Source organism: Euprymna scolopes, chromosome 42 (genome assembly GCF_053919585.1).
Source record: "Euprymna scolopes isolate OS-2025 chromosome 42, ASM5391958v1, whole genome shotgun sequence".
Classification (NCBI taxonomy): Eukaryota; Metazoa; Mollusca; class Cephalopoda; order Sepiida; family Sepiolidae; genus Euprymna; species Euprymna scolopes.
This window is the reverse complement of record NC_136523.1, coordinates 62,861,688-62,933,776: the sequence shown is the minus strand read 5'-3', so window position 1 is coordinate 62,933,776 and position 72,089 is coordinate 62,861,688.

Here is a 72,089-nt window from a genome sequence, read left to right as displayed (position 1 = left end):
CATATCAGAAAATTAATGCGCATTAGAAGAGACGCTAACAAAAATATGTTTTCTTTTTTAGTGAATTGAAAGTTGTTGGAGGAATATGAACAGAACCTTTCATTATTACACAGCTATTTAGATGGGCGAAAAGATAACGCATGATGTTCGCATGAAGAAATACCGATGCTGTATTGAATACTTGGTCGGCCTACGTCAATGGCAACTCACGTCGTCATCGTCGAGATCTCTCTTCAGTAAATAATTTATTAGGTTTAGGATGGAGTAGCAAATACGATTAAAGAGATAATAGCGGTTTATACATTAAACAGTTCCTCATTGTATTAAGAGAAAAAGAGTGAATGATATAAAAATGGATTGGGTTGCAGGTTATACTAGCTTGTATTGGTCGCCTGTTTCACTTCCATTCGAGGTCTTTTGAAAGGGCGCTTGTTGTCACATTTTCACCGGATTGACTCGAAGAATGATAATTTGAATACAGATTAAAGTAATTCACCCATTAAAAGAAGAGTTTAGCATTTCAAACCGTAGACCTTAGATTCTTTTCTCTTTGGCAATCTTAAGGATATTGCTATGTAAGAAGAACCATGATCATTAGGAACACATCAAGAAAAACGTCAATCGATTTGTGAGGATCTAAAACATTTCTGCTATGCCTGCCGAAATGTACAAAGCTAAATTGTGGTCATGTTGAAAACATATTCCATAATAAAATAAAAAGTTAAAAAATAATATTTGTTGGATATAATAATCAAAACACTACTAAAAACGTAGCCTTCCAAGCGCGGGTAAGATTAACCGAGCAAAACAGTTTTGCGCCACTTTTATGTCTCATTGGAAAGATAAAAAAATATTACTTGCTTAAAAAAAGAATTATTTCGTTTTTATGTTATGTTTATCTTTTCAATTTATAAAAGACATTTTTATTAAAAATATTGTAGACTTACGTGATATACAAACCTGAGTAATAAGAAATCGAGAAGGCAACATCTTAACGAACGGAAAAGATGTTTACGTTTAACAAAACTCCTCGTTTCCCTTTTTTTCTTATTCCTTAGTAATATATACTTTACCTAACATTTTTTACCAACCAATCATCTATTTCTAGTCGTGTACAAACGGATAAACTAAAAAACTGCTATAACGTAATAATAATTCTAGCAGAAAATTTAGAATTGAACGTATCAAAAGTTAGGATCCGTTCTTTTTAGCCACCCCGTATTAGCAAGTTTTGTTACGGATTTTGTTTTGTCAATTGTGTATTAAGTTTTCGTTTGTGTCAACTTTTCCATGAGTTTACAAACGGATGCGTTCATAGAAGATCTATTTCATGCGATTTCTTTTTAACTGACATCTGTTAATCCTATAAGAGGATAAAGAATGTAATTAGAAACGAATGACGTCTCTTATTTGCTACATGTCTTTTCTTCATCGGGTCATATTGCAAAAGTTGTTAATATATATATATATATATATATATATATATATATATATATATATATATATATATATATATATATATACAGGTGTGTTTTCGTGAATGTGTGTTTGTGCGTATGTAAGGCTGTGACAGGTGTGTTTTCGTGAATGTGTGTTTGTGCGTATGTAAGGCTGTGACAGGTGTGTTTTCGTGAATGTGTGTTTGTGCGTATGTAAGGCTGTGACAGGTGTGTTTTCGTGAATGTGTGTTTGTGCGTATGTAAGGCTGTGACAGGTGTGTTTTCGTGAATGTGTGTTTGTGCGTATGTAAGGCTGTGCAATGTTTGTAGTTTCTCTGAATCTCATCAGTTCTGGTGTCAGAAGGCATCTTATCAACTGAACAGCCATTACTGGTAATCCAAGAAAAAGATAGTGTATAGTGAATGAGGATTAGAATCGACCAATCACCGGCTTCTAGCCGGTTTATTGCGATGCGTTTTTCCTTTGCCTACTTTTCATACCGACGAGTGTAGATTAAAAACTGTAGCATATACATGTCTATGGATATTAAAAATATTTGTTTATTTTATTGTGCTAGAATCTTATTAGTCGTGTTTACATTTAAAATACAAAATATTTTTTCTCTCATTTCAAAGCGTGCCGACACGACGACCAAATAGTGAGAAGTCAAGATTTATTATACTATGTCCTATCAGCAGGCGCAAAGTACTGGGACTGCTGTATTGCCATTTGGTGAGTGGATCTGGACCATGCAGTAGTCTCTGGTGGGGCCTCTCGATGCCATACTAGTGGGTAATTGTTACGGCTTTACCTTTTCGTGTGCTACAAATAAAAAAAAAAATTTTTCCTGTCTTTTTCTCTCTTACTTTCCCTCTCTGTACTGCTCTAACCAAGTATGCCGACCTATTCCACAAATCCCAAAACCTCAACATGAAATATCTCCAGAATAAAAACTCGATTAAACCTAGAACCCCATCTTCCAGCGTAGACCCCTACTACCATGTCTCCTTCTCCAATATCAGGGGTCTACGTTCCAACCTTCCAGAGGTTGAAACCCAATTACAGGAGACGAAACCGGACATATTATTTCTATGTGAAACTGGAATAGGGCCGACCACTTCCCTAGATGAGTTCATAATTAATGGATACTCCAATTTAACAGCTAAATCTGACTCCCAAGATCGCCATGGGCATGGAATATGTGCCTACATTAAGGATGGCTTCCCATGTGGCAGGGATATCTCTAGAGAAGATCCTAATTTACCCTATATGTGCTTCAGGGTTGCACTTGCTAACACCACTGTATTTATATTTGCCCTCTATAGGCCCCACAACAGCGGAGTTACTATCTTGAAGAGCATATCTGAGAAAATAGACCACATACTGTCTTCACATCCCTCGGCTAACATCCACATCTGTGGTGACTTCAACGTCCATAACGTGGAATGGCTGACCCATTCAAATAAGACAGATGATGAGGGGAGGTTTTGTCATGATTTTGCCATTGCTTATGACCTCACTCAGATTGTTCGCGAACCCACCCGTGTGCCCGATACACCCAATCAATATGCAAGCCTCTTAGACCTTTTTCTTTCAACTTCCCCTGAGCTATGTTCATGTACCGTTCATTCTCCTTTAGGGTCCTCCGACCACTCCGTCGTATCAGTTAAGATAAAAACAAAATGTAAGAAGCCATCAGACGTACCCCTCCACCGTACTGTATACCGATACTCTATGGCTGACTGGGATAGCTTCCGTACATTCATATCTGATTTACCTCTGCACTCCATGTTTAAAAAGGAAGTGTCCTCTATAGTATCAGATCTGACCGAATGGTTAATTGTAGGCATAGACCAATTCATACCATCTAAAAAATTCCAACAAAAACCTAACAGCCAGCCATGGTTCTCCCCAGAATGTGCTGCTGCTATCGCGCACAGAAATCACTTTTTCCATAGCTACCAATGTAATAGATGCACTGAGACTAAAGTTGCTTTCAGGACTGCCAGCAACCACTGTAAAAGAGTAATAAAAAATGCAAGAGAGCTATATGCCCAGTCTGTTAAATCCAAGGTAGCTGATCAGCGGCTTGGTTCCCACCAGTTTTGGCAAATAACAAATAGGATCTTGAACAGAAGTGTGCGTTCTATCCCAACCATTATCAATGGACCAGAGGTTATCTCGTCAGCATCAGACAAGGCCAAACTATTTGCAAAGAACTTTGCAGCTAGTTCTACCCTATGCGACGAAGGCCATCAACTCCCCATATTTCCTCCTATAACACAGAACAAGCTAGGTAACATACAAATATCCGTGCATGAGGTCGCCAAGCTAATCAAGAACCTAGATTCCAGTAAAGCAACTGGCCCTGATGGCATCCCAATTATAGTGTTAAAAAAGCTTCAACCAGAACTTGCTCCCATACTTACGAAACTATTTAAGCGCTGCCTTAAGGAGAAGTGCTTTCCGACACCCTGGAAGACCTCCTCAGTTTGCCCTGTATTTAAGAATTCAGGTGATAAGTCATCTCCCTCTCAATACAGACCAATAAGTCTTCTCTGTGTTATGAGTAAGTTACTGGAATCAATATTAAATAGAGAAATAGTAAACCACCTCAGCAGGAATAACCTTCTTAGTGACACACAATATGGTTTCCGCTCTGCAAGATCTACCGCAGATGTGCTGACGGTTATATCCCACAGGATTAGTGAATCTCTTGACAAAGGCTTCCTTTCTAGGGCAATTGCTCTCGACATATCAAAGGCCTTTGACAAAGTATGGCATAAGGGTCTACTTCACAAGATTTCCAGCTACGGTATAACTGGAAATGTTTTCTCAATCATTAAATCATTTCTCTCTGATAGGCTCATAAGAGTAGTGGTAGATGGACAAAAATCGGAGGCCTGCAATATAAATGCTGGAGTCCCTCAGGGGTCAATCCTGGGCCCAACTCTCTTCCTGATCTACATCAATGACCTCCCTAAACACATACTTAAATCATTCGTTGACATCTATGCTGATGACACGACCATCTATGGCAACACATCAAAGGCTGTAAATGACGAAGTTCTCTCGGATTCTCTCTCCTCTGATCTCGAGCGCGTGGTTCAGTGGGGGAAGATGTGGCTAGTTACCTTTAATGCATCCAAAACCAAACTCCTATCCTTACATCATCAACGCTCTGATCCCCAGCTGGCATCAATTGTGATGGATGGCTCTCGTCTGGGTGAGGCCCCGTGTTTTGACAAGCTTCTGGGTTTGACCTTTACTCCTGATCTGAAATGGAACACGTACATCAAGTCTGTTGCCAATGTCGCAGGAAAGATGGTGGGATCCTTCTACCGCTCCAGAAGATATCTCACTACTGATGCAATTCTCTATCTATATAAAAGCCAAGTACGGCCAAGGATGGAATACTGTTGCCATATCTGGGCAGGAGCTGCCAAAAACAGCCTATCATGCCTTGACAGAGTACAAAATAGACTTCGTGGTTTAGTGGGGGATGCCCTTTTCTCTACCCTGCAACCCCTCTCCCACAGAAGAGACGTTGCGAGCCTATCCTTGTTTTATCGTTATTTTCATGGCAGGTGCTCGTCTGAACTCCAATCCCTGGTGCCCCCTCGCCAATCTTTCACGAAAAACACCCGTCTAGCTGAATCCACTGTGAAAAATTTCCCCCGCTCTATGTCTGTGCCTAAATCAAAACGCGGATTTCATGAGCAAAGCTTCTTTCTTAGAACTGCACGCCTGTGGAACTCTGTTCCGTCTGCCTGCTTCCCTCCGGACTACAACTTGGATGCCTTCAAGTCTAATGTTAGCAAATTCCTAATGAGCCGCCCCCTAATTAAACACTTCATAAAATCTCCTCACTAACGTGATGTACTTACAATAACCCTTATCCCTGAGTGGCTTCCGGGCCTTGATAAGTGGTGATCACTGTGTAAAAAAAAAAAAAAAAAAAAACTTGGGTTCGAGGTACGAATCGTCTGAACGATAGTACAGTTACATAATGTTCATATTCAAAACTGTAGATCAAAATACAAAACACTATATCCCCCTTTCTCTCTCTATTTCACATTCTCTCTTTCTCTCTCTCTCTCCCTCTCTCTCTCTCTCTCTATATATATATATATGTATATATATATTTTTTTTTAAATATAATCATCCACTGACACACAAACACACACACACATATATGTATATATATATATATATATATATATATATATATATATATATATATAGTTATCAACAGATATATGCTTCTTCATATCATCTCATTTCTACGACAAACCTGTGTGGCCAAACCTAGAGTGATTCGACGCATTTTAAATAGTGAAAGTAAGTTATATATGCATTACACACACATACACATATCTATATCTATCTATCTATCTTTCTATCTATCTATCTATTTATCTACCTATCTATCTATCTATCTATCTATATATATATATATATATATATATATATATACACACACATATATATAATGCGTCTCAAATTATTAAGGAATTAACATATTTTTACCAGTTTCTGAAACTTACCGGTAGTTTCGTATCAAAAGCTTCGGAAACGTTGGCTATGCTGAGCTACGCGTACTGTGAAATTTTCGTACTTGTTCTGCACAATGTAAACTACTTGCCATCGTAATTGCTGAATTTGAGGTGTTTCAAGGCAGTTTGTTTCGTCAAAGAGAGAGGGTTGTAAAGGTGGCTTGATTAGTTCTGAAAAGAGTACTATAACAGGACAGCTACCAAAAGTTAAAACTACCCTCGAAATATCGAAAATGATAAAAAGACACCATCAAACTGTGAAGAACAAAAGTACGTAAGAGAACTGATAAAAGTAAATCTAGAGTTTTTTCACGCCGTTCTGTACTCCAAATTAAACGTGAAGCTTTTAAGAACCCTGGACAGACAAGCCGAGAAGGTTTTGTCCAAGCCAGATTGAAGAATGCCTCAAAAAGTACTCGATGTCGCCTTCTGAAAAAAGTGGCAAAGTCTGTTAAGCCAGTGATAAAACCCCCATTAAAACAACATCGCACACAAAACCGATTGAAATGGGCAGAGGACAACATGAAAACGGATTTTTCCAAAGTTTTGTTTACAGATGAAGTGCGTGTCACTCTTGATGGCCAATATGGCTGGAGCAAGCGATGGGTCCTAGATGAATGACATTTAAGGCGCCAACAAGGTGGTGGTTGGATAATGATTTGGGTTGGGATTATCGGATGTACTTTAGTTGGCACATGGACAGTCCCAGAAGGCGTAAAAATGACGTCAAATGCTTACATAGCTTTTCTGAAGGAGCACTTTTAACCATGGCTGAAGAAGCAAAGGTTGACGTTAAGAAGAACTATTATTTTTATGCAGGATAATGCTTCTTTCGCATGCAGCGCAAACAAAAGCAAAGAATATTTTCAACAACTGGGGTTCTCTGGCCCACGGAAGATGGAGTGGCTTGCGAATTCGCCAGATTTTAACCCAATTGAGAACCTTTTCAGTATCATGAATCGACGCCTCTATGTAAGTGGACGCCAATTTAAGAGCAAAGATGAGTTGTGGGATGCTCTCCAAGTGATATAGAGAGGAATAATTGTTGACGAAATTACAAATTTTACTAATTTTGTGGACTAACTCCTTTCATTATTTCAATAAACAAGTTATGGGTATATTGTGTTGTTTTCTCAACCTCGTTAATAACTTGACACACTGAAATCAACAGATATTCCTATCTTCTGCCATAGTTTCGCTAATACTGCTTTAAATACTTTTATTTTTTGACTGGAGTAACTGAATAGTACTGTAAGCACTTTCTCAAAGTTTAATGGGGTTTTATTCACTCGTTCCTTAAATATTAAGAAAAATGTAATAATTTGAGACGCAGTATATATATATATATATATATATATATATATACACTGCGTCTCAAATTATTACATTTTTCTCTATATATATAGACGTGTATATAATATACTGAGTTCGTGAAATTCAGTAAATTTTCATATACCAACAGGTTTTAAGCCAAAAATGGTTGACTTAAGGATTAAGCTCCAAAATTATCACATTTCATAATTGAGCATATATATATATATATATATATATATATATATAAAAGCGAAAATGTATGTATGTATGTATGTATGTATGTAGGTATGTATGTATGTATATGTGTTCGTGTGTCCGCTAAAAATTTTCGAGAGACAGAACAAAAATTCACAAAATTGGTATCATATTGGAGCCCCATACTTCGCCCGAAAAATATCGAAAAATTGGCCAAAAACGTTAATTTTTTTCACCCTACGCATGCGTCAGATGACGTCATGACCTGATTTAGTTTAAATAGTTTAAGAACTGACACAATCTCATGTACGTCTTGTTAACTCAGTTGGTTAGAGTGTTGGTTCATTATCTCAACGTTTTGGGTTCGAATCGTGGTGTGAGATTTTTTTTTTTCGATTTTTAAAATTTAAATATTGAAGCAGGGTTATTTAAGCCATTTTTCACGTAACGTTTGTTTTTCTGTTTTTTTTTTTACTTCGCTTATTATAAGGTTTTCATTAATACCCCCCACCGACACCCAAAAACACCCAGGTACTCACCGATTTTTTAAATTTTAATATCGAAACAGGCTTATTTAAGCCATTTTTCACGTGTTTTTTCCAGAAGTTTTAACGTTCGTTTTTCTGTTTTCTTTTTTGTTTTTGTTTTTCAGATTTTTATATTTAGCATCGTCCGCTTGCCTTACGTTATTTTTTTTCTGTTTTTTTTATTACCCCCACTAACCGGGTACCCCCCCCGCTTTATTTTTCAGATAAGTTTTAACGTTCGTTTTTCGGTTTTCGCTTATTCTTAGGTCTTCATTAACACCCCCACCGACCACACACACCTCTAAACACCCGGGCAACGCCGGGTACCCCCGCTAGTTTATAATAAGTTTTTAATTTTGTATATATATATATATATATATATATATATGTTAGCAGGCCGCCTGGCTTTTCCCATCATAAATTCCGCATACTTCTTATACAGCTTTCTTTATCGTTATGATAAACCTAATTCTTTATTGAATTTAATCCAATATATAGTAATGACTTCAAAGGTAACTACATTAGTATCGAAACCTTAGGCGCTCCAGCCTTAGTGATTATTCATTACTCTTACGTAGTTTCCGTCTGAACTACTGACAGATGGCTCCGGATGGAAAAACATTAAGCTAAACTTCTAAATTTTGCGCATGTAGAAAAGTAACAGCATGATGTAATGTTTTATTCGACTTAGCATGCCAAGGTCAATTGTTTGTGTTCAATTTTGACCTCTTAGCAGCAATTTTTCCCAAATTTGCTGGATAACTTTCCAATTCGCCGAACGGTCTATTTTATTTCAGCTGGCATGTTATAGATTATGGCACCCAGTGGTTGTTATTCAGCCATATTCTTCTCAAGCGCTTTTAATCGGTGCATCCGATCGTCGCCAAGAGCGATTGTTGTTGTTGTCATTTTCGTTATTAAGGCTTGGTGTTTTTATAGTTAGTTCTATTTTTATTGGTTATAAAAACGGGTGCACGATGGGTAGGGGCGAATTATTTTATTTTTAATTTTTATTTTCGCATTTTGCATTTTATTTATTTACTTACTGTTAGTTATTGAATACAGTTAGTATAGTAATTTTAGTATTCGTGTGCAATTGATAAGGTATCGAATTTTAGTATTGCTAGTTAAGATATTTCTAATGTCGGATGATTTTAGTTTTTATCATAGAGTGTTAAGTATTGTTTTCTCGTACTATTATCTGCTAATTGGTAGGTTAGGCGTCGGGAAGGTGTTGTTGTGGTGTGGACTATGTAATTTTGTACGAGCTTTTTTAGAGTGGATTCAGATACATTCTTCAAAGGGTCAAATAAATTCATACACTACATTAGTTTGGTTTAGTGTGGTGTTAGTATTATTATTGTTTTAAATTAATAGGTTGGAGGTTTTAAATGTAGTATACTATATTATAAGTTTGATCTTTTTGTTCGATGGGTCTGTTGTATCTTTTAATTATATTTTTTAAAATTATTTATTCGTCTGCTTTGTAGTACATGTGTAGATGGTTTTTATACTTTGATGATATCATTTTTATAAGGGTAAGAGTTTATGTATTTATTGTGGATTAAGTTTAAATAAAGTTTCATCCGCTTATCAACGATTTTATTGGGAAAATTATTGTTTTTGTTTGTTTTTAATTATTGTTTGGCTTGTTTTATGTTTGTTAATTCTTTGGAAAATATTTGTCGGGTTGATGCTATATTGTATGAGCGGTGAATCAAATTTTTATAAAGCCGGTTTTATATTTTTCTGGGAATTCATTATTGTAGTTTAAGAGTATTTTTTTATGTTGAGGTTATGTGTTTAGTGGGTTAACTAGAATCTACTACTAGAATACTACTAATACGTCAAGAAATGGTATTTTGTTGTTTATGTTTGGTTCGTGTGTAAATTTGAGGACGGAGTCTCTTTCTAGGTTTAGTTGGAGTTTATAATGTATTTAACGGATTCTGATGCAATGAATATGGCGTCGACATATCGGGCATAAATAGTGATTTTATTTTTTGGATCTGAGAGGATTTTGTTTTCGCGGTTGGTCATGTAGTATTCTGTGAATGTAGGGCCTAGATGTGATCCCACTGAGGCGCCATCTATTTAGATGTATGTTTTCTCATAATGTTCAGTGCAGGAAATATGTGTGGTGCATTTTAGTAATAATTTTTCTAGGGTTTGGGATTTTATGGCTGGAAGGGGGTATCGTGTTGTCGTTGTGTACTTGATTAAGGATTATTAAAATTGTGTCTTTTATAGGGACGTTAGTGAAGAGGTTTTCGGCGTCAAGGGATGCAGTTATGCATTTGTGGGGGAGTTTAATTTATAAAGGTCTATAAAGTCGCTTGAGTGGGGATTTGGGAGATTATGGTTCTTAGTTTGGTTTTGTGAATTATAATTGTCCCGTGTATGTAACCGGATTTATAGTCTCCCATTATTGTATTAAGTTTAATTATTGTTCCGATTTCAGCGTTGTTTGCTGTTATAATATGGTTAATATGTTTTTAAAGTTATCCAAGAAAAGTCGTGTTCAATAACACGTGCTTGAATATATATATTTTTAGTATTTGCATTATGGCTTAGTCTATGGGCGCCAACCACCTTTCTTATTCCCCCTCTAATTATCCGTTAATCCTTCCTCAACCGTTATAATCCACTAAAATTCTCAATAAAATTGTCCAATTTTCCAGATAAATCCTTTTCTCGCAATAAACTTAAAGTCTCCAATTTTTAAATACATTCACTTTGACCTCGTTAAATCCTCTACCAAAGTGTATTCTCTGACATATTCCACTCTCTTCCCTACTGCTCTAATTGCTATTCCACAGCAATGAGTTGTCATGACAACCAGATAATCACCCTCCCTCACTCCACAACGTTGAATTACCTCGGTTACTGGGTCCAGCCAAATTCTAAAATTAACTCAGTTCAATATGTGCTAATACTCTCCACTTATTCTTCGAATCGCAGCCCTTTGGCAAACCTTACAGACCAGATTTTTCTTCCCGGGAATTCATCTGTGCCTATTCACACAGAAATGTGTTTTTAACCCATTTCTAAACTCCAGCGATATGCATTCAGATTACCCTAAACTTGAATCTTTTGTCGCCACAAACTTCATGGATTTACTGGATTTTGTACTCACTAACTATGAACAACCTCTCACATGAACCCATTTTTCCTTTTTACGCCTATTTACATCTATTTCATTGTTTCGCACTAATATGATCCATTTCACTTCTAGTGTCATTAAATGCTTTACAAGCAAAATTTCTTTACGCATTTTACTAACACCACTTCTCTGGAATGAAAAGTATTTCTTCGAAACTCCACGGATTAAGGACAGTTACTTTTAATCCTTACTAAAGTTTTTCGTAACATATTTCATAAAACCTATGTACTTATATATATAAATGTGATATATATATATATATATATATATATATATATATATATATATATAATCTGAGGTTATTGCTTTCCAGATATTAAATAATCAATAAAGTTTTACGAGGTTAATAAGAGTGCTCAATACCGAAGCAGAGGAGGGCACACTCGTTATTTGCTTTTACACAGATCTTTTTAGGCGATACAGCTTATACGAAAACAAAGTTTACAAACGTTGCTTTAATGATCAATAAATAATTTCTCCATGATAATAAGCAAATAATCTGCATAAATTGAAATATCGTATTTAAGCGTATTTTATGATCAGGCAATACCGGGCGACTCGTTAGTAATCCTGTTATATAGTCCGGTGGGAGATATATATGATAAAACGTGTCATATGTTGTATGTGAATATTTTCCATAATGACGTACATGTTTAATAGTTGAGTTTATCTTTTTTCTGTATATTAGTGTACGGGTAAATGCGTGTGTGCATATACGTCGTATCATTTAGTTGATTGTCTAGTGCGTATATTTTAACATTTATGTAACGCTTCTAACAGGGACCGATTGACTTGGACATCTCGAAACAGTTGTAGAAAACAGTTCTTTTTAAACAGATGTAAATAACACAACACATGACCTGAATTATTTATGAACATTTATTCTCATGATCTGGCTGGCATTTTCCAGGATTACACTTTCTTTACATCTTGGCTGTCCGAAGTGACGCCGCTTTCAACGTCATCTTGAGTCGTCCGTTCTCCCTGATGTCCAGCTAACGACTGCTAGAATTTCCCCAAATCTACATACATCGCGTGTTACTTTACGTCACATCATTACGTATCTCAGACCAACCCAATGTAACCCCAATCTACTTATTTGCTTATGCAAACCCAAAAATCATGTTTACATCTATTATCTATTTTCACATTCCTTTTGCGATTTATATGTCAACCATCTGTTCCCCAATTTAAGTGTTTATTCTTCTAATCATAATAATTGACCCTGCGACCAGCCGTCCCTCAGATCAATTATTATTATCATTATTATTATTATTATTATTATTATTATTATTATTATTATTAATAATAATAATAATAATAATAATAATAATGTTTTGACCCTTGGCCCTGCTTGCCACAGTTAACACACAGATTACACTATGATCACAGCCTAACGGGTCATAAAATTACAGTCCTATGTATCACATAGTTATTAGCAGACACGTGTATATATATATATATATATATATATATATATATATATATATATATATATATATATGTGTGTGTGTGTGTGTGTGTGTGTGTGTGTTGTGGAGACGCCTACTAATTAACATAGGCGGGTGAGTGAGATATATAAATGTATCACTCACCAATACCGGGGGAGTCCGGCAACGACCGTCAAATACGCAAGACGCTTATGCTGCCTCCAGTAAGACATGCAACACGCCACCTGCCGGAATATCTCAAACGGAAGTGTATCTGAAGACCTGTAAATATGTATATAACTTTTCTTCCTAATATATTATTGTATACTTTTACTTTCGTGTTCTTGTTAATTATTTGTGCAGACACAACAATATATGAATACCACGTTTTATCAGATGAGTGTCACTCCCTCAGTCACTGAAAGTAAATGTGTCCGAAGATAATTTTCAGTTCTGTCAGCGAGTTGTACACCCTACAGCAGAGATGACACTGAAGACTGTCATTGGTTTGAATGAAGCCAACATCAATTGAACCCGTACTATCGTGCACTTTCATGTGCCCATGTATATCAGTGCCCTCCACTGCTTGCGAGCATACTCTAGGGACTCCCAACTGTCAACAGAAACATAAAAGTTCACTAGACTCCTCATTGATGCTATTACGGAAACGTGTTTTGGACTTGTGCTGGAGTCTTTTGCCAAGAAGGAGCTTCCCATAAAACAACTGTTTATGAGTCGATAATTATTAAGCCAGAAAAGATGACCCGCCTAACGCATCTGGTTTTTAATTACAATTGTAGCAATACTGGTTGTTTTGGCCTTAGTTAAGATATATGTATCAGGGACAAAACTATCCCATTTTAACCAAAAATGTGCCTGAGGCAGTACTGATGAAACCTCTCGCGCTTTTTTACATGTGACCGGTACATGGTCCATGTTTTACAGGAATAAAATAGGGATGGTAATACACATGTTTGATATACTGACATTTTAGTTGTCAGAGTTAGATCACTATCAGACCAGACTCTATCTTGTAACCTTACAAATGCGTCTGTCTTATTTCCTCATCAAGAGTGCCTTCATTTGATAAGGTACAACCAAGGTAGACAAAAATTGTTACGACTTAAAGGCGCTTTCCTTAGACGAAGATATCATGTTCCACATACAGACCACCAGGAGGGGGTTTACATGAGCTTAGTTTTCTAAAATGCTAACTGTAAGTCCGAAGTAGGTACAAGCATTCATGAAGAGATCCATGACTAATTGCATATAAGCTGGGGAGTTGGGGAGTGTATTACCAGGTCAGCATCATTAGCATACAACAGCTCCCTAACAAACCCATCAATAACATATGTTTTGTCTTGGAATCTTCTGAGGTTGAAAACTTCTAGTCGTTCGGAATCAAATATAAACACCCAAATCGCAATCGCAGAAACCATACAAGAGCACAACAGTCAGATAGAGCGGAAACAATGTTGGTGCAGTAATACTAACTAGCTTCACTCCATAATTAATGGGGAGTTCTTCCGATAGCCTACCACATAAGTTAACATGACCCTTCATATTAAGATGAAGTTTCTTGAACTTTTCCGTCAAAGCAAGTGTATAGCCAAATTCTTTCAACAATTTTCAGAGAGTCTCACTGTTGACTTTGTCAAATGCCTTGGTTAAGTCCACAAACATCTGACAAAGAGGCATACGCTGTTCAATACAATTTTCCAAAAGCTGTTTAGCAGAAAACAGAATATACACGATCCCTCGTCCACCCCCAAAACCAAACCGAGACTCCGGAAGAATATCAGGACAGATATACTTCTCCAATCGGTTTAGTAAGAGCCATGCAAACATTTTTCCAACTGCAGTCAGCAGCTAGATTCCTCGATAATTTCTACAACCAGACATAATATTTTCGGTGATAAATTCCTTCATGAAATATCGTGACAGTTCCCACTAATATAGCATCAAAAAGCTTCATAAGAAACTACTGCATGGTCCAGAATCCATTCACCGAATGGGAATACAGCAGACCCAGTTCATTTTCATCTGCTGATACGACAGCTTCATAAGGAATTACACCATTATTCAGGTGCATAACCTCAGCTCAGTTTAAGCTTTCACCTCCGACACCCTTATTAGTAATATGGCAACAGAAATAGCAATAGAAATAGTAGAGATAGAAAAAATACTCATGTGGTTCTTTTTTTAATTACTACTAATACAAAACTGCTGAGCGTGTAGACACCACTTTCTTCACCCTTTGTCAGCAACCCTACTTTATGGTTAATAAAAACTGATGGATAGAAAAAGAGAGCCGAGTGCTACGAGGTTGCCAAAAATGCATCCATTTTGCATTTTCTTTAACTCATTAGTTTGGTTTTCAGACAAAAACAAAACGCTAAGTTATGTACTTAGTATAAGTTTTCTTGGACATATTCGTGAAAAATTTAATGATAATTTTCCTAATTGTAGTAAATGGCAAAAATATAACAAAAATGTATTAAGTATTATGAATACATTTTTCCAAATAATTTTTGGACACATGGATGAATAAATAAATAAAATAAATGGTTTTTACTTACTACTATGGAGAAAAAAGTAAAATTATTAAGCAATCCACGTCTCTTCCAGCTTTTTAGAGAGCCATTCTCAGCCTTTGAAATGCTACTTGTTCCTTCGCTGATCTGTCCACGTGAAGAACTTTCAAAACTATATTGATACTAAATAACGATCAGCGTTTTTTTTTTTTTTAACAAAGTGGGTAAACTGAACCATTTTTTAGGGAATGCCAGGCACATCTGAAATTCACAATTAGTTTACGTCTCCATTATAAAGGGTAGCGATCTTTGTCACTCTCCCATATTTATATACTCCAACATAACTTTAATACAGCGGCAGAGTTTTAAATAAGTGACATTCTATTTAGCCACCGTTATTGTAATAAATGTCATTATTAATAATTTCTAACATATTACACTACAGTGCGATAGTTTTCAAGTTGGCGCCGCAGAGACCCAGATCATCATGTATATAATCCCATTTGTGCAGATTGTCACACTATTCTGCGGGCGAGTAGCACAGCGTTAAAATTGACAGGCGTAGCGTCTGTACCCCTGAATCTCCAAGAACTGTTAGCTAGAGTCGTGAGCATGCTGTTACACGTCGATAACTTTTAGCGGAACTTCTCGATGTATGTTCTGTTGAGTCAGCCGAGATAAGTTGTTTTGGTGTTATTTAGCATATTCTTTTCATAGTATGATGACAACTGCATGAGCGCTTGTATCAATTGATTTTCGATGACTTTGAAGTCATTCTGTTGAATTGCAAGGCACGTGCGTATCGATAAACTTGCATACGTTACAGAATATTGGCATGCCATTTGTATATATGTTTAACATTGTGTGTGCCAGAACTGGAAATTTAGGGAGACCGTTCTTATGCTCTAATAACCTGCTCTTATTCCTTCCATTTCTACGTAAAACCTATGATTTCTTAAAAGAGTTTTGATAATACGAACTATGGGGATTTATTTTAACAATTTTGCTAACTTTCAGAAAAAACGCTCAATGCTTCACCGTATCGTAGGCTGCAATAACATCTGTAAAAAACGTAGCGGTGACCAATCCAGCTTGAAACCCATCATATATGGACTTAAGTTTAATACTCAGTCCACGCATGACTTAACGGTCCGAAAACCAGATTATTCAGGAATTAGATGGACTCAATGTTTGGGGCAATTCGTATGACGATGGGCTGTTCATAGAGCTTGAATATGACATAAAGCAAAGATATGTGTAGATAGATAGTAGCTAGGCTACTATCTATTTCTCTGGCTTAAGGACGGCAGTTAATTTGATCTTTCTCCAGATCTAAAGAATTTTATAGTAAGCGGCGCAACTGTTACCCATCAGATTGTATTTGGGCCAAAGTGTTGTATCATGCTATCTAAATCTGGTTAAAGATGTTTTGTATCAGTTTAAAGTTCCTCCATCGTAAATGGTGGGAAGATGTCATCTGATTATTTTATTGTAATATCCATTTCAGTTGGCATTTGCGTCAAACATCCACGCGTTATTTGTTCAACAGTTTATCGTTCAACAACATTTTATTTGCAACTAGGTTAGGAGTTACTCCAGCCATTATTTTTAACAATATTCGGTTTATTTAATGTCTTTCAGGCCGCCTATATTACTGACAACTTCTCAACATTTTTTCCTAGCATCGCTTTAGTGAGCCAAACTGTGATTCACTGAGATTAAGCCTGTGCGCAGAAAAGGTATCACGATAGTAGGTTGCGATATACTGCTCGTAAATCACTTACTGGTGTCATCGAGACCAGAAATGTAGTTCACTCTGCAACCCATTGCGATGTTATTTTTGACACACTCCCATGCAATGGATTGAAAAGATTCATATCCACTTTTTTGGCAAACTAAAACAGTTAGTTTTTCGATGGTTCGATCAAGCTTTGGGCTTCATAGTGATAGACTGGACTCGATGTAACTTACCTACGACGATGGGGCGATGCTGGGACTTGCATATTGTTTGTCCTGTAGATTTCTTAAAATTGAATCTGAATTCAGAAGTAACAAGTTATAAACATTGTTCCAGCTTAGAATAAGATGGTTTATTTTTAGCTTTGTTAAATATAGCTAGGTGATCGGATAGATCTCATTCTTCGACTAACTCTCCGTTCCTATCGATGTGATCATAACCCATATTATATTATTGCTATTGAAGTCACCAATGATCAGGTGTGATTTACGATCCATAGTGCAGTTGGCAGGCAATTTAAATGGAACTTGAGGTAACTTGTAGACTTATGTTATTGTTATTTTGTTTAGCTCAGCAACCTTCAACAATCGTCTTGTTTGGCACGTAAATGGTACTTATATGCACAAGTATAGAAAATGACTTGAGACATGTCCTGAATTCTGGCAGGAGAGGATGTTTTATGTATCAATTGAGATTAGTCAGGAAGTCGATTTTGGTTGGTGACAGAGTTTCAGCATTGAAACTGATAACTTTGAATAGTTTTGACTTCTTTAATTTTAAAGTGAAATGTTTTTTCCATAATTTTCGTTTAAGAAATTGGCAAATTAGTTTTAAAATCTTTTCACATTATGTTTTTAAATCAGTTCTACAATGCATAGTAATTTTTAAGTTAGTTTTTCATTGTATAATATTTTTTACATTAGTTTTACAAGGTTGAATTATTTTAACATTAGTTTTACAAGGTATAATACTTTTTACATTGAAGTGAAAATAATTTTACATTAGTTTGACAAGGTATAAAGATTTTTACATTAGTTTTACTAGGTCTGATGATTTTTACATTTGTTTTTACAAAACATATTAATTTATACATTAGTTTTACAAGGTATAATTATTTTACATAGGTTTTACAATGTATAATAATTTTTACATAAGTTTTACAAGGTAAAATAATTTTACATTAGTTTTACAAGGTATAATAACTTTTGCATTACTTTTACAAGGTATATATATTTTTAAGTTTGTTTTAAAAAGTATATTAATTTTTACATGAGTTTTACAAGGTATAATAATTTTACATTGGTTTTACAAAGTATAATAATTTTTATGTTAGTTTTACAAGGTATAATTATTTTTAAGTTTGTTTAAAAATATATTAATTTTTACATTAGCTTTACAAGGTATAATAATTTTATATGTGTTTCACAAGCATAATAATTTTCACATTATTTTTACAAGGTATTATAATTTTATATTAGTTTTACAAGGTATAATACTTTTTACATTATTTTTACAAAGTATGGCAGTTTACATTAGTTTTACAAGACATATCAATTTTACATTAGTTTTACAAGGTATACCAATTTTTACATTAGTGCTGCAAGTATTATTATTCATCGGACTACTGTTTTCATCTTGAGTGTAATTTTCGCAACGTTTAGGTCGGCATAACCTCCGACCTTCTTACAGTGTATCTTGTCGAACTCAGGAATATTTCTGTCGAACTCGGGATTTGAACGGAATTTCGAGCGGAACTATTTATTTACTTTCCGTTCCAAATTCCGTCCAAACCCTCGAGTTCGACAGAAACTTCACGTGTTCGACAAGATACACCTGAAGAAGGTCAGAGGTTATATCGACCGAAACGTTGTGAAAATCCCACTAAAGATGGGAACAGAAGTGTGATGAATAATAATACATATAACCAATCCTCATCTCAAAAATTCAGAAACGTATTTACGCAAGGTATAATAATTTTATATGTGTTTGTCAAGGTATATGTATTTTTACATTAGTTTTACAAGGTATACCAAGTTTTACATTATTTTTTGCAAGGTATACTAATTTCCTCATTAGTTTTACAAGGTATATCAATTGTTACATTAGTTTTACAAGGTATAATAATTTTACATTAGTTCAGAAGATATACTACTTTTACATTAGTTTTACAAGGTATACCAATTTTTACATTACTTTTACAAGGTATACTAATTTTTACATTAGTTTTGCAAGGTATATCAATTGTTACATTAGTTTTACAAGGTATAAAAATGTTGCATTGGTTCAGAAGACATACTAATTTTACATTAGTTTTACAAGGTATACCAATTTTTACATTACTTTTACAAGGTATACTAATTGTTACATTACTTTTACAAGGTATAATAATTTTGCATTGGTTCAGAAGATTTAGTAATTTTTACATTAGTTTTACAAGGTATACTAATTTTTACATTAATTTTGCAAGGTATATCAATTGCTACATTAGTTTGACAAGGTATAATAATTTTGCATTGGTTCAGAAGATATACTAATTTTTTACATTAGTTTTACAAGGTATAATAATTTTAAATTAGTTTTACGAGGTGTATTAATTTTTACATTAGTTTTGCAAGGTATATAATTTTTTACATTATTTTTGCAAGGTATTCCAATTTTCACATTAGTTTTACAAGGTATATCAATTGTGACATTAGTTTTACAAGGTAAATAATTTTTATATTAATTTTGCAAGGTATACCAATTTTAAGATTAGTTTTACAAGGCAAATCAATTTTTACATTAGTTTTGCAAGGTATATCAATTTTTACATAAGTTTTACAAGGTATACCAATTGTTACATTAGTTTTGCAAGGTATATTAATTGCGACATTAGTTTTACAAGGTATAATAATTTTCAAAGGTTTAGAAGATATAATTTTTTTTAATTAATTTTACAAGGTTTAATAATTTTGCATTAGTTTTCTAAGGTATAATTATTTTTACATTAGTTTTACAATGTATATTAATTTTTACATTAGTGTTGTAAGGTATAGTAACTTTTACATCAGTTTTACAAGGTATAATAATTTTGCATTAGTTCTTCAGGTATATTAATTTTTACATAAGTTTTACAAGGTAAGTCGATTTTTACATTTTTTTACAAGGTATGTCAATTTTTCCATTTGTTTTACAGGGTATATAATGTTTACATAAGTTTTACAAGGTATGCCAAGTTTTACATTAGTTTTGCAAGGTATATCTATTGTTACAATAATTTTACAAGGTATAATAATTTTACATTGGTTCAGAAGATATAATGATTTTTACATTTGCTTTAGAAGGTATAATAATTTTACATTAGTTTTACAAGGTATATCAATTCTACATTAGTTTTACAAGGTATATCAATTTTTACATTAGTTTTGCAAAGTATACCAATTTTTACATTACTTTTTCAAGGTATATAAATTTTTACAGTAGTTTTACAAGGTATCATAATTTTACATTGATTCAGAAGATATGATAATTTTTACATTAGTTTTACAAGGTATATCAAATGTGACATTAGTTTTACAAGGCAAATCAATTTTTACATTGGTTTTACTAGGTATATAAATTTTTACATTAGTTTTACAAGGTATATCATTTTTACATTAGTTTTACAAGGCAAATCAATTTTTAGATTAGTTTTACAAGGTATATCTATTTTTACATTATTTTCAAGGTATATCAATTGCGACATTAGTTTACAAGGTATAATAATTTTATATTGGTTCAGGAGATATGATAATTTTTACATTAGTTTTACAAGGCGTAATAATTTTATATTGGTTCAGAACATATGATAATTTTTACATTAGTTTTACAAAGTATAATAATTTTATATTTGTTCAGAAGATATGATAATTTGTACATTAGTTTTACAAGGTGTAATAATTTCATATTGGTTAAGAACATATGATAATTTTTACATTAGTTTTACAAGGTATAATAATTTTATATTGGTTCAGAAGATATGATAATTTTTACATTAGTTTTACAAGGTATAATAAAATTCATATTGGTTCAGAAGATATGATAATTTTTACATTAGTTTTACAAGGTGTAATAATTTTATATTAATTTAGAAGATATGATAATATTTACATAAGTTTTACAAAGTATAATAATTTTACATTGGTTCAGAAGATATAATGAGGTTTACATTTGCTTTAGAAGGTATAATAATTTTACATTAGTTTTACAAGGTATATCAATTCGACATTAGTTTTACAATGTATATCAATTTTCACATTAGTTTTGCAAGGTATACCCATTTTACATTACTTTTTCAAGGTATATAAATTTTTACATTAGTTTTACAAGGTATCATAATTTTACATTGGTTCAGAAGATATGATAATTGTTACATTAGTTTTACAAGGTATATCAATTTGTACATTAGTTTTACAAGGCAAATCAATTTTTACATTAGTTTTACAAGGTATATCAATTTTTACATTAGTTTTACAAGGTATATCAATTTTTACATTAGTTTTACAAGGCAAATCAATTTTTACATTAGTTTTACAAGGTATATCAATTTTTACATTAGTTTTACAAGGCAAATCAATTTTTACATTATTTTTACAAGGTATATCAATTTTTACATTAGTTTTACAAGGTATATCAATTTTTACATTAGTTTTACAAGGCAAATCAATTTTTACATTAGTTTTACAAGGTATATCAATTTTTACATTAGTTTAACAAGGCAAATCAATTTTTACATTAGTTTTACAAGGTATATCAAATGTGACATTAGTATTACAAGGCAAATCAATTTTTACATTAGTTTTACAAGGCAAATCAATTTTTAGATTAGTTTTACAAGGCAAATCAATTTTTACATTAGTTTTACAAGGCAAATCAATTTTTAGATTAGTTTTACAAGGCAAATCAATTTTTACATTAGTTTTACAAGGTATATCAATTTCTACATAAGTTTTACAAGGCAAATCAATTTTTACATTAGTTTTACAAGGTATATAAATATTTACATTAGTTTTACAAGGCAAATCAATTTTTACATTAGTTTTACAAGGTATATCAATTTTTACATTAGTTTAACAAGGCAAATCAATTTTTACATTAGTTTTACAAGGTATATCAAATGTGACATTAGTATTACAAGGCAAATCAATTTTTACATTAGTTTTACAAGGTATATCAATTTTTACATTAGTTTAACAAGGCAAATCAATTTTTACATTAGTTTTACAAGGTATATCAAATGTGACATTAGTATTAAAAGGCAAATCAATTTTTACATTAGTTTTACAAGGTATATCAATTTTTACATTAGTTTTACAAGGTATATAAATATTTACATTAGTTTTACAAGGCAAATCAATTTTTACATTATTTTTACAAGGTATATCAATTTGTACACTAGTTTTACAAGGCAAATCAATTTTTACATTAGTTTTACTAGCTATATCAATTTTTACATTAGTTTTACAAGGCAAATCAATTTTTACATTAGTTTTACAAGGTATATCAATTTTTACATTAGTTTTACAAGGCAAATCAATTTTTACATTAGTTTTACAAGGTATATCAATTTGTACATTAGTTTTACAAGGCAAATCAATTTTTATATTAGTTTTACAAGGTATATCAATTTTTACATTATTTTCAAGGTATATCAATTTCGACATTAGTTTTACAAGGTATAATAATTTTATATTGGTTCAGAATATATGATAATTTTTACATTAGTTTTACAAGGTGCAATAATTTTATATTGGTTCAGAAGATATGATAATTTTTACATTAGTTTTACAAGGTGTAATTATTTTATATTGGTTCAGAAGATATGATAAGATTTACATTAGTTTTACAAGGTGTAATAATTTTATATTGGTTCAGAAGATATGATAATTTTTACATTAGTTTTCAAGGTGTAATAATTTTATATTGGTTCAGAAGATATGATAATTTTTACATTAGTTTTACAAGGTGTAATAATTTTATATTGGTTCAGAAGATATGATAATTTTTACATTAGTTTTATAAGGTGTAATAATTTTATATTGGTTCAGAAGATATGATAATTTGTACATTAGTTTTATAAGGTGTAATAATTTTATATTGGTTCAGGAGATATGATAATTTTTACATTAGTTTTACAAGGTGTAATAATTTTATATTGGTTCAGAAGATATGATAATTTTTACATTAGTTTTACAAGGTGTAATAATCTTATATTGGTTGAGAAGATATGATGATTTTTACATTAGTTTTACAAGGTGTAATAATTTTATATTGGTTCAGAAGATATGATAATTTTTACATTAGTTTTACAAGGTGTAATAATCTTATATTGGTTGAGAAGATATGATAATTTTTACATTAGTTTTACAAGGTATATAAATATTTACATTAGTTTTACAAGGCAAATCAATTTTTACATTAGTTTTACAAGGTATATCAATTTTTACATTAGTTTAACAAGGCAAATCAATTTTTACATTAGTTTTACAAGGTATATCAAATGTGACATTAGTATTACAAGGCAAATCAATTTTTACATTAGTTTTACAAGGCAAATCAATTTTTACATTAGTTTAACAAGGCAAATCAATTTTTACATTATTTTTACAAGGTATATCAATTTGTACACTAGTTTTACAAGGCAAATCAATTTTTACATTAGTTTTACTAGCTATATCAATTTTTACATTATTTTTACAAGGCAAATCAATTTGTACACTAGTTTTACAAGGCAAATCAATTTTTACATTAGTTTTACTAGCTATATCAATTTTTACATTAGTTTTACAAGGCAAATCAATTTTTACATTAGTTTTACAAGGTATATCAATTTTTACATTAGTTTTACAAGGCAAATCAATTTTTACATTAGTTTTACAAGGTATATCAATTTGTACATTAGTTTTACAAGGCAAATCAATTTTTATATTAGTTTTACAAGGTATATCAATTTTTACATTATTTTCAAGGTATATCAATTTCGACATTAGTTTTACAAGGTATAATAATTTTATATTGGTTCAGAATATATGATAATTTTTACATTAGTTTTACAAGGTGCAATAATTTTATATTGGTTCAGAAGATATGATAATTTTTACATTAGTTTTACAAGGTGTAATTATTTTATATTGGTTCAGAAGATATGATAAGATTTACATTAGTTTTACAAGGTGTAATAATTTTATATTGGTTCAGAAGATATGATAATTTTTACATTAGTTTTACAAGGTGTAATAATTTTATATTGGTTCAGAAGATATGATAATTTTTACATTAGTTTTACAAGGTGTAATAATTTTATATTGGTTCAGAAGATATGATAATTTTTACATTAGTTTTATAAGGTGTAATAATTTTATATTGGTTCAGAAGATATGATAATTTGTACATTAGTTTTATAAGGTGTAATAATTTTATATTGGTTCAGGAGATATGATAATTTTTACATTAGTTTTACAAGGTGTAATAATTTTATATTGGTTCAGAAGATATGATAATTTTTACATTAGTTTTACAAGGTGTAATAATCTTATATTGGTTGAGAAGATATGATGATTTTTACATTAGTTTTACAAGGTGTAATAATTTTATATTGGTTCAGAAGATATGATAATTTTTACATTAGTTTTACAAGGTGTAATAATTTTATATTGGTTCAGAAGATATGATAATTTTTACATTAGTTTTACAAGGTGTAATAATTTTATATTGGTTCAGAAGATATGATAATTTTTACATTAGTTTTACAAGGTGTAATAATTTTATATTGGTTCAGAAGATATGATAATTTTTACATTAGTTTTACAAGGTGTAATAATTTTATATTGGTTCAGAAGATATGATAATTTTTACATTAGTTTTATAAGGTGTAATAATTTTATATTGGTTAAGGAGATATGATGATTTTTACATTAGTTTTACAAGGTGTAATAATTTTATATTGGTTCAGAAGATATAATTTTTACATTAGTTTTACAAGGTGTAATAATTTTATATTGGTTCAGAACATATGATAATTTTTACATTAGTTTTACAAGGTATAATAATTTTATATTGGTTCAGAAGATATGATAATTTTTACATTAGTTTTACAAGGTGTAATGATTTTATATTGGTTCAGAAGATATGATAATTTTTACATTAGTTTTACAAGGTGTAATAATTTTATATTGGTTCAGAAGATATGATAATTTTTACATTAGTTTTATAAGGTGTAATAATTTTATATTGGTTCAGAAGATATGATAATTTTTACATTAGTTTTACAAGGTGTAATAATTCTACATTAGTTTTCGAAGATGTAATAATTTTTACATTAGTTTTACAATGTATATTAATTTTTGCATTAGTTTTGCAAGGTATATCAATTTTTACATTAGTTTTACAAGGTATAATAATGTAAAAGTATAAAAATCGTTGCAAATATATTACTGAGACTAAAATTAGTTTATCTTTGGAATTTAGTGAAATGTGTTTCTAAATAAAAATAAACGTTTTCTCTTACTATACTTATATCAAAGTTATTAATATTTAGTGGAATCAAAACTACATCATTATATCACTTTTACCATAGAAGACGCAACTCTATGTGTTAATTCGTAATTTTCATATGATCTCGAGACGCATTTCTATTTTCAACGACGGGAGCAGCTAAGAGAGTGTAAATACTTTGATCGTAAAAAATCTAGTAAATTCTACTAGCGTTATATTTTCTCTATAATAAAGGGTTGAGTGTTTGTTGCGTCATCTCGAATAATGGATTAGAAGAGATGACGTGTTATATTACATATTTATATTGTATCATAAAGGGAATCGTGCGTGAGTGACATGTATTTTCAGAACCTACCTCTGCTTCTTCGATGTTGGACCATCTGGGATTTCTCGTCCTGGAGGGAGACTTGATACCTGTTTTTGGATGAAGATTCAATCACTCCAAGACAAGGAATTGGTTCTATAGTTTATTTCACTTTCCCAGATGTCTTGCAGAAGGTGAAAAGTGAAATCGGCCTGTGTGGGTTCTTCTTCTATATACGTCAGCGTTCGTCCCCCCCAGTGAAGAGGAGGAGACAACGGGAAGCCGTCCGTTCTCTTCTGAGTCCAAATCAAATCTCAACGATTCAGCTAACCTGATCACATGACTCACACGCAATCCAATCAGCTGATCTTGACTTCCGGTCAACATGTCTACACTATAACTCCTCTCTTCTCTCTCTCTCTCTCTCCCTCTCTCTATTCCTTAACATTCCTTCCACCATTATTTATAAAAATGTATGACGGAGAAATACATTTTTTTTACTATCCACTTTTTCTCAGGGAATCCTAAGCTCACCCCACTGGCAAAGGGACTTTCATACCATTATTCAATAAATCATAATTCAAATAAATAAAATTACATCTACAAATAATACCATGTGGCGCGAATCCTTGCGCCTTCGAAGTTCAACAACTCTCTGTGACCCCATGGCCTCCATCTCGCATCTTAGAATCATGCAGAGAACACGATATCTCTCGTCACGTTAAACGCGTTTCCACAAGCACATGACTCATACGAGATAAAAAAATTTTCTTATAATATTACGAGAGCATTTTCCTATGCCTCCCGCCGAATTACGCATCCGGAGAAAAATCCCACGAAAAAACGACAAAAAAAATAATTCTACAACCATTTCGAAAATTAGAATAAATATCGACTGAACTTTTGACTCTTCCAAACTTAAGAACTAGTTGACCCCTTATTCAACCAAGTAGTGTGTTTTTTTTCTACACTGCTTGAATCTTATTTCTTTCTCTTTTTAACATTTTATCATTATTATTACCATCATTATTAATTAATTAACAACATGTCCTTACTTATAAAGAAATCATTATCACAATAAACCCCACAAGGCAAGAATTCACTCCTCCATTCTGCGAAAAAAATACATGTCCAAGAACAAGAAAAAACTTGCACAATTCTGATGTGAGAAAACATCAATCGTATGAAAATATAAACTAAAAATAATTCTTACAATCATTCACAAAGTCTCATCTCACCAATTAAAAATTTACAAATAACAAAACATAGATTAGTGGAAAGCCAAAATTGTCCACGTCAGCACATTTTGAGGTCAGGTTACATAACCTTTGACCACCTCACAGAATCTCAAAAATAAAATAAATTTTTTTAAAAATCACAGTCGTTTAGAAAGTACATGGACATTTACAATTAAAATACATAGTCGTTTCCAAAAACAAAAATAAACGACTCACTTAAAATTTTCAGACAATCCTTCAAAAACAAAAATTCAACACAAAATAACAATCCATGGAAACTAAATTTGTCCACGTCACCCAAAACTTGGGGTTTTCTGGAAAAAATATCACTTTTTACTTATCCGAGTAGCTTTCATTATGGCCTTTTCTGCCATTTTCTCTACTGCCACTTCGCCACGTCAGGGGAACTCCAATTGCTCCCTGACGCTGGACAGAAACACATTTCGCTTTGCTATATGGGAAAAACTTTTTTTTTCTAGGTCGGTAACCGCGACTGCATTTCAAGGCATATAGCTCAGCGAAATATATTGGGATTCCATCCATGGATTTTTCCATGTTGATCCTACTCGAAATCACAGAATCCCATCACCCTAAGACAACACTTGTGTTTTTTTCTTTTTTTTTCTTAATCTAAAAATACATACATTTTAACATTTCATAAAACAATTTACATACGATAACATTTTTCCACACCAAAAAAAAAATTCTCACGAAAAACCCGTACAATTAGAGAAAAAACAAGTCCACATTAGCAGAAAGTATCCATTGTTTCTTAACAAACAAACAAAAAAATACACATTGTCTTTTCCTAAAAGTACGCAAAGCTTTAACAATTTTGCAACATTTTAACTTTATAATTGTTTAACCTATAAATTCATAACAAATATTTGATTGACGTGTTTCTCTGTAATCTCATTCACCTCTGTAACTAAAGTTTATGTGTTCTATTTATTCTTTTCTTTTTTTCTTTTTGTTTTACACCAATTTGTTATCAGTATTTCGATTGATATATCTTTCTTTTTCAATGTCCTGTTTATTTTTCTACACCGTAACATAGCATTTTTTCTGTGTTCTTATATGTAAAATCAACAATTCGTTATCTGTATGTCGATCGAGCTATCTGTTTGTTTCTTATTTCTCTTAATTTAGCATATAATATAACTATACATAATTTTAATTTGTCTTTTTTGTCGTTGCGTGTATATATATATATATATATATATATATATATATATTCACTGTTCAATGAAAGGACCCTACGTTGTTGCTTTTTTTCTTTAATTTTCTTTATCTTTTCCTTTTTTATGTGTAGTGTACAATATTTTTTCTTCTTTCTTTTCGTCGTGTCTATATAATATATATATTTTTTATGGTAACCACCAGGTTCGAGATTTTACTTTTTTTTTCACACTCACGACACCAAATGAGCGTTTGTTGTTTTCACCCCAGGTTCGGTATCACATTGTCGATGCGAACTGGTCAACGGCGCCAAATGAGAGTTTGTTATATTGTCTCTATAATAAAGGGTTGAGTGTTTGTTGCGTCATCTCTAATAATGGATTAGAAGAGATGACGTGTTATATTTTATATTTATGTTGTATCATAAAGGGAATCGTGTGTGAGTGACATGTATTTTCAGAACCTACCTCTGCTTCTTCGATGTTGGACCATCTGGAATTTCTCGTCCTGGAGGGAGACTTGATACCTGTTTTTGGATGAAGATTCAATCACTCCAAGACAAGGAATTAGTTCTATAGTTTATTTCACTTTCCCAGATGTCTGCAGAAGGTGGAAAGTGAAATCGGCCTGTGTGGGTTCTTCTTCTACACACGTCAGCGTTCGTCCCCCCAGTGAAGAGGAGGAGACAACGGGAAGCCGTCCGTTCTCTTCTGAGTCCAAATCAAATCTCAACGATTCAGCTAACCTGATCACATGACTCACACGCAATCCAATCAGCTGATCTTGACTTCCGGTCAACATGTTTACACTATAACTCTTCTCTTCCCTATCTCTCTCTCTCTCTCTCCCTCTCTCTATTCCTTAACACTAGGACATAAACATTTGGGTTTTGTAAAATGAGTCATTCTGAAGTGTAATGAGGATTCTCAGATGTCGGATTAAAAATCACATAAATTTACCAGCAGATCTAACAGCAGGGTTTAAGTTAAGGACATGGAATTTCTCGATGATCGCTAACTCTTCTACTAGTTACCTTTTATAAAGGAATATCAGCTGGTTTTACACTAACTAACTGTCTTCTTTTGTTGCACACTAGCAAACTGTATCTTTTTTCTTATAGCAAAACTGTTTTGATAAAGTAGCCATTTTCTTTCCATGTTTGCAGTACGCACAACTGACGATATTCAATTGTTTTTCTTTTTTGATCGTCTTTCAGAATGTCTTATGGCTGCATTTGTCCTTTCCTCAATAAAATGCAGCATTTATATAACGAAGAGAACAAAAAGAGATTGGCGGCTTAGTCAATGAAACGCACGAACGGAACCATTGTCCGATTTAGGGTGTCGCGTTTACCTGTTGTATTATTCATGTAGTCATCAACAGGAAATTGAATTAAAGATGGAGGATGCGAGCGCCTATAAACCGGATGATTGGGCGAAGAGAGATCGAATAAATGGTGTGCAAGTAGGCGTAAGCATTATCGTTCAGTAATTCGGTTATTATTGGATGCACATATAAACAAGATTTGCGTATTCTTTTGGCAGAACATAAGAACGGATATTTGAAACATACGCCCGTTTGATTTGCGCATTTAGCGATAGGTATTCTATTTCCCACTTAGTGAGGTGACAGCCAAAGCTTCTTATTAAGATTCATGGATCCATCTAATAATCCTATGTTAAATGTAATATGCTCTAAATTCTATTTAAAACTATTCAAAGTAATAGTAGCCGAACGATTCACGGGTACGTTTGAACCGTTGGACCACAACGACTACTACGTTTGTACCGTTGGACCACAACGACTACTATCATTACTTATTCGTCTTTGTGAAGGTCGAAAATTCAAAGATGTGACAAATTTTTTATCCATTTTTGTTGCATAAAAATAAGAAGCCCCCAAAAGATCATCATCATAGATTTTTTCCAAACAAAAACCGATCTGGTTCCATGGAGTCTGAGTGACAGCACTCCCCGTATTTCCGGTATTCTACTTCTTTCGATAACTTTGCTAATGAATTCGCATCATCGTAACAGCCGCTTACCACAGACGTCTCGTTGTCAATGATCAATGGTCATCTTTACAATTAGAGTGGCAATTAGCCTTCCCAAGTTTCCAGTTTTCTCCGCACTCATCCAGTGGTGGTTTGGTTAGTGTTTCTCTCTTCAGTCTTGCCATTATTCTTCATAATTTTTTATCATTTAGTGTTGTACCAGTCGATGCCGATACTTCACTTTTGTTTGGGATGGTGTTAACTTACAATTATACAGTTTCAGTTTTCTTGTTTCCATGTTACATTCTATCGCTTTATTTTACTTCTGTTGCAGTTTCAAGTGTTTTCGTTAGTCTCATCTTGTGTAATTTTTATTAATCGTCCGTGTAGTTGTTTCTCTTCCCATGTTATTTTTGTCGTCTTATACCTTGTCTTTACTTTCTCTATCTTGTTTGGTTCTTCAGTGTCTCTTGCTGTGATAATTATTTTTTCGGTGTTCTGCATTATGCATTTTTTGTGTGTTATTTACACAACCAGTCCTCTTCCCAGGTCTTTCTTTTCACATAAGGTTGGTCAGTATCATCCTTTGAGTGTGATGTATTGTGCAGTGTCATGAGTTCATGGTCTTCTTATCGAGATGCATCAGTTCTTCTTGGTCCCAACTACGAACGGTCCAGAGTATTTTACTAGTGACACCATTCATGTGTTTATACTGTTAATTAGATTTCTACTATATAGTTTACTTTCGATGAGTTTCCTTGTTTTTCTGATGGATTTCTTTCGAATTTTCTCTTTCATTTCCGTTACTTAGATTATTATTATTATTATTATTATTATTATTATTATTATTATTATTATTATTGTTATTATTATTATTGGCTCTCAAGGAGTTTTGACACATGTTATCAAAAATATCATTGAATACTGTATTCTCTGGAAGTTGAGTGATAACAATTCTCCCAGATTTTCCAGTACTCTCCACCTTTTTCGATACCATTTGCAAATAAATTTGCATTATCGCAACAGCTGATTGCCATTAATTTCTCGTTGGCAGTGGCCATTGGTCTTTACTGGAATTTGAGTGGCAATAAGCCTCCCCAATGTCCCAGTCTCTTCGCACTTATACAGTGGAGATCTGGTCAGTGTTGACTTCTCGGTCGTTCCTTCCTCCTTGACTACTTTATGATTTGTTTTCCCTCTTTTGGGGGGAAGGGGAACATGATGTGGTAATGGGGGATGGGGGTAGTGTTATAAAAATTATAGTTATGCAGCTACGTTTTTGGTTCGAGTGTCTTAGTCTCAACATTCAAGGGGTTTCCTTAATATTTCAACTGTTTTCATTATTGTTATTCGTTGTATTTTTCCAGTCATTCCTCTGATTCCAATTTCTCCCATTCTTTTTTCCAAGTTTTTCGGGACTGTTCCTAATGCTCCTACTATTATAGGTATTATTTTGATTTTCTTCATCTTCCATACCTCTTTCAGATCTCTGGCTACCTCTGTATATTTGCTCCGTTTCCCCTTTTCTTTGATATTCACCCTGTGGTCAGCTGGAACAGCAAAGTCTACGATTTGACAGGATTTTTCTTTCTTGTTAATTATTACGACATCTGGTCTTCCTGCTTGGATGGGTTTATCAGTTTGTATGTCCATGTCCCATAGGATTTTGTGATTCTCGTTTTCAAGTGCTGTTGCCGGCTTATTTTTGTACCATTTGTCTGTATGTTCGAGCTGTAGTTGTTTGCATAATTCCCAGTGTACTGCCCTTACCACTTGGTCGTTTCTGTTCTTGTATTCCTTTTGGGCCAGTTTGCTGCATTCACTTACTATATGGTTTATCGTTTCGTCTCTTTGTCCACAGATTATTCACTACCTAAAAGTTCTCACACAGGCAATCAGCATCGACTACTCACTAACCAATCGACAGGCTGACTGAAAAACCGACAAATGTACTGAACCACGGACAAACTGACTGCTCAGTGGACTGACTAACCGAGTGACAGACGTGCTGAACGGTTGAGAGAACTTCTTACACCGATGTATGGATGAATCCAAATACAGTAACTTGGATGAAAGAAGAAGAAAAAAGGAAATTGGAGACAAATGCATTTAATATGAATGACTATATTTCCATAATAAATCGGTTTTACTAGATTTGAGTGGGAAACAGATGTGGGTCAATACATTCTTTCTTTGTTCTAGTCGCTGCGTTCATATTTTATTGATAGACATTTCATATGAAATGAGAATGAAAAAATGAAAAAATATATCGACATGACGCTTTTACTAAAGTAATAGCAATGTATATTCGTTGACGATGAGATGTTGATTGACTCACTGTTCATTGCAATAAGTGTGGCACAAGAGTGAAAAGTGAGGGACAAGTTCTATCGAAAGTGACAGCTTTACACTATCGGCAATAAACTGACCTCTTAAATCAGAAGTAATACCTGGGGGGATGAAACACCGTTCACACATCTGAACTGAAAATAATCCAGGACTATACAACTTATTTTATGCTGGAAAGCAGAGAAACTAAATCCCTCAAAATCGTCGAATCAGCAAAGCTTGAATTATAAACGCGACTGAAATTCGTAAACACAGAAGACCAGACATATATAAGTGCAGTTTATTTATCCCGAGAACATGAAGAACAAGAGCATAAGACATTAGCCAATGAAAGACGACGTAGATAGAAAAAGAACAAACACCGAAGAACCGAACACGGCAGAATGGATACATTTCTTAGGCAATATATGGGAAAATAGGTGAAATCACAATAAGAATGTTGAGTAAATTTTTAGATGAATGAAAAGAGTAACAGAGCGACAGGATGGACAAATGACTTGCTATTGACAAACACGCTGATGGAAAACAAAACTAGATTACAAAACAGATTCATGGGATAGAACGATTATTATAAATCAGACGACACCATCCGGAAAACATCGGGAATTAACTGCTTTTAATACAAAATATAATTTCCAACTTTATATAGATGACAATAGAAAAAGAACTACGCAATGCAGAGAAAAGAATAGAAAAACACATTTTAGGGAGATTTCATATTTCCATTTAATTTTACATAAGTATAATGACATTCCCCAACGTCCCAATCCTCTTTGGAATCATTCAACGGAGGTCTGACTAATGTTTTCTCTCCTCAATCTTTCTATCCTTGATCCTTCTCACTTACAAAAGAATGCATAACCTCAATAATAATAAGATATCTGAAACAGTAAAAAGTGTGCAAAATTGCTACACACAATGATATGATAATGTTGTGGTGGACTACCGTTGTTACCTACGAATGAACTTATCCATACACAATAAATACCGTAATACAAGCCGTATGGCAAGAGTGGACCAACCAAGATTTTTCGTTGGCTGGACGAACGACCCCTACGTCTGTATGTCCTCATCATTACATTTTGTTTGCATATTCCATGTTCTCTTTTCCTTGTGATTATTTAAACAGGGTCATAAGAGCAAATTAAATAAATATGCACATCTATGAGAAATATTCAAAGTCTCATCTTCATGCGTATGTTTCGTCTGTTTCCGGGAATAATTACTATGAACTGGGATTGTGCGATTTCAACCCCATTCCTCTCACTTTAAAACATATTTATTCCGTTATAAGTGGACATATATAGTAGGCTGTCACAAGTGTTCCAGAGTCCAAATGGATCAGACATCGTATTAAAGCGTTGATTCGGTAGCCTATTCTTACTTGTCTTCAAGGGCAAAGTCTGCATTAAAGAGATTATGTGATTTTTTTGTTTTATCGTTATTTCCATAGCAGGTGATCGTCTGAACTCCAATCTCTGATCCCCCCTCGCCAATCTTTCACAAAAAACACCCGTCTAGCTGAATCCACTGTTAAAAATTTCCCCCACTCTTTATCTGTGCTTAAATCATAACGTGGATTCCATGAACAAAGCTTCTTTTTTAGAACTGCACGCCTGTGGAACTCTGTTCCGTCTGCCTGCTTCCCACCTGACTACAATTTGAATGTGTTCAAGTCCAATGTTAACAAATTCCTAACGAACTTTAAGTAAACACTTCATCAAATCTTCACACTAATGTACTGTACTTGCAATAACCCTTATCCCTGAGTGGCTTCCGGGCCTTGATAAGTGGTGACCACCGTGTAAAAAAGACATGCATATGTTTTATCTTTTTTTCGAAAACACTCAGAATGACTAATATGCCGGTTAAAAAGAGTACAAATGAAATAATTTACAAACTTTTGTAAAACTAGTTATATAAACTAATTCAATGCGCAAATTTAAGACGGCAAAAGCGGATTCGGTTAAATTAAATATGGAATAAAAGTCACTAAGCATGAAACGAAAAACAAAACCATATAGAACCACTTCTTGTTTTATCAGGAAACAATAAAAAAAATTTTAATAAACTTTTATTTTCTTACGTTTCTATACATATATTTTTAATATTTGTAAATAAACCATTTGGAAATATGTGGAGAGAAAGAGCGAAATACTTGCTGCATCGCTTTCATTTATTCATTTTAAGAAACTGTTTTATACAAATGTTTAAAATACAAGAAGTCGTAATAAAAAAAAAACTTTCATACATTATTAAATTCTCTGATAAAACTTTCGAAAGACCCTCCCCCAAATTTAATTTGTCGTATTTTGGGGTTTTTTGTTTATAAAATTGTAAGGTGAAAGTACAGAATGGTCTCATATAAAATAATTAAATTTATCGTTATTTTATGTTTCAAATGTAATCCCCGCTCACACCACAAAAAATTGTATTTTTCATGTTTTGGCCCCCTCTCGATCGCCAAACTTGAAAAAAATACTAGAGATGACATGCCTCGTTGAACGCCTTGTAGCCAAAAAGTGGGTGCTCATTTTACGTTAAACTTATATAGAAAAGTAATCCCCCACTCTAAAATATTAATTTTCTTTTTTTTTTCAAAATTTCTTCTTTCATATTATTTAAAAAAATGTTTAAACGTATTAGGTCCCTAAAAAGTAGGTCTTAAATTTTTAGGGGTTAAACGACGCTGGGTCACGTCGTAAAAGTGACCATTTTAATTTAAGATATTAAATAAATTTTAAAGAAAATCTGTTTCGCAGGCAATTGAACACATTTGCTATGGTATAATTATTATAATAAATTCTGGGCAACACCGATTAAATTTTATAAACAAACAAGAACATATATAATAACAAGAGCAGATAATATATGGGATGATGAATTTTGCTCACATGGAAAATTAGCCCTGTCTCTGACTAACTCTGCCCTGTAAGTAAGCAAGTAAATGAGGACATTAGTTTTGATTATTTTACTCTAACCCCATATCCCCTTCCTTCGGGCATCGATGTTGAAAATAAGGAAAAATTATGTATTCTGGCGAAGAAGTTTTTCAAAAAACAACTTATGAATGATATCGGCGTACTTATAGTTCACATGACCAAAGAAAACTACTAAATACAGTGTAAGAAACGGATAACACAACAATCTATATAATTATAAAACTCTAATGACCTTGTAACGGGTGTTGTAACTCAACACCCGGTTTACAACTTCTGGTTGCGCATACGTACATAAACATAAACCCATAACAGTGTAAACAAAAAACACAAATCGCTGGACCGATTTCGTTCGAACAAACGGACGTCCTTAGAAAAGCGAATATCTTAAATTTATTGAATAAAAAACTTCAAGATATTGGAAGCAAACGCAAAACGTGATTACAATTAATTCGTATAATTATCTACCTGTTTCATATATACAATATATATTATACGACATAATGAACGCGATAATAAAACGTACTGTTTTACTGTGTACGTTTTCAGCGCCCAATGTTATTTTTCGCATTTAAATAATCCAAATAAAAAAATTGTTAATACTTTCTGCTTTTTTTTTTACATCGCTTATTTTCGTATTACGTTTAAGTTATTATAACGCAATTTTCTTTCAAATAAATCTACTTCAACCCTGTTGACATCCATAAGAGCATTTTACAACGGTGATTTACGCGACAATAAAACGTGTTGTTTTACTGTGCACGTTTTCAGCGTCCCAATTTTTTTCGCGTTTAAATTAAAAGATATATCACAATGTGAATTTAACTTTAAGTACTATGGTATCTGTTCAGTGCATATTTACTATAAGTATGGCAAACCACTTATAATTCAATGGCTGTAAGTTTTTTCTTTCAAAAATAAACAATTATAAACAGAACGACTCATTAGAAATCTATCTATATTCTTTTTCATTTTAAAATACCTTCATAGAAATATTTCTGTTATGTCACAAAACCTATTTTCTTTACGTCACAAGTGTCACGCGCATACATTAATTCCATAGCTAATATAACATACTGACCTAACGGTCACGGTTAGTCTAGTAACAAATAAAAAAAGGTTACTTAAACATTAAGAATAAGCAAAAAAAAAACAAAAAAAATTCCTACGAATTAAAAATAAAAAAAATAAAGAATTAAACTATAAGTTATTCCCCTTTGGTTTTTTGGTTTGAAAATGAAAGTGTGTCAGATTTCAGATAAAATAAGTTAAATCAAATATAAATTGAAATACAAATAAACTAAATAATTAAATTTTAAATTATATTTTTAAATAATACAGTTGAAACGAGGCTTTTATGTCGATTAAGTAATATCATCGAGCTAATTATTAAAATAGATTTAATATAATGTGATATGTAAATGACGTAACTCACTCAATGTAGATGTGGTTTGAAGAATGCTATATATAGAAATTACGCATAAAACATTATGTCTCCTTTGACAGAAGTATCCTATCATAGGCATTAATATTTTTTGACCAGGAGAAGTTTACACACATATATCGCCTTTTTTTACATGGGGCTGGTACGCAAAGACAAACACACACACGAACGTAACTGCTTTATATATATATATATATATATATATATATATATATATATTAAGTAATGTGATTTATAATTTAAAAATTAAAAAAAAAAAATTTTTAATTTAAAAATCAAATTTTAATTAAATTAAAAATCAGTTTCATAAGAAGGAACAACAACAAAGTCAATTATCTGTACGATCGTTTCGGAAATCCGTTCTTTTTATTTGTGGTATACATGAAGTCACGTAGAACAATTATACATAGTTTTTTTGGTAAGCACGGTCTCCTCATCAGCAAATTTAGGAGGATTTCTATTGAATTGAAAAGACACCAAAAATAAACCTAGCATTAAAAGTAAGGCAGATGAATCTGAAAAATTGAAGTAAAAGGTTTGGATTTAAAATTTATAAGAAAATTAGTATAGGTTAGAGATAGAAATGAGTAGAAAAAAAATATATTTTTTGAATTTACATAATAAATTTGATTTAAAAATATATAGATATAGTTACCTTTTAGTTTTTTCTTTTTTTGAAATCAGGAACTGTATTTAAAGTAGTCATTTATATGTTTGCTATAGCTTTTTATTTTATTGAATGATGAATTTTAAAAGGGCGACGCTCGTGCAGTAAATTGTTTCCGTTAGCGTATTTTGATTTAAAGACGCTACAGTTAATATCTATAGAGAGAGAATATTTATTTTGCAAGTTTTTAAGGGGAGATAATTGTCATGTGTTATTGGCTTTATTTATTATTTGATTTACGAGTCTAAGGGCGGTAATTGGTCTAACTTAATTTATTAAAAAAAAAAAAAAAGTAATCTATTTTTACTAATGAGTAATTTTTAATGATTTTACGTGGTTTATATTTATTAAATTTAAACCAACGTTTATGATTACATGATAGAAGCTCATGTCTTGAATTTACTAGTTTGGTTGTGCTTTTTATATCTTCATATTTTAAAATTTTTAGGGTTTCTTTTGTACATAATGTACAAAATTTATCTCCTGGTTTATATGATTTGCAAGTCTCAATTATTTGCCATTTTAAGTTGAAATATATATATATATATATAATGAGTATTATTTAAAGGGAAAAAACTCGTAAAATAACACGAGTGAAGAATGATATCCCGCACATAAATATAAGGGAAAGAGAAAAAGAAAAGGGGGAGCATTTGTATATCTTATATAGAAAATATACACAAGAGAGGGAGTATGTATGAGTATACATATCTTGCTATAGTATCACTTTACAAGTCACTCAAATGGAACCTCTTCTGTCTGCAGAGACAGGGCTTGACTCGCGGAATGGAGACTGATTCGAGAGTTTTCAGATGACTGCTGATAGCTATGTGCAAAATTTATAGCTTGCCTATGAATTTTATTTTGTAAACGACTTTCTTCGAAACAATGACTCTTAAACTCTATGGAATAAGGAAAATGTAAAGGTATTTTTGAATTCTCTTAATTCAATTTTGAACGCGTCCCTGTCAAATTAAAGAACTTACCGTTTATTTTATGTTAGGCGTTTCAGGCGTGTGTGGTAAAAAAATTTCTCAAATGTTCGCGTGATGTTAGGCTGTATAAGATGTTAACTTTAGTCAAAATCGCTTGTTCCTTCTTTTATCAGATTTTTTAAAATTATTGATTATCGATACTTATCGAACATATTCAGACACAAAACCTATCTAAAAATACTGCCAAGCATATAAAGTACCTTCGTATGAATTTTCATAAAAATTCACCCGGCCATTTTCGAGTCCATACGGAACGAACTAACAGACAGACAGGCATATGGATACACAGACACACAAATTTTCTTTCATATAATAGTACGTACACGCGCATATTATAAGCCTAATGTCAATTTTAAAAAGTACTTTTTATATAATAGTTAAAATTAAAGTTTCAAATGCAAAAGCCAAGTATCATGGTTCAGTTGTACTCTATGCAGAAACATTAATTAGAAATGCACCTCTGTTTTATCAGAGAACCTACTGTTGATTTTTATACGTCGGTGAATTTTTGGTTGTGCGGTGCACTTCTGATGTTAAGCTGTATAGGGGTGAGCTTTAGTCTAAATCGGCTTGTTCCTACTTTAATCGAATTTTTTCGAATACCGATTTAACGATACTTATCGGAGGCATTCCGAATAAGAACCTATCTAAGAATTTTACCAGATACATAAAGTACATTTGAGTAAAATTTCACCAAATGGGCATATCCGTTTAGGAGTGTATAAGAAACGAAATGACATATCTGGGTGTTATATAAACCCTCAAAGAATATATATATATATATATATATATATATATATATATATGTGTGTGTGTGTGTGTGTGTGTGCGTGTGTGTATGTGTGTGTGTGTGTGTAATTTCTATGTACAAGATGAATTCCTAATCGAAACAGCCAATTATTATGAATTGAAACTTGATGAAAGTAATCAGCTAATCATTATATATATTTTTCTTATATATATATATATATATATATATATATATATATATATATAAGAGAGAGAGAAAAGAAAGAGAGAGCAAACGAAATAAGAAAAGAATTCATGTATGTGACGCATTCAGAGAGAAAGACAGAGAGAGACAGAGAGAGAGAGAGAGAGAGAGAGAAAAGAGAAAAGTAAAAGGATAGAGAGAAATGGGTGATAGGATGGTACCAAACTGTCTCGAGTTTCAAGATTATAGTCATGTGTTAGGAGATAATCTTATTAAAGAAGCCATTAAATTGTAGCTGAGACAATATGGCTTCATTGCATTTGCCATTTTCACCTCGCTTACAGGTCACACTTGAATTATGGCATCATGCACTTATTTTTTTTATATTTATGTCTTTGCTTTTTCTAAACAAACTCACAATCATTGCATGACTAACAAAACAGCAACAAAACGTAAACACTAAACATAGAATAGATAAGCTCTGACTGAGAAGCAAATAAAATTCTAAGCTGTTGTATCAGCATGGGTAAAAATATTTGATTATTGTGTTCACTTAAAAAAATATCTGTCAGCCACCACTTATCAAGACTGAAAATTACCCGAGGTTAATGGTGAATGAGATGTATAGATTGAGAGTTGAATGATCATTAATATTATGAGACGATTTAACATCTTCACAGACCATTCATTCAATTGAATAGCCGATTGAGAAAACAGCTATCTTTACCCCTTTGTCTGATACATGAACGGGGGGGGGGAGGTTCCAAAGATAGTGACAACGATAATAAACTGAAGGTTTACTTCCTATTTTCTATCAGTTCGAATAATCGTTAGCTGTTAATAAAGATGCATGGGTGTGTTTAATAAGTTAATGTTTCTCTATCTTTCTGTCTTTCCCGTTTTCTCGCATCTCTCTTTAACCCGCATGTTCTCATCTTCTCAGCCTATTCCTCTTTAGCAAGGCATGCACACACAGGCAACCTTCTTTTATCAATAATTCTAGATGACTGCATAAAATCATTGTAAATCAAAGCCTATCTCCCCTTACAACTGATCATCATGAGATGATTAATTTCTTAATTTTAGATGGTATTCGCGTAGTGCAATAGTTTTATAGTATATACAAACTTTGTGAGTGTTTGTTTTGTTGTTTTTGATTTTATCTGGACATAAACACAAACAACTGTCCTCTGTATGTTAGATCAGTTGCCAAACATAAAGGCTAAAAATACTCAGGGATAAGAGCGTATTAGATGGATAGATGACAGTTGATAACGGTTAGTGACACGCAGGTATTGACATATAAATGATGATTAATACATAACCTTCATGTACTTCTTATTCACAACAAGAGATGCTCCACAAACTAACCATTTTCAATCTGTTTATTAGAAACGTGGGGATTAAAAGATAAAATATATAGGTTATAAAGTTATAACGTGATGGAAAATAAATACAATATTCACTTTCTACTCTCTGCCAGTGCGGATGATCTTCTAATATTGAGATGCAGCTACTGAAAACATTTTTCTTAATGAGTTACAACTTATCGTAGCTAAAAGCCACCGGAGAAAAAAATTGAGTCAGCTGCACAGATTTACAGCTGATAGGTTTAATGAAATGTTGAGATCGACTGTTGACTATTGAAGACTACTATAAGATAACACTGGTTAACAACACATTTGTTGTCTGTGTTTTTTTTTAGCTGATTTAAGACGAATCTGCCGTTCTGAGTCCAAACATGACTGTTTTTGTTTACTTGTACGCATGTGTGGAGCATTTTAGTAGTTATTGCGAGTAAATACTGTTTCGAATAATTGTTTTGATTAGAAATGATTATTTTAACGACAAGAAGTACTCAAGTTCGATAGTTTCGTTGAAAAGGGATCAGTTTGAAGTCATAAATTCCAAATATTGGTGCACAGCTTATAAAACGGACTGGACTGTGTGGAAATATGAGTGAATTGCAAAGAAAGGAACGTCATTAACGACCTTATAGTCAAAAGACAGAATACTAAAATAGTTCACCAAGACTCTGGACAAAGATGGTGACTACTTCACTAATATAACCCGATGTGCCCCAATTGCGGAGGTAAGCCGGTATATGAGTTCTTGTAAGGCCTTTTGATTACGGAACGCCCCAAAACAAAAGTTCAACAGCTATTCTGATCACCCAGAGCAACATTCACAGCACGACAGTTTGGCCTGATAGTCTACACGGAGAGAAATGTTGACGAAGGTTTCTGGTTATTCTGTTTCATTAAGAAAAAGCCGCCAATCCATGGAGAGAGGTGCGTCCACTCTACGTTGTGATTGTTGTTGTTGATCCGCAGGCACAGCCTTTCGGTGTCGAGATAGGCACTCCTCTCCCGATGGATGATTCCTGAAAATAAGTCAAGTTGACCGTCCGGCCCGGTAGCAATGCAAACTCCAAATAAATTATATTAATAAAAATATATAACTACAAAGTTCTAATAATATATCTCTATACAACGATAAAAGTATAGATACTTGAAATTAACTTCACGGCAGGTGCTGTCTCCCCTGCGTCTAAGAGCGCTAATACATAGGCAACGGTTATCTATAATTGTGGATTCAATTTTCATATATGATAACATCGACACAATTACGTCTGATTGTCTTTCTTCCCTTTTTATGGATCACTAACTGTCAGCATCGATGGATGCGGGGTTGGAATGGGAAGTCTGACGACAGTAATCTTGTTAGTCGATTCAAGTACACTATGTGGCGAACATGTTTTGCAGCTTAGATAACAGCGACAGATAACAGCAGAAACTCAATTTAGATGCGACGTTTTGAAAACTGTCATCAATTATACTCAACTGGCCTCCCTTTTCACTTTGACTATATTCTCACTTTTGACGTAAAATCTGACTAAATCCCGCTCTTGCATAAGCTTATATATCGGTAACTGGGTGGGTACGTGAATCTTCCCCAATCCTAACCGGCCAATCAGGGGTCGGCAAGACACATTTCCCTCTCTTCCGATTGACTCCGTGCATACTCGCATATCGAAGTAAATTTCCATCAAATTTGTTCTCACGTCGGCTGTCCTTGGGAATTGACTGTCAGGTCGAATACTGTTTCCCAAGATTAGCCAAACTTTAACACTATTCTCCTTTAATTAATTGTTTTTTTTTCACAAAACAATATTATTATTAAATATTATCATCAATTCCAAATCCGCCAACTGAAGCTATTCTTTCTTAGTTTTGGGTTGCATCATCGGCCAAACAAATGGAATCAGCAAGGCAATCAAGAATTGCACGGAATTGTTCACGTGCTAAAAACTGTAACTTAGCTCTATTTTTTACCGTTATTAATGTTAAATTCGACCACCATAGATGGTTTGGTCACATTTATTTGTGCCAATCATTTCCAGAATTGACCATGGATAAGTTAAAAGCTGGCATCTTTAACAGTGTAAAACTCAATGAACAACATCGAATACGAAGCAAGGGAGGCATTTGTTCTGGCAGTGAAAAACTTTCTTTTATTAACAATAAGGCCAGAAACTATGCAGAACTTTACATGCTGACTGCTTTCAGCAACCTGTACTGCAATATAAGCGTCACGATTCACTGCCTATTTTCATATATGGACCGGTTTTCTGAGAACTTTGCTTCAATGAGTTAGGAAAAGGGAAGAAGATTCCGTCAGGACCTGAAAGAGATGGCGACCAGGTTCCAGAGTCGCTGGGACATAGTTATGATGGCTGACTACTGTTAGAATCTGTCGCTGAGCATTCCAGGAGTCCGAAGAAATAGACGTTTAATCCCTGAAGTTTAAACAATGGTGAAGCAACATGCAATTTACATTTACATTATCAATGCCATTCAGTTTACAGTAATCGATGTTTCTGTCAGGAAATCAATATATGTTGTTGGCAAAACATTTTTTCTTTTAATTTATTTTTAGAATGTTATGTGTTGACAAAAATCAGCTGATAATTCCACAAAAATGTAATCGATTTTTTTAAAATCGCATGGAGAGGAACGGATGCTATTTCCTGATTAAGCAATGTAAAAATTGTAGAAATATAGATATTTTAAAAGTAAAAAAAATAGACATTTGAAAAGTCAAAAAAAATATAGGCATTTGAAAAGTCAAAAAAATATAGGCATTTGAAAAGTAAAAAAATAGACATTTGAAAAGTCAAAAAAATATAGGCATTTGAAAAGTAAAAAAATAGACATTTGAAAAGTCAAAAAAATATAGGCATTTGAAAAGTAAAAAAATAGACATTTGAAAAGTCAAAAGAAAAATAGACATTTGAAAAGTTAAAAAAATAGACATTTGAAAAGTTAAAAAAATAGACATTTGAAAAGTTAAAAAAATAGACATTTGAAAAGTTAAAAAAAACGAAAATGTTGCACAGTGTAATTGAAAATCTCCACATATCATCAAAACAATAGCCGATCCAAAAATAGCAAATTAAACATGTTTTAGAAACACCTGTCATTAAATATGAGCACTAAAATACAAAATAGGAGATGAAGCGAAGGAAAGTTGTAGAAAGTAAACCAAGCGTCAACTTTCTACTCTCTATTCGTGCGGATAGTCATTATAGATGCGGAAACTTTTTTTGTTATTATTATCAATGCCTTCGATCCACTCAAGTATTAGGGATATAAAATTAATATTTGAACGATCAGTAATAATATGAGAGGATTGCAAATTTCCACATACCACCCATGTAAAAGTACGAATGGCCCATAAAACGGCAATTCTTTCCCCTTCACCAGAAACACCACATATGAAATGTGAGGATTAAAGTATAAACTAACGATATAGTTGCTGATGTAAATACAACACTCACTTTCTACACTTCGCCAATGTATAGTTAATAGTTACTTTTAAAGATCTACGGACAAAACAAAACAAGTTAACGTTTTACAGCAAACACTCCATTAAGGATAATGATGAATGAGATGGATTGCGATTTTTATGACGATAAATATCATGAAATTTCTTCGTCTACATCTCACACAAACAATAGAGGAATCAGAAAACAGAAATTCTTCCTAGCTTTTGTCAGATACATCGATCATGTGAGAACTAAAGGATAAAATAGCGGGTGAAAGTTAGAAGTCTGCGAAAGCAAAGCCAAGCTCCACTACTCTTTATCAGCGCGGATAGTCGTAAGTTTCTTACAGAGGAATCCATCGATGTTTTTTTTTTATTAAAGCCTAACTCCTTATCATGACTAAAATCCACTCGAGGATATGGGCATATTAGAAGAATAATTTTATAGTAGAATGATAATTTATACTATAATACATCCCATATATTAAAAAAGAATAATTCACCAAAACAATGATTCTCTTCTCTTTGTAAAAAGCAAATTCTCATAGAATGTGAGGACTAAAGGACAATATAGGAGCAAATTTTTTGTCAAATAAACCCAAGGCCATCTTTCTACTCCTTGTAATATATTAATAAAACAACACGAACTTCTATACGAACGCAGGTTTTATTTTAATTTCTGTCATAATTAAAAGCAATCACTATAATAAAAAAATATAAATTTAGTTTTATAAGAGCATAAGAAAGTAAGAAGATCTTTTGTCACATCTTAGATGAAGAGCAATGAAAAAGATGAGAATTATACGGTGATACTAAAGAGCGCAAGAAGTGTTTGCACCATAATTTAGAGAGATATTATTTTCTTTATTACCACACCCAAACAAGATTATAGTTATGGCCTCTTACTCCGGGTACTTCAGCCGAGATAGGGATATTTTACGACAAGCAAACACAAATGGGAGTAATACTAAAAAAATACATAAAAAGAATCAAACCAAAAAAAAGTGAATAATTTTATGAAACATTTTCGTCTTCTATTTTTTGAAAAGACACGATTTTGTAAAGCAATCGCATGTTTTTCTTTTCTTTCTTATGCTTGAAATGTTGCATTCAGTTTTGTTTCGAAGACTCCATCATGTTTATCTAAAAGGAACACCGGTTTGTAAAGCGTTTTCTTTCGCTTCTTTTGTTTTGGTGTTTAAGTGCCCCCCTCCTTTCTCTTCTGATAATTTTTTATAAGGATCCAGTAAGCGCCGGGTTCTATCTTAACATGACGTCTGCATGTCAAACATTGAGATTTTCATGCCTGCCATCTTTGCATGACATTCATGACGTATTATTCGGCGTGGGCTTCTCTGCACTGTCGTTTCTTTAAGCAAATAAACCTCAACCGAATGAGATAAAATTAACGGAACAAGAATACAGAAGATTGTTGAACGGCGACATAAATTCCACGAACAGAGAAACGTATAGAATTCCCACACCGCGTATCCGAAACTGAAAATACAAGTAACAGCCAAAACAATCCGTATTACAAAAACTATATACAGACACACACATGCATACACACATGCAGGAACACACACACACACGCACACACACACACACACATATATATATATATATATATATATATATATATATATATAAAAATACATACATAATTATACTATATTTATGTGTATAAATAAATGTGCGCACATGTTTGTGTATGAGTTCGTTTTCTATTGAATTTGAAACGACCGCGCCGATTTTTTACAAATTTCACGTAAATGTTGTTTATGTGTCTGAGGGTGTTCTTAAGTAGCTTTAGTATAGGAATTCCCCCGATAAGTATCAATAATAATTAAAACAATCCGATTTGTTCGATTACTTTCATCACTGGTTTACAATATGAGAAGTCTGGTTACATGGCTTCATAAGTATTTTAATTTACTTTTATTGAAGGGTTGATTCCTGGTGGTCAAGAAGGAGACTGCTAGCCTGCCAAGCCAAAGCTGGCTTAAGTAATTACTTTCAAGTCAAGTCCGGAAACTTAAAGTAATGATGACTTCTTGCACTGATAATTGCGTAAGCATGAAACATTAGTGTCCGTAGGTATAAAAATTATATATATATATATATATATATATATATATATATATATATATATAAGTGAGAATGTGTGTGAGGACACTTCTCAACCTATATACTCAGCGTATTTTTGATCTACAGACTTGAAATTCGGTATATAGGAGATACAGACACGTTGAAAACTTTTTAATCCGTTTTCATCCAGAAAAAATGGCTGCTAAGAGGCAAAATAGAAAAAAAATTAGTACTTGGAAGCCGTCGTATTTTTATCTATGTGCTAACAGTTTCATGACTGCGCATATGCTAATCGTTCATATTATGTTTAGTATAAGTAAGTTTGAAAACAACTTTTCTCGATTGTGTCCAATTTGCCTAATGGTTATAGTACTTGACTCATTGTCGTTAGGTTTTAGTTTAGATCTTAGCTCGAGTGTTTTATACTGAGCAACGGCGAGTACATCTTATATATATATATATATATATATATATATATATATATATATATATATATATATATATATATATGCAGTCATGAGAAAGTGTGTGGGAGAACGCTTCTAAAATTATATACTGAGCAAATTCATAATCTGGAGACTTGAAATTTGGTAAATAATGTCTTCAGGCATGTGGAAACATTTTTAATTTTTTTTTCTATCCGGAAAAATAGGGTGGTAAGGGGTAAAAATTGAATAGTTGGGAATCATCGGATTTTTATCTGTTTTACGAATGTTTTACGAATGTGCATGGATGAATCGTTAACATGACAGATTACTTATATTTAGAACAAGTAGGTTTGAAAACACTTTTGAAAGAACGTATCAAGTTGGCCTAATGGTTATCGTACTTGATTCCCTGTCCTTAGGATTTGGTATTTGATTTAAGCTCGAATATCTATTACTTACAAGAAGTAAACCATTTAGAAAAAAAAACATAATACTTGCATACACAGTTTCTTTCTATTTTTTTTTTTTACTTCATGTAAAAAAAAATTTTTTATAGTTATACTCATGAGTATTTTATGCACTACCAACGCCGGGCGGTCTGCTAGTCTTTTCTTGAACCCTTTGATTATTTGTATATTAATATTATTATTAACCATTTTTTCTATTTATTTAAAAAGAAAATACAACTTTGTTATATATTGGTCGTGGAATTGCATTCATCTGCAAACGATTTAGCTAATTTGCGTATTCTGTTAAACATTCATTTCAATTAATTCCCTATTAAATTTTTCGGGTTTCTTATAGAATGATCATCTTTAGTAAATTATTACATGTAATTATATTCATGCAGATATTCTACATGATTTATACTTGTGTAATATTTGTGTAAAAGGTTATAGAAAACAAAAACGCTTTCTATATATGTTTATTTATGCGTATATATATTTGATTAAAAAATTTTGCTGACCAAACTTGTCTGTCAAATTTTGATTTACAGGCATGAAACTTAATATATAGGGTATTCGAACCCTTGTGAAATTTTGTATTTAGGTTTTAGCCGGGGAAAACTGGTACAAAAGGTGAAAATTGAAAAATGAAATTTGCCAGGTGATGGTCAAACGACGGCATTATGAATATGCATGCATAACGTTATAGCTATTAGTTCATGTTTTTATTTTTAGCTTTGTAGCAAACATCTCTTCCTAGCTCAGGTATTAACATCAAAGGAAAAAAGTAAATCGTAAGCTAAGCGCTTAGGTTTCGATTCTCGGTGGTGGCGCACGAGTAATTAAAAAAAAGCTTTTGAAATCCTTACTATATATTTGATTCAATCTAATATAATAATAAATACAAAATCTGCATTAATCAAAATATAACAGTTAAACATATTTTAATACAGTTCAATGCTGGGCGGCCTACTAGTAATATAATATACACAATTTAATAATAGTAATATAATATACAAAATATTTAAGCGTCTTTTACGCCCTGGCAAAGACGAGCCTGCCCCCCTCTGGCTAGTATATATATATATATAGAATATATATATATATATATATATATATATATATATATATATATGTGTGTGTGTGCGTGTGTGTGTGTGTGTGTGTGTGTGTTTACATATCTAATTTAACAAAAACTCTCTATGTCTGTCTCTCTGTCTCCATATTTCCAAAACCTATCTCTTCAAAAACTAATAGTGGTAGAGCGGCGCTAGGGGCTTCAAATGATTGGAGTTTTTACGGGCAGTTATTTTATGGGTCTTTAGCCGGATAAAATAGTTAAGGTGTCAAAAATGGCTCAAATAGAAAAGAAATCGCTATCTATTTTGGACGTTCATCTTAGTTTATTTTTAATCAGGTAATATACGCGTCACGTTGATACAGTGGTAACGTCACCACCTTTGAATGCTACAGTTTGGTTTTCGGTTTCGATTCGAGATGATGGCTTCAAAATATTTTTTTTTTTACTTTGGAAATCACGATTGTATAATAATATATACGAAATCTGGATAAATTAAATTATCATATTTACGCGTATTTTAGGATCGGGATAAGCCAGGCACCTTACGCAAATATATCTATAAAAGTGAAAATCTGTGTGTGTGAGTGTGTGCGTGTGTCAGAGAGAGAGAGAGAGAGAGAGAGAGAGAGAGAGAGAGAGAGAGTGAGAGAGAGAACACTTCTTGATCTATATACTCAACGAATTTTAGATCTACAATCTTGAACTTTGGTGTATAGGGTATTTCAACACGTAGAACACTTTTTAATCAGTTTTTACCCGGAGCAAAGAGCTAAATAGTGAAAATTGAATAAGTTTTACTTTGTGCTCATCGTATTTTTATCTTTCTCAAGTGTTTCACGATTTATGCCTGCGCGAATCGTTCACATTATGTTAATAATAAGTAGATTTGAAAACACTTTTGAAAGATCGTTCTTGACTTACAGCCTTACCGTTATTATTGATTTTCGTACTTGACTCACTGTCTTTAGATTTTGATTTTGATCTCAGCTCAAGTATATTTTACTTACAGGAAGTGAACTGCGTAGAGAAAACATAACACTCACATACACATGTTGTAACAGAGTGTATATAGAAAATACCAGCAGCAGCGGCAGCAGCAGAAGGATAGATGGCAAGCGATGTTATTAGCAGCAGGAGCAGCATTTGAACGCCCATGCAAGTTGCAAGTGTAATCAGGCTTGCATCTGGAAAAAACAGGGCACCACGTGCCCGAGAAGAAACAAAATCGGCGCTGAAGGAGATAGACGTGTAAAATGAAGGAGAAGAAAAAATGGTACGTATAAGAAATGGCTGTCTATTGTCTGCATGTAGTGGAGCAGAAGTGAAAGACTTTTAAGCTGGTGTCGAAACGGGGAGAAAAAATAACGGTAATAAACGACTTGGGTTTAAAAAGAAAGAAAGGCCGAGTCGTATTTATTTATTTTGTTTGTTTGTTCCTTTTCGAAGATGCCAGGCGGCGTGGAGGCCTGAGAGAGTTTTTTTTTTTTACATAGGCATCACCACTTATCAATGCCAAGAGGCCACTCAAGTTAAAGAGTGTACAGTAGACATTGGACAATATAGTAATCATTAGTAATGAAAATTTTGTAAATTTGATAACTTATATAGAACGGCTCATCAAGAACTTATTTACGTTAGACTTGAACACAACCATATTGTAGTCAGCCGGAAAGCAAGAAAACGGAAGACAATTCCACAGGCGTGCAGTTCTAAGAAAGAAGCTTTGTTCATGGAATCTACGTTTAGGTTTAGGCACAGATAAAGAGTGGGGGAATTATTGATAGTGTTTACAGCTAGACGAGTGTTTCTTGTGAAAATTTGGCGAGGGGGGACCTGTTTCGAGCGTTGGGCCATGCCCATGATGATAAAAATAACCACGGTTATGATCTTTGATGTTATTTCAAGTAAATGCCAAATCATGCGACCTCACGCCATCGAAGTCAGCTTGAAAGTCAACACCAAATGTACTTTGATGTACTGAAGAGTGTGGTAATCACCTGGTGAAATTTGTCTCACTGATAACCCGCCGGACTTCTGCGTTTGGTCATAGGTCCAGAACATCACCAACATGACCTCCCCCAATACCAACGCCAGCCTGATCGCTACCATCCGTCGAGTATACGCCGAGCCCCCGCCGGCACTTGTGGAAAAGACATACTTTTAATTCCTGACCTGTATCGAGGCGGTGATTAAGGCTGAAGGCGGCTACATAAAATAGACGCCAGCTCTACTACATAATCAAGTTACCTGAATTGATTTTTTTCAATAAACGTTTTAAAATAAAGCAGTAGTGTTGTTTTCTTATGGCGAAATTTTTATCGATCCACTCTGTACTTATGTAATTATGTACTTGTTTATGTAATCAGTTTATGCAATCATTTTGGATAATTTTTCATGTTTTACTGTCATTTTTTCAGGAAAAGTTTAAATAAATTGTGAAACATGTACACTGCCGAATATACAGTTGTATTTCTGAAAAACATCTATTTCGTGCCCTTTAAACATCACGCATGAAATTGTTGAAATTCGGCAAACCGGATTTTATTTTGCTTTACGTTTTTTTATGTGGGCCAAAGGTGCTTACATTATATGCAATTAAGTCACCTAAGTTAGTCGCAGTTGTTAAAAAGACAAAGAGGAATGTGAAGAATGCGAACGACAAAAGAATCAGAATAAGAAACCGCTGGTTGGTGACTACCGAAGAAACTGGCTGCCGGCCACTTAAAAACAACCTCTTTATTATTACCGCGTTAAAGAAGGACTGAATCTGGCCAGTGTAGACATTGACGTATTAATTGAAAACGAAAAGTTTTGTGGTGCCTCTTTAAATGAAACTAATAGTTTTGTATGTAGTGTTAACGGTAAGCAATTTAAAAATATGTTGTATTGCTATGAGTGGAAAGTGGAGATTTCTATGTTTGTTGTCAAAGCGAGTAAGCAGAAAACCATGTTAAAGTTTAGCTATATCACACTGAAAGTTTTCGAAAATGCAATCTATTAAATTATGAAACGAATCTTTAAGAAGAAAAAAAAGAAACGTCGGCGAGTGTTCAGTATTTATAGATTTAATAAATATTAGCTGACTGGTAATAAAATTAAATAGTAAAATTAAATAATTGAACCTTATGAAATATTTAGTAACAGTGTACAATGGGGTAAGAAGGAAGAATAACAATTAAAGAAGAAGTATAACTTGTTTGGGAGAGCGATTCTCATCGGAATTATTGTAGGAATTATTGAATCAAATTAATTGAAAATAATACGTACATGTCTCTCTCTCGCTATACGATTTTCAGCATGTTAAAAATATACCTTTTGTTGGAAAAATCTAATGGAAAAATATCTGAAGAAGTTGGGGGGACAGGATATTTTTATAGACACAAAACGTAAAATTGCCTTACCATTAACGAAACAGCTGTGATGGAAAAAATCCAGGAAATAATCGAAGGTTATAAAAATAGAAAACTTGAGTCTTTGAATTTTCCACAAAATTTTGCACCACACACACACACACACACACACACACACACACACACGCACCATATATATATATATATATATATATATATATATATATATATGCGTATGTATATAATGTGGTGGTGCAAAAATAATGTTATTAGACTTGAAGTTGTACGTAAAAAACGACGTTTTTTGGTTCACCTAATATTTGTATACGCATCTACATATAAGCATTCAATTGTATTCAACATATTTTATGAATCATACCTCACATTTGCCCACTCATATAATTAGTTACTTTCTCTAATACGGTGCCTTATTCATACTTTACTCAAACAAACCAACAGAATACATATTTTTCCCGCTAACTTTTGAACTTTTATTTACATTCATTCCGTATTCGTTCAGTGTTTATATGTTAATCATTTTGTATATTTGTGTTTTATAAACCTTTTTTATTTTTAATTACTCATTCTTTTAAATATTTTACTTAATATTTATTTTTTATTATGTATTTATTTTTTATTATGTATTTATTTTTATAACTTATCTTTCTTTTATTTGTTTACTCCTTATTCATTGCCTTTACATTAATATACATTAATATACATTATATATATATATATATATATATATATATATATATATGTATATACATATATACATAATATATACATTTTTTATTAAATTCGGGTTTATTATTTGAGTTTAGGGTATATTTATAGATATTTGCTCATTTATTAAAAATATTGAACTTTAATTGATTAAGAATCTAATTTAGTTTATTCAAAAAATCACGTTACATAACACCCCTCACACAATCGTAATATTAGTGATGTATTGTATTAAATAGTTTTGCGAGAGTTTTTAGCGCTGCTTCTAATATTTTATAAGGTTTCCAAGTTTTTAAGTATTTAAATTAAATTAATATTATTTACAAATATATTATATTACAATTAATTTATTAAAGAATATCTTTTTATATCTTTACCATAGATTGAAACATGAATTATAATAGTTAAATGAATAACATGAATTATAATAAATTATAAAAGTTAAACTGACATGCTTTATCTTTCAATAAAGACGAAAAGTAATGTATTTCATTTTTATTCCAAACCAAATGAATCAAAGAGGATTGCATGTTGCATTGTTATGATGACTGAACCTACGTATTTATCACCTGAAAATTACATCACTCTGTTGCAGATATTTACGGTATAAGACTATGAGAAACCAACCCGTTATGGACATATATCAGAAGCAGAGATGTTTCATTGGATTCTTGGCACAAGTACATTTAGAATAGTGATGACTATATAGAAAAATAAATTCTGGGACAAAAAGGTCCCTCTTTTTAATGGTACCACTCCCATTTTTTGTAGTTATTCAACAATTTTAATAAAAAAATAAGAGGCTTTATGTTCTAAACAACTTTCGTAGTTCAATTCTTACGAACCTGTCATTATTAACAACGTGTACATTAACTGTTCGTTTCGCTTGAACGACGTGCAATGCTACGGGATTATATTTATTACTAGGTCGTCATTTTATTCTAATAGAGTCGACGTTTCTCATTAAAATTTTTATTTTTAATACACTTACGAATTTTATTTTATGAATTTTATTCATCCATATCCAAAGTTTATTTTGTATTTCTTTTTACAATAGCGACGCAATAACTGTCAATTTATATCTACAGACTCGAAATTTGATATACAGAGTAATGAGATTTGAGAAAATCTTAGTGATCGGTTTTCGGCCAGAGATTTGGCTGCTAAGGGGGTAAAGTTCAACGATTTAACATTTGAGAACTCTACCAAACTCCTCCGACAGTTTTGGGTCTAAACAATTGAAACTTTAGATATAGGTTCCTTGGACATGGATCTAACTTTATTTGAGCCCAAAACAATAAATGTTAAGGGGTCATAATAGGGGTAAAAGTTAAAAAAAATTACCTCTGCGGTCTCTACAAAATTACTCAGACAATTTCTGGTCTAAACATTTGAAATTTTACATAAAGGGTATTAAGGTTTTTAATCGGATTGGTTCGAAAAATTTTAGTTACCAATATATAAATGTATGCATGTATGTTTGGATGTCTGCCCAAAACTTTTGACAGAGGCAGCGGATTTTACCAAGATCAGTATCATTTTCAAGCTTGACCTTTTATACGACAAATATCGAAAAATTGGCTTAAAACATTAATATCTCCGCCTTAAACTGGGCACTTTTCTTACAGGGGGTCGCTTTTTTCACCGATATTTTTTAAAGTCATCCCCTCCTTTCGATTGTCTAGCCTTAATTTAAACATAAATCAGTTCCGGTTTGTAGTTGGTGGTAACAGCAAAAACGTCAGGTTTTTTTCCCCCCGTTCTATTTCTCCTTCGCGGTACGGGATCGAACCAGCCTTCCTACTTCCACTTTTTTTTTGCTCAACATACTCATCCAAACACCCGGACAACTAATTCTAACTAATATTTAGGGTAGTAATTACACAATTAATGTTTAGAAAGTTTATATTAAAGGAAAAATATAAATCAACTAACGCAAAAGTATTGGATACATTGGTTTAATATTTGTTTGCATAGCCTTTATTGTGTTCAACAGATTCCAATCGCTTTCTATAGTTGCACACATGTTTTTGCTAAGATATACAGGTATTTTGCGCCATTCTTCTTTGCAGAACTGTTCTAGTTGTTTGATATTTTGTGGATTCCTCTTGTGAACATTGATCTTCAATATTTTCCACAGATTCTCAATTCGGTTGAGGTCTGAAGACTGACTGGATAAAATAAGATCGTCAATTCCGTTATTTCTAAGCCATTCTTTGGTTAGTTTGGCAGCATGCTTGGGATCATTGTCATGCTGAAACACGAAATTGCTATTATGTCCCAACAAATCAGCAGATTTCTGGAGGTTTTTCTCCAAAATCTTGCACATAGGTTCATCTATTCTGCCATTGATAAGTTCTAGTTCATCAGTACCTTTGGATGAAAAACACCCACATACAATAATCGAACCACCGCCAAACTTTACTGTAGGAATGGTATTCTTTTTGTTAGAGACGGTGCCATTTTTACGCCATGCATGTGTTGCTGTGTTTCTTCCTTTCGATTTTCGTTTCGTCTGACCAGATTACCTTGTTTCAAACTTCTTGGCGTTGTCCCCCATATGTTTTAACATAATTCAAACGTGATCTAACATGTTTAAGCTTCAATAATGGAACTTTTCTTGAGGTCTAGTCTTAATTTAAAAAAAAATGTCGCTTCCGGTTTGGCGGTGGTCGTAACAGCATAAACGTTATGTTTTACCCCGTTCTTTTCCTCCTTGTGGTACGGGTTCGAGCCTGCCTTCCTACTACCACTTTTTTGTTTTTGCTCAACATACACATCAAAACACCCGGGCAACGCCGGGCTGAAATTCTATTATATATATATATATATATATATATATATATATATATATATATATATATACTAGCATTTAAGCCAGGCGTTGCCCGGCTATTTAGATGTGTTTGTTGGGGGGGTAGTAGAAAGTCAGGTTCGAACTCGTACCGCGAAGGAGGAAAAGAACATGTATAAAACATGACGTCTTTGCTATTACGACCACCGCCAAACCGGAAGTGACGTAGGTTTAAATTAAGGCTACATAATGGAAAGGAGAGGATGAATTTAAAAAATATCAGCGAAAAAAGCCACCACCCCCTGTATAATAGTGCCCTGTTGAAGGGGAAGATATTAATGTTTTTAGCCAATTTTTCGATATTTGTCGTCTGAAAGGTCGAACTTCAAATCGATTCTGATCTTGTAAAATCCGTCGCCTCTGTCGACAGTTTTAGGAAGACATGCAAACATATATATATATATATTCATTTATATATTGGTAACTAAAAAATCTCGACCCAAACCGATTAAAAAGCTTGCCCTATCTCTGATAACCCTTTATGCCAAATTTCAAATGTTTAGACCAGAAATTGTCTGAGTAATTTGGTATGGACTGCAGCAGTCAATTTTTTTAAAAACATTTATTGTGTTGGGCTCAAATGAAGTTATTAAGTTAGATCCATGTCCAAGAAACCTATATCTAAAAGTCCAATCTTTCAGACGATAAATATCGAAAAATTGGCTAAAAACATTAATATCTTCACCTTCAACTGGCCACTTTTCTACAGTGAGTAGAGTGCTTTTTTCGCCGATATTTTTAAAGTGATCCTCTCCTTTCGATTGTCTAGCCTTAATTTTATAAAATGTCACTTCTGGTTTAGCAGCTGTCGTAACAGCATATTCGTCAGTTTTTTTCCTATTTCGCGGTAGGGTTCGCGCCTGCCTTCCTACTACCACTTTTTTTTATTTACTCAACAGACACACCCAAACACCCGGGCAACGCCGGGCTTAAATGCTAGTTTATATATATGTATATAAAAATGAACGTCTATGTGTATCTGTGTGTCCGTGTGTGTGTGTCTGTATATTTCCCTACGCAATAACTCTGTCAATTTTAAGCCTACAGACTCGAAATTTGATATACAGGGTACTTAGATTTGGACAAATATTTTTAATACGTTTTCGGTCAGAAATTTGGCTGTTAAGGGGGTAAAGTTCAACGATTTAACCTTGGAGAACTCTACCAAACTCCTCCGCCAATTTTTGGTATATACAATTGAAATTTTAGATATAGGTTCATTGGCCAATGATCTAACGTAATAAGTTGATTTGAGCCCAAAACAATAAATGTACAAAGGGTCATAATAAGGGCAAAATTTTAAAAAAATTGACCTCTCCGATCTCTACAAAATTACTCAGACAATTTCTGGTCTTAACATTTGAAATTTGACATAAAGTGTATTCAGAGATAGGGCAAGCTTTTTAGTCGGTTTGTTCGAAAATTTTTAGTTACCAATATATAAGTGTATGTATGTATGCATGTATGTATGTTTGCATGTGTAAAACTTTCGCCAGAGGTGACGAATTTTCCTAAGATCAGTATCGTTTAAGACGACGACATTTCAGACGACAAATATTGAAAAATTAGCTAATAATATTAATATCTTCACCTTAAACTGGGCACTTCTCTACAGGGAGGGTCGCTTTTTTCGCCGATATTATTTAAAGTCATCCTCTACTTTGGATTGTCTAGCCATAATTACATCATATGTCATTTCCTGTTTGGCGGTGGTCGTAACAGCAAAGACGTCATGTTTTTACCCCGCTCTTTTCCTCCTTCGCGGTATGGATTCGAGCCTGCCTTCTACTACCACTTTTTTTTGGCTCAAACACCCGGGCAACGCCTGTCTTTAATGCTAGTATATATATATATATATGCAGATCATTATTATTATAGCATATAATAATAAGTGAAAAAATTCATTCATGAATTGGTAAGACCGCATCTTGGCGAGGATATAAAAAAGCGGATTGCAGGACGAAGACAGTCCAAAATGGCTTACAAGCAGATTTTTTCATATTTTAAGAAAAGAATATGTGAAACATCTCTTCTTACAGGGAAGCAAAGCCTTACAGTCAAAGGTTCGAAGTCAAAAACTCGGTAAAAAAGAAATCTGGATCTGCTCGCCCTATGGCATCCACTATGAAGGACGAAACAGGCTAAAATTTACTGTTTTAATGAATCAAATGAAAATTTCTGTTGAACATAGCAAAGAATTCAAAACAGGAGCTGGAAATTCTCTTTCTAGATATACAATATCTAGACGAATGAAAGAAATAATATTTTCTTCTAAAAGGTGTGAAAAGACGCCATTTTTATTTGAGAAGAACATCAATGATAGAAAGAGATTTTTCTGGTCTTATGGCAAGAAAGATACAGACTGATTCAGGAATGTTTTCTGGTCAGATGAATCAGGATTTTGTCTTGTTAGTGATGCTCCTGAAGCCCCCGAACGGTGCATTCGAGGAACTGGAGAAATATTTTAGCCAAGTTGCATAAAACGACAGTTAAATACAGGAATAGAAAGGATAATGGTATGGGGAACTTTTACTGCAGCAGGAGTTGTGGAACTTATTAGATGTGAGAAGTCAATCAATGCAAAGGAATACATTTGAACATTAGAAAGAGGGTTGTTACCAAGTATTCAGAAGCTGGGCATATCCAAGAACATTACTTTTCAACATGATAATGCTTTATTAATTTATTTTTATTTCGGACTACTATTCTCACCTTTATTAGTTGTTGTTTTTCATCTTCTATTGGTTTGTTTATTCACAACGTTTCGCCCAACTAATTCCTTTGGCCTTCGTCAGGTGGTAACCGCGACGGATAGGAACTTCGAATCTCCTAACTGCATGAGACGAGAACAACTACGGATGGCAGTGATGGCTGAGAATGCAGTTAGGAGATTCGAAGTTCCTATCCGTCGCGGTTACCACCTGACGAAGGCCAGAGGAATTAGTTGGCCGAAACGTTGTGAATAAACAAACCAATAAAAGATGAAAAACAACTAATAACGATGAGAATAGTAGTCCGAAATAAAAATAAATTAATATATATAATGCTCATCTCAAAAATGAATTCCAATTAAGGAATAATATATATATGATAATGCTTCTGCACACACTGCTAAAGTCACAAAAAATTGTTTTCTGATAATTCAATTGATGTAATGTTTTGGCCAGGTCAAAGCCCCGATTAAAACTCAATCGAGAATATTTGGTCCATGATATCTCGTGCATTGGCTGGAAAAACATTTTCGAACAATGACAAACTGCGGTAAGCTGTGCAAAGCGAATAGAACAGTATCTCCTCTTTACATTGTTCAACTTTGGTTGAGAGCATGTCTAAAAGGATTTATCTTTTAAAGAAATAAGAAGGGAATGCGATTCCATCCTAAGCATTTATTAAAGTAAATGTCTTGTTCTGTTATTAGTCTTGTTTAAGTTTCCTTGTCAATTGTTCCTTGTTTTAGTGCAATAAAATGTATAAAATTTGTTTGGCCCATTTTTTTTTACTTACGAGTGTATATAGAAATATATACACATATACATATATATATATATATATATATATATATATATAAAAGTGAAAATGTGTGTGAGTGTGTGTGTGTCTGTGTACATTTCCCTACCAAATAACTCTGTCAATTTTCGGTCTAGAGATTTGACATAAGGAGTATTGAGATTTGGGGAAAAATCTTTTAATTGGTTTTCCGCCAGAAATTTTGCTGTCAAATGGTCAAAATTGAACGATTTTACCTTTGAAAACTCTACCAAACTCCTCTGCCAATTTTGAGTCTAAACACTTGAAATCTTAAATTTTGGGGTACTTGGACATGGATAAAACTTTTAATATGATTTGATCCCAAAACAATAAATGTTAAAGTGTTAAAATTGGGGTCAAATTTTAAAAAATTACCTCTGAGGTCAATTTCTGAGCTAAACATTAGAGATCGGGCAAGCTTTTTAATCGGTTGAGTCGAAAATTTGTGCGTCCAAGGTGTCAAAGTTTAGCAAACTACTTAGTTAATTTGGGGACTAAGTATTTGAAATTTATATATAACGGGTACCCAGACATGCGGCAAGCATTTTAATCAGTTTTGGGGCGAAAATTAGCCACCAAAAGGTCAAAGTTGAAAGAGTTGACCTTTGCAGATTCTACCAAATTCCTTCGCCAATTTTGGGTTTAAAGATACATTTTAGATGGACATGGGTAAAACTTGGTATTTTGATTTGAGACCAAAATAATAAATTTTAAGGGGTAAAAATTGAGTCAAAGTTAAAAAGAAAATACCTCTGCGGTTTCTACGAAATTACTTAGACAAATTTTGGTGTAAACATTTGACATTTTACACAAAGTGTATTCACACGTAGGGTAAGTTATGAACAGTACATAGGGCCAAACAAAGCCGGGCTGAACTGCTAGTATATATATATATATATATATATATATATATATATATATATATATATATATATATATATATATATATATATATATAAAGTTGAGCATAGAATGCGACTAGTTGGAAGGAGGTTAAATAAATTTAAGATTTAAAAAATAGAAGGAAAAGGAATGAAAGAAACATGAAAATAAAAAAAGATGTACCTTAAAATTGTTTAACCTCCTACCAATCAGTCGCATTCTCAACTTTTTAATTTTCGTCATTTTAATCCCCGTTTAATGAAGCTTAATTAGTACATCGTGCACGGAATGCCCTCTGTATTTTCTCAACTTTTATTTCTCTGTATCTCGCTCTCATATCTCTCTTTTCTCACTATGCACAACCTTCTCCTTTTCTCTCCTTCGTTCACACTTTCTTTGGCTTACCTTCACATACTCTCTACTTTCGTTGATCTAATCTTCTCGTTTCCTCACCTACGACTGCATTAGACGTGTAAGAAATGTCACGGTTATCGAGGAATAGTTTTCTTACATCGAGATATTGAAGAGACAAAAATCACAGACACTTTTAGCCGAACAGATTACTATCTCCATCATTTTCTACAGAATGCTCTCATCTCAATATCTCAATATATATCCATTGTTTGATGCAGTTGTTACTATAGTGTTAACTTTTAGTCGATTTTATATTGAATGAATTTCCCTTTCGTAAAAACATTAGAAAATCCTAATCCAACCACATAGATACGAGGTGCTTTAAATAAGTTTCCAGACTTATTTTACAGGCATTTAAAATTGTCGTATAGACTTAAAAATAATGTATGTTATTGCTATACATTTTATGAGATGACTTCCCAATTTTTATGATTTCAAGTTCAAATGAACATGTACAACAGGAATTGAAATACACCCTACTAAAGCCTGATTGTCACTGCTTGTGAATTTCAAAATTGCAATCAGGACGCGAGGACACTTTAAATAAATGATATGCAATAAAATTATGCTTTAAACTTGAAAAAATGCCCCAGAAACGTATTAGATACTTCAGACTGCTTTTCGACGATCTTTCATTAATCGAGCATCAGTTTTTGAGTAGTATAAGAGAATTTAGGGACAACAACAGTGAAGGGGTGAGATCTTGTTGCTAAGCGGGTTTGTCGGGGATATGTAGGTCGAGGGGGTACAAGTGAAACAACAGTGAAGGGGTGAGATCTTATTGCTAAGCGGGTTTGTCGGGGATATGTAGGTCGAGGGGGTACAAGTGGAACAAGTTCATCAGAACACATTCCATTAAAATATTTGTAAAATAGGCACAGTAATGCAACATTGCGGCGATGAGGCAGAGGCTGGAGCTTAGTTAATAAAGTGGGACCGATTAAACTGACAACTCTTTTTTGGACTTTAACTTTACTTTTTAAGACTCTAAGAGGGAGAGACTAGTGGTAGAAGCATCAGCCCAGATATGGCAACAATACTCCATACATGGGTAAATGGTGGTCTTGTAAAGGTACAGGATACTCTCAGGCGTGAGTAGTCTTCTAGCTCGATAGAGGGAACCCACCTTCTTTGCAGCAGTCTTTGCAATATCCTCTGTGTATTTGTTCCAGTTCATATTTCCCGCAAATGCTACGCCGAGGAGTTTTAAGGTAGAATTCTGAGGTCGGGTGCTATTTGTCATGGATATAGTGGGTTGGAGAGGTGTCTTATAATTGTTAAAGGAGAGCAGCTTAGTTTTACTAGCATTAAATGTTACCATTCATTTGCGGCCCCATTTCACTATAGACTGGAGGTAATTTTCTAACAATTCTGCCATTGGGTTAGATTTATGTACATCTGTCCTTTCCTCATGCATATTATAGAGCGTTATATCATCAGCAAATATACTCAACTCGGGCACAATATTATCAGGAAGGTCGTTTATGAATATCAGGAATAATAATGGTCCAAGGATCGACCCCTGAGGCACTCCCGCATTAATGTTATACTGCTTGGATGTACGTCCGTCAATTCTGTCAATAACAACTTGTATGCTTCTATTGTCATAGAAGGATCTAATTATATTCATTATTCGTCCAGTTATAACGTACAATTTTATTTTCATTAACATCCCTTTATGCCAGACTTTGTCAAAGGCCTTAGATATATCAAAGTTTACAAGCCTGGCTTCGCCCGCCTTATCCAGTACATGGTAAATGCGTTCAGAGATGACTGTTAAAATGTCTGCAGTAGAACGAAATTGCCTGAATCCATGTTTGTCAGAGAGACGATTTGCTTTTGCCAGGGGGTGAACTAGTGCTTGATTAATTAAGATTTCCAAGATTTTAGGGAAGCGTGGGAGGCGATAATTGAGTGGGTCTGTTCTTTTACCAGAATTCCTGTACACTGGTACCACATCGATCATCTTCCAGCTATTAGGGAAGCAAGATTCAGCAAGTCATTCATTGTAGAGCTTGGAAAGTATGGGGGTTAGCTCGGTTGAACATTTCTTAATTAGTAATGTAGGGATGAGATCAGGCCCAAACGCCTTTGAGGTGTCTAAGCTTTTTATGATATTGCGGACATGAGAAGGGATGATTTTTACATCATCTAATGCGGCTTCAGTCCGCATAGGGAAATTTGGGAGGGGGTTATTTGTTGACTCTAAGTGGAGTTAGAGGCGAATCGCCGGGCAAGCAGTTCTGTCTTCTGCATTGCCGTGCATGCAACATTCTAGTTGTTGCTCAGTGAAGGAATTACTCATTGTACTTTATTCACTACACTATTATAGATTTTCCAGAAATTACGAGTTCCTATCTTTTGCGATTCAATGCGTTCCCTGATTATTTCAGCATGCTTTCTTCTACTGTTGTTATTTCACTCTTACAATGATTTCTAACATCTATGAATTTTTGCTTATTTGTATTTGACTTATGACGTACAAACCGGCAAAATGCATGCTGTCTTTGTGCAATGGCAGCTGCACAATTTGCAGTGAACCATGGGGGTGAGTGGGGCTTTCTATAATACTTCCGTGTGGGAACATGTGCTTCAATGCCCGCTTTGCGCCATTCAGTTGTCTCATTGGCACACTGTTTAGCAGGAAGAAAGTAGATATCGGTCCATGGGGCATCTCGGATGTGTTCTCTAATGGCTTCCCAGTCAGCCTTCTCGTAGTAGCTTTTTATTTTAAGCAATGGTTCCGCACGTTGAGGTTGGAATTTAAATGTGATGTCAACTGATACCACTATGTGGTCTCCGTTTCCTAGTCGACTGTGGACACTAGTCACACAATCCTCAGGTACTGTGGTGAGAAATATATCTAGAAGTGAAGCTTACTGAGGTTCACGATTTGGTAGGCGGGTTGGGAACATTACTGTCTGTGGGAGGGGATGGACTATATAGAGAAGCTACAAGTAGAGCATCCAGCTGAATCTGTGTAACCTGACAAACCCAGCCAATTTTTATGGTGGACCTGAAAGTCACCAAACACATGTATTTGGGCATTACCATCCAAGGAGAGTGCTGCATCAAAACTATCAATAGACATGATCGATTAGGGTACACTCCTGACTTGAGGGAGAACCGTAGAGAAAATATAAGTAATTAATGCAGTAAGGAAATATTAGTCAAAAGCACATAAAAGCCTGGTGATCCGATTCAAGATATTTCTCTCTAGTTAAAAGAAAGCTGCTACGGATATAGACTACTAGCCCGTGCATATATCTATCCGAGTCCTTACGGCAAAGTGGGAGGTATCCTATTAAAGTAGCTAGAGGGGATTGAAGAGTGTAATTTTTTTTCACTTAATGCTAAGGGAGTTTACCGAAAGGGAATACTCTATATCATCTATATTACCTCTAAGCCCACGGAGATTTGTAAAAGCAAGTTTCAACGGTGAAGGCGAATTGGTTTAGTTCGGGTAGTGTCTGGTTTTATCGTGATATTTGTTTGGGCTGTCATTTCATTACGTTTTTGTTTACTGTAAGGTTAGGAGAAGAGCGTTAAGCAAAGTGGGCCGGTTATATACACAGTGGTCCATTAGTCGAGTCTTGTCTAGAAAGTTGTGGCCTCATGAAAGCCCACCAGAGATAGCACCAAGGTCCATTTCCATGCGCGACATGGCACTACAACTATCCTGATATTATACAACTAATAATAGACCAGCCGCTTTAAGCGCTAAAAAAAGTTAGACTCCTGTACTATCAGTCGGAAACAGCAGCCAAGCAAACTGTCAATCAGGTACCCTCATCCTCTTAAACAAGACAGGCCCAAACAAGTCGAGTGAGCACAAAAGGCATGCAAGCAAACCTAATTTGCTCAGTTTCTGAGAGAATAAGAGATATTTAAAATAGAGAATAGGGAAACGGCGTTCAATGTCCTTAACAGGAAACAAAGCCAATCACAGTGTGGTTCAGATGAGTCCCTGGTATTGTACCTCTACGCCTGGCTAATAGATAACGAAGGAGTGTGAAAGCCGGCGATAGGCAGAGCCTATCTACTCCTTAATCAAGTTAGGTTTGCAAACCGGGGATTTGTTCGAGTCATCAGCTCTAGGAAGCTTGTCGTCCATGATTGAGGAGAACTCCCTCCCTCAGTTTATTAGACTATTTACAAAACTAAGCGATTTAAAATTATATTCATTATTACTGGTTAATAAAACACGTTCTGAAACGAAAATAAAAATTTCAACTCTGTAAGGATTTCTTCTTTAGAGAATTTCATCGGGAATAAGGTATAGTATCTTCATTAAAAACTATTTAAAATATTTTTTTTCAAATAAACAAGAAAACATTAAAAAAAAAACAATCATTGTTATCATTAGTGAAAAATATTGTTCTCCAAGCAAAAAGAAACTTGTCTTAGTTACAAAGGATTTTTCTGCAGTGAAGTAACATTGACTCTTTAACCACTGGTATACAAACACTCACTGGTAGTAGAAAAAACACATTGCATATAAATTATATTATTTTTTTGTTTTTGCGAACGTAATTAAATGTCTGTTTTGTCTAAATGATGAAGGTAAAATTTTGTTTCTTTCACTTGTATGGAGCTCGTATATTAAAGGAAATATATTTATCAAATATAATTATGCACGGACAAGTGTTTTGACCTCACTAACGTGGCTAGACATAATGGGATTTGAAAACGGGACATTGATGAAGGATCTCGGCGGCCTTACCACAAGATCACTAAAACTCGCTAGAAGTAAAAGTGGTATATATTTTACTAGCGGGGGATACCCGGTGTTACGTAAAAAATGGCGTAAACAACCCTGCTTCAATATTAAAATTAAAAAAATCGAAAAAAAATATCTCACACTACGATTCGAACCCAAAACCTTTAGATTATGACCCAACGCTCTAACCAACTGGGCTAACACGACGTACATGAAATTGTATCAGTTCATCAAATATTTAAACTAAATAAGGTTATGACTTCGTCTGACGCATGCGTAAAACCGATCTCGTCATGAGAGGACGGTTTTTGCTCACCCTCCCTGTAGAAAAGTGTTGATTTCAGGGTGAAAAAATAACGTCTTGGGCCAATTTTTCGATATTTGTCGGGCGAAGGATGGGACTTTCATATGTGACCAAATTTATGAATTTTTATTGTCTGTCGAATGTTTTTAGCAGACACACAAACATACACACATACATACATACATTTTCACTTTTATATATATAGATAAACATTATCATACAATCATCTATTTCTCTCTCTATGTCTTTCTTACTCTCTCTCTCTCTTACTCCCTCTCTCTGTATATATATATATATGTATGTATATATATATATATATATATATATATATAATTATTGTCATACTTAAAGACACTAGTGTTATATGCTTTCCAAGTAATCAGTGCAGACAGCTATAATTAAGGATTTGAACCAAGTTTTAAAGTCACATTTGCTAGGATATAACCTCTGAGCCAGCATCAATGTACACAAAATTAAGGGAAACTAAACACCTATAAATTCTAACCACTGGTATAACAGTAAAGCAGTCAGAGAGTGTTATAACGAACCGAAGTCATAAACTATGCTATTGCAAGTTGACTGCCTTTTTTTATTTCGCATGGAGGGCTCAATTTTATAAGGAGCTTATAATCATAAATATTAATAATTTTTATACCTATAAGCGCTGTATATATGAATAAACAGTTATTTTTCATTCTGATAATCACTGGAAAATGATAAGAATTTAAAATATTCAACGAAATAAAATAGGATGTAAAATTAATGCTTAAATATGATGCCCTCTGTAATTATATTGTTAAACGTTGTTTTAGCAGTTTACTAAATGCTTGAATGCCTCTGCTTAGATAGGCTATACTTTTCTTCTTTTCGTAATGCTGATAGAGTGATCCCATCGATTAAGAGCATCCGACTTGGAATAAAAAAAAAAAGACTTCGCCCCGTGTTGCGAAGCGTGTGACCATCAGAATGGGTATCCATTAGACTGATGATTTTCGGAACAGCATGAAATATATATGTAACATTTACGATATTAGTATATATACTAGCAAAGATACCCGCGCTCCGCGTGGAACTTTGCTATACGCTCAGGTACCGGCTTCGCGGACACCCTTGTAGTAAGAGAATGTTGTAAACGCAACTATTACTTAAGATGTTTCCAAACTTTTAACTTCCTCCTAAAGTGATTGAAATCCAACTATGAACTTTAAAGCAAATAGGTTATATCCAAGTTGACAATTAAATTGTTACACCTAAAAATTCAAACAATTACAAAGAATCACAGTCGGTAACATTTGTTTAGTATCATGAACACATTTTTATACAAAGATACAACAAAGATACCCCAACTGTGTGTACACCCGCACGAAGTGAACGAGTTTATGAAGAGCCGCACCAAATATTATCTTAACTTTTGATCTTGACTATGAAAAATGCTGTGCACCATCGCAATGTGGGGGACCATCATCACGCCAGGTTTGGTCATGCTCAGTCCAGTAGTGTGGGCTGTAGCAGAGTATATATATAAATATGCTATGACCGTGACCTTTGACGTAAACATAGTGTGCACCATCCCTAGGTGGGAACCATCATCGTGTCAGTTTTGGACATGATCAGTCCTGTCGTGTGGGCTGTAGGAGAGTTGGACACACAGACACACACATACACGAACTCTACTACTTTATATATATATATTTATAAATATATATATAACTACTTCATTTACTCACATAAAATTAATATACGAAAGTATAAATTTATGCGTAAACTTTAAGTATTTACTTCAAGAGTGCTCAATACGCAGGTAGAGCTAGTTAGTAATTCATAAAATATATATGGCGATTAAGCTACACTGAATATTCCGCGTTTCATCCAATCGAGGATTCTTCAGGCTTATGCGCGAATTTTGTGGTTGCCTGTCGTTTTTATATACGCACCTTCTATTGAGATTTTAGTTAGCCAATCAGCTTTCTAGTATCCACCGCGCCCTTCCTATCAGCCAATGAACATGCACTTACTGGACAAAGCCCCATTTGACCTCTGATTGACCTGATTCTTTGTGTGTGTTCTATTTAGCCTGCATATCTAGTGTCTTGATCTGTTTTAAAACGTTTAAAAAGTTTAGGAAGTTCATCTAGGCACGAATAAAAATATAGAGGGGGATATGAGAGAGATGAGGATAAAGAGAGGGATAAGGGAAGGAGGGGTAAATAATTTCAATTTCAAGTTTTAAAATTTAATAAATAATAGAAGGTGGTGGGGGTTAGGAGGGTTTAAGCTGTTCAACCAGACTCAGGATGAAATGAAATCATAATAAATCATAATAAACATTTCTGTAAATAATAATCATAATAACCATTTCTGTAAAGTCTGACGAGGTTACTGGATCGATAATACGATTTGGTAACCGAAACATGTGTAGCTAAACAGATAAAACGGTAATTAAAATAACACGCATACTTGCTCTACAATAGTATTGAGAACTTTCTTCAGGTTTTTACCAATTACCATTTTTGATATATATATATATATATATATATATATATAGATAGAGAGAGAGAGAGAGAGATAGAGATAGAGAGAGAGAAAAGGAGAACGAGAGACAGAGAGAGACGCATATTTTATTGATTTTAAATAATTATTTGTTTGATATAAAGTCTAGACTCGGACTACTTCAAAGCAATCAGAAATATATTGATTATATAAAAGTGTATCTAATATTGCAGTTATTGGAGATCGTACGTTTGACCTCAGACTTCAGCTATTCATCTGCCCGTGTAACTTCAGTTGACCTCTTCTTTATTAATGTTTGTGTCTATACCCAGGAGTCATTACAACCACTATTCGCGTATATTTTTGCCATCGTTTCTATTGAGTCAATTATTTTTATGTTATGCATAATTGGAGTTACCAGGTGAGCGAGAAAGATGTAAACTTCGATTGTTACATCATCACAGAAATATGACCAACTGATTCTGTTGAAGAAGTGGATGAATCCTTGTGATGCAAGTATATTTCAACAATGTTACATACATGTATGTGATTAAGACTTAAAATATTACGATTTGCTGCCGTCAAATCTAATAAGTCTATTTAATTCGTTCGCAAGGAATCATCAAGATATCTAATTGGTTTTGGAAATTCAAAACATTCCACAGAAACAAAAAACAAGAGGAGCTATGAAAATTCCCTTTAGATTCCGGGTTCGTCCTTGCTTTATCCGTTTTCTGGAATAGTACATAGCACTACGAGCATGTCCTCATAAAGTTACAGGTCGATCAAATGTATTTTCCGATTATCAATCCGGTATTTTTCTTTGATGTTTTTTGAAATCACATTTTATTTAGTTGTTATTGTGAATCGACCTTATTGGATCGAATAAGAGGTCGGTTCTCTCTCTCCGCCCCTTCCATATCTGATGGATCACTAATTAAAAGCAGTCACTTTCGTTAAACTTCTTAAGATTTTGTAATTAGAGGGGCGTTATTTTTTATTTCTATATTTTTAGCTGTAGACAGATTTTAATTGCCATATCCCGCCTTCTTATATTGATCCGATCGACCTCCAGTTCATGGCTCAAATATCAACCGATTCAAGACAAAATTGATTATCTCTCACTTATTCGTGGTGATTTATTTAGAAAATGTACACCCAATAGTCGTTATCATTATTTACTTAGTAGGGGGTTTCACAAAAGTCATTATTAGTGATTGATCACTGGCAGAAATACGTGGGGCACCCTAGAGTCTGAGTGAAATCAATTCTTCCTAAATTTATAGACTGTTTGCTTCTTACGAAGATCGTTGCCAACCACCTCGTGTTATCTCACTCATCTAAAGTATGGGTTCTAATCTCTTTTCTCAGTCTTTCTGTCACAGCATAGTCACCTAAATGCAAATACCGAGCTGTGAACGAAATGATGTGACGACAAGGAAAAAGAAGACTATAAATAAGAGAGAGCACGTTCGACGTGAATGACTTTCGAGATTATCCGAGGGACATCACAGCAGTAACAAGAGTCTATGGAAATAAATGTCGTTGTACAAAAAATAAGTTAGTTGAATTTCTTTTCTCTTCTTTGTCTGCTTTTTTTACATGAGATTTACCACTTATCAAGGCCCGGAAGTCACTACAAGATAAGGGTAATTGCGTGTACAGGAGTCAAAGGGATACTATCGTAGTAATCGTTAGTAATGAAAATTTGATAAAGTGTCTTATGTAAGGGGGCAGTTTATCAGGAATTTGTTTATGTTAGACTTAAAGACGTCCAAGTTGTAGTCAGGTGAGAAACAGGCAAACGGAAGAGAGTTCCACAGGCGTGCACGTCTAAGAAAAAAGCCTTGTTCGTGGAATCTACGTTTTGATTTAGGCAAAGATAAAGAATGGGGGAAATTATTGATAGTGGTTTCAGCTAGATGGGTGTTTTTCGGGAAAGATTGGCGAGGGGGCCAGAGATTGAAGCTCGGACGAGCACTTGCCATGGAAATAACGATAAAACAAAGACAGGCTCGCAACTTCTCTTCTGTGGGAGAGAGGTTGCAGGGAAGATAAAACCCCACTGTCAAGGCAGGATAGCTTGTTTTTAGCAGCTCCTGTCCAGATGTGGCAGCAGTACTCAATCCTTGGACGTACTTGACTTTTATATAGATAGAGAATTGCATCAGCAGTGAGATATCTTCTGGAGCGGTAGAAGGATCCTACTATTTTTCCAGCGACCTTGACAACAGACTTGATGTGCGTGTTCCATTTCAGGTTAGGAGTAAAGATCAAGCCCAGAAGCTTATCAATACATGGATCCTCCCCTAGACGAGAGCCATCTATTTCAATTGATGCCAGATGGGGATCAGAGCTTTGATGATGTTAAGATAGGAGCTTGGTTTTAGATGCATTAAAAGTAACCAGCCACCTCTTCCCTCACTGTACCGCGCGCTCAAGATCAGAGGAGAGAGAATCAGAGAGAACTTTGTCATTTGCGGCCTTAGATGTGTTGCCATAGATGGTCGTGTTATCAGCATAGATGTCAAGGATCACTTAACTATGTATTTTGGGAGATCATTGATGCAGATCAGGAAGAGAGTTGGGCCTAGGATGGACCCCTGAGGGACTCCAGCATTAATACTGTGGGTCTCTGATTTCTGCCCATCAACCATTACTCTCATGAGTCTATCAGAGAGAAATGTTTTAATGATTGAGAAAGCATTTTCAGTTATACCGTAGCTGGAAATCTTGTGAAGTAGGCCTTTATGCCATACCTTATCAAAGGCCTTTGATATGTAAAGAGCAATTGCCCTAGAACGGAAGCCTTTGTCGAGAGATTCACTAATCCTATGAGATATAACCATTAGCACATCTGCTGTAGATCTGTCAGAACTGAAACCATATTGCATGTCACTAAGAAGGTTGTTTCTGCTGAGGTGGTTGACTACTTCTTTATTTAATATGGATTCCAGTAACTTACTCATGACACACAGGAGACTTACTGGTCTGTACTGAGATCGAGATGACTCATCACCTGAATTCTTAAATACAGGGCATACTGATGAGGTGTTCCAGGGTGTTGGGAAGCACTTCTCTTTAAGGCAACGCTTAAACAGTTTTGTAAGTATGGGGGTAAGTTCTGGTTGAAGCTTTTTCAGCACTATAATTGGAATGCCGTCAGGACCAGTTGCTTTACTTTGCGACTGAGGCTACAGCGTGTTAGTCACCTGCGCAAGGTTACATTTCTACTCTCATTGACTCTTGAAATGACACATCATGCAATCAAATGTTAGCGCAACTATATGAATGTGTTATTTTATGGATGTTATTATTATTAATAGTAGTATTTTATTATTATAGGTAATAGCATTTGTCTTATTATAAATTATACTAGTTGTAGTAGTGTAATTCTTGTGGCAAGAGTTGCGCAATCTGTATCCACACCTCTCCTAAGTCGGTTTTGATTAATACTAGTGGCAGGACGACTGGAAATAATGCCGGTATGAGCGGAGATCATATACAGCGCCTAGAATTCCCAAATGGTCACCCATCTAGTACTAGCTAGGCTTAACGTTGCTTAACTTTAGTGATTTGACGAGAAGCGGTGTTATGCCGTACACATATGGAACAGATACACACACGTATGCACATTAGTCTTTATTATAGATAATTCTTAGTATGTTAAAATAATTAAGGGTCACTATTAACATAATTATGCGCGGACATACTTGAAGAAATTTTAAAAAGGTGTAATTTAAACGTCACTATCGAGGATTGTTTTTATCTGCGCACACTATTTATTACTAAATTACTACATACAATTTCTGTTATTTATTTTTAACAACTAATCCTGATAAGATTAGTTGAAAATATTTAGTGTTAATATAAGTCGGCATTTAACTGAGTTGCTGTGTTCGATGATAGAATCGCGACTTGAAACGTTCTCCATAAAACGTGCCCTTTAATGTATTTATCCGCACTTCAAATATATTTATCCATGCGTATGCACACTATCAAATGCGCATTGCTATTTCTAAAAGATTTTAAAAGATATTTCATTGCCAGAAACCTTTAAGTCGCTACTGTGATATCGGTCAGATTTATACCGGAAACTAGAGCAGGACTAAGGCATTAAGATATTTGTTTTCAGCACATTCAAATTTGTGCATGTTGTACAGTCGGAGAAAGAATAAGTAAGACGAGATTTCCAAAGACGCCCCGAGAAAAAAATCTTTTAGAGTCGAAAGTTTTTTGGCATCTTGAGTGATCTATATTGCAGAAGATTTTGCTGTAAATCGGTGATTTTTTTTACTTTAAAGATATACAAATGCAGCAAGTTCATCGGAGCATATTCCGTGGAAGTAATTGTACCTATTTACTATGCCTCCCCACGGGACAGGGTCGTTTTTTAACGTGGAGAAAAGGTACAAAAATTTAAATTGTCTCAGTCGTGAAGGATTTCTCCTCCACCGAAAGAGAACAAGAAATAGAAGTGCAGCATTTGAAGAACAGATGG